The sequence below is a fragment of the Sciurus carolinensis genome, chromosome 1, assembly GCF_902686445.1.
Source record: "Sciurus carolinensis chromosome 1, mSciCar1.2, whole genome shotgun sequence".
Taxonomy (NCBI): domain Eukaryota; kingdom Metazoa; phylum Chordata; class Mammalia; order Rodentia; family Sciuridae; genus Sciurus; species Sciurus carolinensis.
The window spans coordinates 21,550,365-21,622,453 of record NC_062213.1 but is presented as its reverse complement, the minus strand read 5'-3'; the positions used below and the strand labels follow the sequence as shown (position 1 = coordinate 21,622,453).

The 72,089-nt window shown below is 36.8% G+C and overlaps 1 protein-coding gene across 4 annotated transcripts; it reads left to right on the top strand.

The window, feature by feature from the left end:
* Positions 1 to 33,010: 33,010 nt before the first annotated feature.
* Positions 33,011 to 69,372, top strand: Colec10 (collectin subfamily member 10). Of its 4 annotated transcripts, XM_047538609.1 has the most exons (7): positions 33,011 to 33,264; positions 39,830 to 39,954; positions 53,629 to 53,716; positions 55,140 to 55,211; positions 63,189 to 63,242; positions 64,571 to 64,666; positions 66,533 to 69,372. In XM_047538609.1, the coding sequence occupies exons 1-7, from the start codon at positions 33,117 to 33,119 to the stop codon at positions 66,922 to 66,924; spliced, it is 975 nt and encodes a 324-aa protein (XP_047394565.1). In that variant the 5' UTR covers positions 33,011 to 33,116; the 3' UTR covers positions 66,925 to 69,372. The 4 variants fall into 4 exon arrangements, with proteins under 4 accessions (XP_047394565.1, XP_047394587.1, XP_047394581.1 ...); XM_047538631.1 differs by lacking the exon at positions 39,830 to 39,954 and having other exon boundaries at positions 53,645 to 53,716; XM_047538625.1 differs by lacking the exon at positions 39,830 to 39,954.
* The last annotated feature ends 2,717 nt before the right edge of the window (positions 69,373 to 72,089 follow it).

The window sequence follows — 72,089 nt, the reverse complement described above, 5'->3', positions numbered from 1 at the left end:
GGATCCAAAGACGGAAACTGAAGCCAGAATGATCATCTGGGAGGCCACCACCAGTCAGGTCAAGTAGGTCTTCAGTCTCTGAATCTGGATCCCCATTCAGTATTTGCTTGTCTTTCAAGGCATGGTTACTGGTTATTATGGTATTATGATCACAAAGAGTCAGCACCATAGGTGTTATGATAATAAGGACTATGAAGGCATACAAGGAAAAGAAACTTCAGGGCAAAGGAACCTATAGAAGTCATCTTATCCATTGCTCTTTCTTTTGGATGGAAGAACTTTGCCTCACAAAGATGACTGTCTCACCTAAGTTCCACCCACTGAGTCCAGTCCATGTGCTTTGGATTACATATGCCCCAGAGAGAAGAGAAATAGGATTCATGCTCCCTAATTTCAAGGTCCTTTTAATCTAGGAAAAGAAAACAAATAACTCTATCTAGAGTGACTTGAAGTCACAGGTAAAGAATGAATATAAGCCCTATGTAAATTTATGATTACACAAATGGTATGCCTTTACGCCATGTACAAACAGAGAAACAACATGTATCCCATTTGTTTACAATAAAAAAAAATCTAAACCACTCAAAAAAAAAAAAAAAAGAATGAATATAAGGCTAATTGTGTTTCTACTACTATGCTAACTAAACATTCCCCAAGCTCTTATTGATTGATGAGAACTTCTTATGGTTCCTTTGGGTCTAAACAAATTTATGTAAATTCATGACCAGCAATAGGGGTTGACCAGTAAGACCACTCTTCTTATGTCTGAAGAAATTCCAAAGTTTTCTCCTCAGTTATATATATAGTTTGTAGGAACAGGGATAGGATAAGACTATATCCATATTCATGTTCCTTTGTGGGACCAAATCCCACTCAGATGATTGGTTGCTTTGAGTTACTTATCTACATCTTTATCATAGTGTAGACAATGCAATATGACTGATTTGAAAGAGTAAAGCCACATGGTTGACTACTATGACAATATATTAGTTGTAGAATTAGCTATATTTTATATGAAATACAAGTATTACTCTATCCCTCACCTATAATTCTGAGTTATTATGTGGAAAAGTACTCATGATTACCAATCATGTAATTTATAGAAATATTTCAAAATTTGATGACTCTGGGAGGTATGGAAGCTGTCAGAGTATCACAGTCTCCTTGGCTCTAATCATCTCAAATGGAAACCATATCTAAAGGTTCAATGTATTCCTTGGACACAAAGACATAGGGCAGAGCCAGTGCTGCATCACATTCCAGATCAGATTAAAGGTCTCTGGAGTTGTGGTTGTACACACCCTGTTATAAGAACCCACTTCTCCACCAAGGGCACATGGAGCTTCCTTCAAAGCTCCATCTCTGGAATATGTAGACCAAAAGATACACCACATGGCAACAGATGATTATCAGTCACAAGAGTCAGAAAGGTCCTCATTCATTAATTTGTTGAGTACGCACAATCTGCCAGCTATTGGGATAGGCATGGGGGTACCAATAGAAAGAAAACACCAAACTTCTGGCCAAGGAAATTCCAATTAATGGATGAAAGAGGCAAGCAGAATACTGGCAATACAGTATGATAATTATGGCGTGTACAATTCTAGGTAATGAGATAAAGGAAGTAAGAAGTGGTTGATGTTGTAATGATGACTCTGGGGATAACAGAATCTGAGATAAATCTTATGAGACAAGAAGAAGTTAATTACCAAACGAGATAATGCCATGAAAAGAGAATTTTATTTCTGACCTAAGTCTTTTGATCCTGACAATTGGCATGAGGCATGAACTGAAGGAGCACAGCAGGCAGGTGACAGGCAAGATCATTTCTAAAGTGACTCTTTCTCACCCTTATCTTACTGCATATATTTATTTCCATTACCCAGAATGTCTTAATTATGTTAGAATCTGGTTCAGAAGAACTATCTATAAGTGTCTGTTGTTTTAGTTGAACTGGACCTCCAATGAAAATTAAGCATTCATAGAAAGTAAATTGAACTTTTAAAACCCACATATGTCATCACATCTTAAAGAGTAAGACTGATTTGGAAAACAGTACATTAATAATAATAACTGATATTAATTTAGCACTTAACAAGTAGCAAGCATTCGGTTAAGCTGTTCACCCGCATCAGGTCATTCAAGCCTCACAATAAATCCATGAGGTAAGTTTCACTATTCCTCCCATGCTACAGATAGGGAAATTGAGGCTTGGAAAGTTCAGTTACCCACTTTTAAGAGGATTGCCATGGTTCAATAAGAGGTCATCCCATGTTGTGGAAAGAGCAGAGGATTAGAAAGCCATGAGTCTGGTTAGAAGTCCTAATTTTACTATGTATGGACCAGGCAGTAGTCACATCACCCTTATTCACCTATAAGGTAAAGGTTGAGGGATGGGTTATTATAGCAGTTGTGAATGGAGAAGCTGGAATTGAAGTCATTTGTAGCCCTTTTGCCAGTGCAGAGTGGACTGCACTGTCCACTGGTAACTCTGAGCACAAAGGGATATGGTCACTTATCCTTACAATGTACTGAAAGGACAGACACATCACCACAAGGAAGACAATCACCCAATTGATGTGGCTACTGGTTTGATCCATGCATTCATTGAAGGTACTCTCCCAGTGCTCTTGGCCATGATTTTTCACTCAAATGAAGGAATTGCTTGAATTACTGCCATTTCCTTTATAAGAAAAGGGATGAGAGTGGTTTCTTTGAAGAAAGAAAACTATTAGTCCATAAACAAAGGTCTTCACTGAGACTGCACATTTTGAAACAATTCAGAAAAGGGCGTTTAAGGTTGTATTCTCTTGAATTTTGTCACTTCTTTTTTACCCTATCCTTATGCTCCAAAATATGGTAGAATTAAAGTCCTTCCAGGTACAGATTTGAAAAGGAAAATCCATAGAAGGGCTGCAGATGGGAGTGAGGTTTTGAAATGTTAGCAGTTTCTAACTTTGGTCTTTTGCATTGGTCTTTAAACTTCTGTTTCATTTTGGCTTTAGGAAAGTTACTGGAACTTTTTAATAGTTTATTTTCTTTGGAGATTGAAGAAAAAAAGCAAAAGTGACCACTTTGCTCAATTAAAAGGGTGTGAAATTAGCTCTATTTATGAGGTTTAGAAGAAAATACATACACTTTGAAGGCAAAAACAATAGCTCTGCCATTTTTTAACTATGTGATTCTAGCTAATATTCCTGAACCTCCATTTTGCATCTGTAAAATGAGAATTAAAATCCTTAGTTTATAAGTTGGTCATGAAGTGTAAATGTAATCATATATGTAAAGTACTTATATGTAAGTTCTTAATTCAGTGCCTGACTGAAGTTTAACACAAGGAAACTACATTCTTCAAAGATAGCAAAGACTAGTTTTCTGAATTGATGCAAATAATACTCACAGCAAGGTATTCCCTGTGTTTTGAGAAAGACCATCTATAAAATATTTTTCCCATCTTGCATATTTAGTCTCCTTAAAGCAAATAAAAGTAATGATAGCAACAGATATGGTGTCAATAAGCAAACAGAATGGAAAACAATGCAATATGTTTATGTGTTTGAAAATTTCCATCAGAATTTATAAAACTGATGATCTGAATCCCTCTAGAAGAAAATCTGAACTCCAAATGGCTTTGTATGTTTTTTTGTGAACTTTCATATCTGTTATCTATGATTGGTTGTGATTATTTGTGAAAAGCAGACATAGAGAGAAGATATATGAAACTGTGCCAGATTAATAAGATAGTGCCTGAGGTATGAACAGCATATTAATATACTTCATACAAAAATGGCTAACCCAGCTGAGCCCAGATATCAAACCTATCTGTATATATGAGGATGCAAATTTTCAGTGAAAAACTCTGGATGGATGCCAATATATTCTGGGAAAAGGAAATAGTATTATACAGATCCCTTCTCAGAGACCTTTGATGTCCAAAGGAAACCCTTCATGAAATGGTGATTATTCTCTTCTTTGCCTCATCTTTGAGGATTGCCCCAGCTTGTTCATTTTGTATCCAAAGACCACCACAAAGTTCAGAGAGGATAGGAGGGGCCTTCCTTTTAAATTCTCGGTAAACCATTTGCATTTTCCAAAAGTTAGTTGACAATTACATGGTTTTGGGACTTCCAGTTATAATTGTATTGCAAAAATAATAAGAGAGGAAACAAGCAGAGTTATGTTAACAGGCCCCTGGTGGCTATCACAGACCTGTGGTTCGGCCTTTGAAGTCAGTTTCAGTAGATTTTCATGTGAAATAAGTAGAGTAAAATGTTCCTATTTCAGGTTTCAAAAGTGATATTGTTTAATGTACTGATGTAGTTTCTTGTAAATTTGTTTTAAGGATTTTCTTTTTTCCCTCTGAATGACTACTATTTGGAAATCAGAACTCCTCTATTAGGCAAAACAAGACAGTAGGTTAAGATTACATTTCTATTTCTATTTTATGTAACAAAATTAATTCAAGCACATGGTTTTTAAAAATAAACACTGAAAACTAAAAGAATTCAAAGTAACAATATCCTTTTTCCAGTATCTCTCCCCAAAGGTATCCCTTTTAGCATCTAATTTTCTCTATATCCAAAAAAAAGCAAAAACAAACAAAAATAAAACTGTTGTATAGATTCACCTATATGTATATTGCTTGTTTTACACAAAGACATATATAACATACTGCCTAGTACTTTGATTTTTCACATAATATATCTTGGAGACTTTTCAATATTATTACATATGGATCTCTTATTTTTTTTTGACATTGCATACCATTCTGCATTCTGTCCATTTGGGTGGACAATAATGTATATAAACTGTAGTGTGTGTTCATCTATCTAATGAACTGAATATTCTTTGCATGGAATTAATAAGTCAAAATGTAACTACCTTGTAAATTTTGAGAGATGTATTAAGTTTGAAGAACATGAGTGAGCTTATTTTTAGTAAGTTTTATGTTGTCTCTGTATCCTCCTGTACTTTGGTTGAGGTAATGGTACTCATCAAAGTCAACAGAATGATGAAATTAAGAATAGAAATCTGGAATACAATGAAGGTGTCCCTCTAGTCAGGGTCCCAACAGGGAATGGAAGCTTACTCAAATTAAAATCATTTAAGGAAAAGGACCTGATAAAGATGCAAGGAGACTCTGGGCATGCTGCAACCACAGGAACTAGGAGATAGTGGCTGGGTTTTTACCATCCAAAGGCTAAACTGGAGAGAGGAAGGGTCATGTAGAGAAACTCACTGTGAGAGGAGTAGTGTCCTGAGGTTGAGGGTCCGGACTTGCTGAGGCTCCCCTTTCTCAGTGTCCCAGGGCTTCCCACTGGCTAAAACCAGCAGAAACCAGAGGATACGCTCTTTGCTGGGCTTCATATTGGTCAACTTCACAAAGCAAAAATCAGAGTTTAAGGGATGTAAAGAATAGACCTGAGGGGGCAGAAAGTTCAAATGATCCTAGCACAGAAATGATTTCTAGCATTGATATGAAGAATGACCCATCCCGAATTAGCATAGGAACCAACCTTTATATATGCCTGGGAGCAAATGAAATTTATTTTAGTAAAATGTTGTCTTGTCCTTTATCTAATTATCCTATTTGGTAAGCCATCTGAGGAGGAAGACTGTGTTCTAACTCATTCATCACACTTTCATTGGAACCCTGAAGGATGCCTGACACACAGGAAGTATTTAATCCATAATTATTGAATATATGCATGTATAAATAAATGCAGCTCAGAACAAATGTTTCCTATTTCTGAAATTGGTATTTTATATTGCTATCTAAGCCAATTTATTTATCATTAATGGATTATTTAGTGTTGGTGGTATAACAACGATCAAGGGAAATTTCCCTCTGGAGAATGGCTGTCTTCAGTGCCTCCTGATATCTCAGGCCTATAACTAACGTGGCCTTGACTGATCTTCTAGTGGGTGCTGCTTTAGGGTAAGTACTGGCATATGGATTTTATCCCCATAGAGAACATAAGTAGTAAAACACATTCCAAGTATACAAATTGCTTTCTGGGCTATGTGAAGATTCTATTCCTGCTTTCTTTCCAAGACATGTGAACCCTAACAGGATAATTCTAAGCATCTGTACATTCTGTGATTTCTTTGGTGGAGCCTTCTCTTCTTTTGTCACATAAACCTAGGTCATTATTTCTGCGAGTTTTCTTTATACCTGGCTGATATTCATTCCATGAAATCAATGATCACATTTAATTGCATTTTTTTCATGAAAGAATGGATTAAATAGAAAATTTTGTTATATGGCTAACTGAGGTACATGGACCCTGTTTTTTTCATCAAGTTATTCACTAACAGATCTGACATATAATAGAGGTTCAATAAATAGAAGGTGAATTTATGCAGGATGTCAACGTTCTTCTACCCTTTTGTAGGATGCACCACCCTTGACTTTGGAGATACAGCAAGAAAGTTAATTCTCACCTTGCTGCTGTTGAACAGAAAGCATGGAAATCAGCATGGTAAGATAGAATGAACTTGATTTTTGATATGAAACTGACCTGAGCTCAAATCACAGCTTTGCCATTTTTAACCTGATAACCTTGAGCATTATTCAACTTCTCTGAGGTTTCTGGGCAAATGTAATAGGATTACACACACAGTAAATTCTCTGACACTTGATAAAATATTAGCCTTCCTTTCTGTATTATTTTTCCCTTAAGGATATAAAAAAACTGTGCTCTGGTTAGAGTCAAAGGATGGGCCAGTAGATTTAAATGGAATATTTAAAGAACTTATTGTAATTTTAGAAAAAGGACAGGACATAATGGGAATCATTCTTTCTGTAAGTTTTCTTATCTATGAGGTGTTGAAAACAAACCTTATGGGTACACAGATTATTCTCTCAAAAAAAAAAAAATCCTGAACAAAACACAACAACTTAGGTGCATTCGCTCCCCTCTTTCCTGTATAAGCCAGCATTTGAACTTGTTTCAGGAATACATTTGATCCAACACATGTTGGTGTCTAAGTAGCCATGTGACACCTGTGAAGCTTCATCTCTTTGTGAAATAATGTCTTTTAGAACAATAGTCCACATTTTATTCATGAGCTGACCTGTCCTCAATATTTACTTAACCCTTTAACCTTTACCCCAACTCCAGGGGATTGTAGAATCAGTTTTCCAAACTCATCAGAGTCTGCTTGGTCCCACCAGCCCCTCCAGTGCCTCTTACTTCCTTTCTCTTTCTTGGCTTCACTCATATTTCTCTTCTTGGAGCTCTTTGCCATTTTACATGACCTCCTTACTACTATTTATTATACAGAGAAGGATGATATCAATGTTTAAATAAATGGTAGTAAACATCTTACCAATAGCATTAAATGACATCATCAAATTCTGTCCCACAGGACCAAGATCCACTCCAGAGCGTGTGTGCCCCTACTCACACTTGGCAGCCCCATCTCTTGCCGTACTTTCTCTTGGGCTTTCTCTGCGGCCATGCAAAACTCCTTTGGTAGTGCACTAATTCCTTCCTTTTAATTCTGGAACATGTTCTTCCCTCCACTTTCATCTCCCGTGTACCAGCTCCCTGTCGCATGCACATCTCTAGGGTCAATTCACTTCTGCTCACCCTGCAGTGCTGAACTGGAAAGAGCTGCTCCTCCAGAGCCCTTCCTAGCCCTGTGTCCCTCAGCCCACCGGGTCATTGCAGCATACTGCCCTTCATCTGGGTCGTTCTTCCCTTAATTTGATAGTAATGCTGTGCATTTAACTCTCTGACTCACCCCACCAGCCTGCAAGACCTAAGGGGGTAGGGACTACATCTGTCTGATTTCTTGTCACATATTGGGGTCTGGCATAGTGCAAGATCCATCTAAGATACTCAATAAATAACTGTGAATGAAAGTTTTGAGCTGAAGACAAAGATATTTGGTGCAAAGTTATATTAGTTTCCTCTTGCTGTTAAAACAAACCACTTAATCATTTAAAACAATATACTAGCTTTTAGTTTGGGAGTCTAGAACTCCCGACATGAGCTATAATCAAGGAGGTGGTGATACAGTGTTCACTCTGGGGGCTCTGGAGGGGATTCAGTTTCCTTGCCTTTTCCAACTAATAGAAACCTTGGCCTGTGACCCATTTCTCCACCTTCAAGGTCAGCAATTAAGGCTGATTCCTTCTCATGCTGCCTCTCTGCCTCTCTCTTCTACTTTTAAGGACTCTGGATTACACTGTGTCTATTCAGGTAACCCATGACAATCTCCCTTTTTAAAGGGAAATGAAATGACTTAACTGATTAGATTGCTACTTTAATTCCATACCCTTAAGTTCATTTTACCACATAACCTAACATAATCACAGGTTCTGGAGATGAGGGCATGAGCATTTGGGGGTGCTATAATTCTGCTTATCTGAAGATGTTACTCTTCATTTACTTTGACATCTGTAAAGTAATATGTGGGGTTAGTGGCCCTCTAAAGTATCTTCTGGCTCTAGCAAAAGTGGTGAAGATGGTGTTGAATTATTAAAATAGGTATATTCTCCTCTGTCTTCTCAGGTAAATCAGACTTGACTATAACAATTCCAAGTCATGTCATCACATGCTGGGAAAAAGATAGCAGTTGCCAATCACCACAGAAACATCATTCCTTACATTTGATTCTGAAGTTGTTTATCATTTTGTGTTTGGTTTTGAGGACCTAGCGTGATCAGATATTCTTGAGAGCAAAAATAATCTTCTCAATTCCTTCTTATCATATTGGCACATCAAATGCAAGATAGAAAGTAGAACTTTATTCTAAACCATGGGAAGGTAAATTCAGGATATGATGAAAGGGATCCTAAAGGGAAGAGGGAAAGCTCACCCCTCCTGATTCTGTGGCCCTTTGGAAGAAGAGGGAAACAAAAGGGAGAAATAGAGTAAAACAGGTGCTCTGGACTTCTCTCTTCTTTAAAATCCATAATGAAAATATCATACAGATATGGGATATATTAGTCAGGTGCTTAGCAGGAAGATGTGCATCCAAGGCTTTGAGAAAAGAAAGTTTAATGAAAGGACCATTTACAGAGAAGTGTGTGCAGGATTAAAGGAATCAACAAGAGATGGTGAAGCACCAACAGAAGATAAGGACCTGGAGTTATAGCTATAGAGAGAGGAAAGAGCCTGCCCAAACCCTAGTCTCATGGGTGAGCCTGATGGGAAGACCTTGATTTACCCCTCATCTTGAGTCCCATCTCCACACAAATGGGCAAATCCAAACCTGGAAGTTGTAGGGTAGTGAGACTGTGATAGGACCTAATAAGGACAGTACCCAGGGGAAAAGAGCAGGGCAAACAGAGGATAATTAGTGCAGAGGGAGTAGTTTGTGTGCCTGGATGAAGCCTGGGTGAAAGTCTCATTGACAACATACCAAAAGAGCACACAAATCCTTGCCCGAGGGGCTATCTGGGAACTTTGGCCAGAAACAGGGATGGGAGCTGGATCTCAAACCTCACTTCACCTTTCTCCAAAGCCCACGCTGTGTCCCCTTTCTATTGACTCTTGACGTTAGATTCTCAGCAGAGAACAGTTAAAGTAACAATTTTTTTTTCTACTATGATCCCTGAATGATTGAGTACTATTTAGTACTAAAAAGTAAAACATACCTGAAGCTCCTTTTTTAAAATAATGTTATATATTAATTTAACTGCAAAACACTCTTGGGATGTATTTTAAATTTATGAAATAAATCAGAGACAAGGAATACAACCTAACAGAATGGCTAAGTGTTAATGAGTTCGAGATTTTAGTTTTCAAAATTGCACTTAGAGTGAATTCAAACTCTCATCTTGACCCTAACTACAACTCCAGACAACTATTTGATTATTTGCATCACATTGTCTACACTTGTGAAGCTGGGATAAAATACTTACCCCATAATATTGCTGTTAGGATTAAGTTCTTTTATATACCTATCATCTAACATGCATTAAAGATTGAGAACTGAATAGATGTTACCATTATGAGGCTTAATAATAAATACAATCAGAAAAATGAGAAGTTATACTCTATTTATGTATGATCTATCAAAATGCATAAATGCATTTTACTGTCATGTACAACTAATTAGAACAAATAAAAATTAATAAAATAAAGACTCAAGATGCAAAAAAAAGAGAGAAAGATGCAAAAAAAAAAGAGAGAAAGGATTATATTCTACTCTTATTCACCAGAATTTAGTGAGCACCCACTTTATGGAAAGACCTAGAACAAATAGTTTCTGTACTTGAGGAACAACTGAATTTGCGAAGAAAACAGACTCATCAATATAGAGTAGCCCATGATAAGACAAAGGGAATCACAGAGGTTTGAAGCCATTTAATTTATTGGGGTTGTCACCAATTCAGACTGGTTCAATTGTTTGGGATATGAACTAGGTAAGTGTGGTAAAAAGGCATTTGTTAAATAGTGCCTCCATTTGTGATTAATCCACATTTGAACCTTACTGATGATGGGCATGCTTTCAATTTTATTGCTTTAATGTTTTATCTTTGTTCCAGCTATTCTAAAGAAATAGTTCTCTCTTTGGAGAATTCACACTAAGCTAGAAGTTTAAAGACATGGTTTCTAGAACTGGTACTGCCCCTTTCTGGCTTTATAACCCTGGAATATCTTCTCTAAGTATTGATTTTGTTTCTGCAAAATAAATTTTGTGTATGCATCTCCTTTTTACTGCCCTCAGAGAATATCGTGAGGACCAAATAAGCTCAATGGATTTGCCACTGAGAGTTTTAAAAACGTGGGACTTTGTGCAAATAGAAAGAAGAAAGTTACCACCACATTGTATGCCCCAGAAATAGCAAACCATGGTGGTTAAAAGCACAAGCTTTAGGTGTCAGATACATGTGTGTGAATCCTGGCTTCACCACTTAGTAGCTGAGCAAACTGGGCTAATTGGTTATTCTTTTCAAACTTCAATTTCTTCATCTCTGTAGTGGAAATATTTACACCTATGCCTTAAACACAGTTTTGAGGATTAGTTGAGATTCTCTATGTAAAATGCTAAGCATATTGCCAAAGTCCATAGTTCAATGGGCTCTTTTTATTAAGTATTCCTTTCCCTGAAGCTTGGGTTGGAATGCATCACCATAATCAAGTCTTGCACTTCTGCCTCTAAAACATAAAGCAAAGGGTTCTGACAGAAGAGAGAAGTCACATGCTTGTATTCGTCTCCCTGGCTCAGTCAGAGGACTTGAGGAAGTTTTGAAATGTGAGAGTTCAGACAGGCAACGTGGAAAGACAAAACACCCTCCTAAATTGTGCCACAACATATGCGGAAAGCAGATAAAGCTTATCGCTTATCATTTAAAAGGGAGGATTTATTAAACTAGATATGGATCTAGAATTTATGACGAATTCTGTTTCTGTTTTTCATCCAACCACTTTTATGAGTTTAATAATTCACACCTCTAAAGTATGTGACTATGTAAATCTCTTTTATCCCCCAAGTCTTTCCTTTTAGAAGACCACACCAAAAAAAAAAAAAAAAAAAAAAATGACTGGAATTTGTAGATGCTCAGAAACATTAGCAGGAAGCCAGAAGATCTGCCTAAAACTTAAAGGTGAGTCAAACAGAAAAAGTGTTTGTAACCTAGAGCAACCAGACAGCGTCTACTGTGACACTACCACAGAAGAGACCCTGTTATGACACCAAAGCCACCAGTATCCAAAGCTGTAGAGTTTTGTCAATGACACACATGAAAAAAAACAAATTCCTGTCTGTCACTGAACTTCCAAGTTATTATAACATTATTCTCTGGGTGTGACTTTCAATATAGATAAACAATTTTGCTTCCCTTTCAAAGATAACCCTACCAATAGTACATTCGAGACTCACGCTTGTTATTTTCTTATCTGATATTTATTGCAATTCATTACTTTTTATAGTCAACCCGTAGGCTTTGTATATGCATGTGAGTATGTGTGTATGTATGCACACCTGTACACCTACATGCTCACACTTCTGCACACACACACTTGCACACACATGCACACATGTTAAATGGAAACCCTAGGCCACAAGAGCTAAGAGAAAGCTTAATGGTGACTTTGTTCAGCTTTCTTCTTTTATGGATGCAAGTTTTGAATCCAAGAGAGGAGGAAGACTTGCTATAGTCCTCAAAGTTAAATTAAGGTTAACTTCATTTCCTTCTACTTATTTTTATCTTTCTAGTATATTGTGCTACCTTTCAACTCAGGGGAAAAAATAAAAATTGAAAACACATGCAAAAAAAAAACTGTTTAAAACCCCTACAAAACAGACAAACAAGAATACCTGAACATACAGGACATTTATTTAATATTTCAGATGTTGAATACTGCAAAGGTAGGAAGATACATGGCCTAATTTGTTAAGACTAAGTCAAACTTGTACCTGTCCTCTTGTTGTAATAGTAAACAGCACACCCATTCACCCCTGCCCCAAATGTGCTGGTGTGGAAGATAATTTATATGGTCACCCTAATTAAAGCACAAGTAAACACACATTTCACGTTGGAGGTCACCATTCATAGTTTACTTGGATAGAATACAAAAAAATATTCTAGAACTTTGCTTCTCAAAAGAAGGTCTACAAAAATTATCACCAGAGTTTGGACTTAAAAACAGGAGTTGGCTGATACTATGCATTTGCAAATGAGCAAGACCACATGGAATGTCCATAGTAGAGCTAATCCTTGCCAGAAAGAGCCAAGTATGTTCATAAATCTTTGTAAGATGTCTTCAGTGAGAATTGTGGTTCTTTTTTTTAAATTTTTGTTTGTTTTTAATAAATGAAATGAAAGTTCATGAAAGAGTAGTGAAGCAATGTTATAATTGAAGACACTCAGCTGGTAGTTGAATCTCAAGTTCAGTCTTCGCAAAAGGTGCCTGAAGGCTCTTTGTTCTACTTCTCTGGGCCTCATCATTTCTATCATGCATAAAATAAGAAGAACAAAGTAGACCACCTCTGCTTCTTTCCAGCTTGAGTTTTACACTCCCACAGACTTGCTAAGGAATTTCCTCAGTTGTATTCATTCCCAGGAAAATGTATCACATACCACCCACAAATGAGTCCCAAGTTCTTGATGATACAATTATTTCCTCAGAAATTTCAGAAAGGAAGAGAAATAAGTGGCACTCCTCCTGGAGTTTGCACTTGGTGATAGTACAATCCAGCCACCTAAGGTTGGAACAAAGAGCATCATCTCTCCATTCCAGTGTCCTGGCTCCAACAGACATCATTCACATGCCTTCTGATTTAGTTTGTCAGCTCGGGGGAAACGAACACTCCATCTACAGCTACAGTCCAACTACAGCTGCATGGACTGGATGAAATGTGGTATGGCCTCTCCCGTCAACTCTGCTTTATCTCCAACCAGTTCAGAGCACAGCCTAGAAGCTCGTGTTTTCAACAGAGAAAACTGAAACAATGGCCTTAGATATGCGATAATCCTATTTGCTGGCATGAATATGCCCAGATCCTCTTCTCCAGCCTCAAAAGCTGTTTTAATGAGAAGTCCAAAGGTCAATTACTTTTTGACTGCTTATATGGAGAGAAAACTGGTATCTGAGGAAGGTAGATTATATTATTCATTCTGTCCACACAGCAAAATGGTTCTCTCTTTGTGGAGAATATTTTTAATTAGTGTTCGAATTGTGCATTAAACTTGGGCATGCATAAATAGTTAACAGATGTGACATTTTATACCTTAAAATTTGAAACTTTTTTTCTTTCATTTGATGAATTCTAACCCATAGCTCTCTGTTTACATGTTTGCTATTTTGGTTCTGTGTAATTCTAGAAATAACTAGTTTCAGACAGTTATGGTTTAGTGAACATGGGGAATTGCTTTAGCTAAAATTATTGTTGCTTGTTTCTAAAACTCCTACAGAATAAATCTACAGTCTTTGGAAAAGCAGAAGTTATTTCCAATGACACATACTATTTGCTGAAAATTTACGGTAGGTTGACTCATGCATCTTTGCATTGTACTTAGATTAAAATACTATAGCTTTGGTCAAGGGGTAGATGTGTCAGTAGTCTCGCTGCGGCTTCAGAGTTTGTTTTGATAGGACAGAGAAAGTTTGCCTAATTATAGGCGGCTCATTATTGGTTCTGAAGAAGGAAAGAAGTCATCTCAACATTGATTTCTTCTGGAAATGAATCATGCAGTTGTATAAGGTTTAGCCCCACTGTCTGTCTCCATTTGTGATCTTTTTTTCTTCTCTTTTAGTTAATGTGAAGTTTGTCATTTCAAATAATGTCTGATGTCTGGCTCTAGGCTATTTGTAGATTTATCCTACCCAATGTGTGTCACTCATCTTTGTTTAGAATCTGTAACCTTCATCCTAGCAACCTCTTTTTTATTTTCTCTGTGCTTTTGCTCCATTGGTGGCTCTGTGCAGATTATAATGGATTCTTGCAGGAAGACTGTGATTAATGGTAGGTATCATAACTCCGTAGATGTACAGTAAATTGGAAATTCTTGACATGAATTTATCTTCCAGATAAATATTGGCTGCATCTTATTTCAACAGTTATTTTGCCCATATTTTATTGTGGCCAAAACACTAGAGCTGCCTTTTAAAGAAACAATACAAAGTTCAGATGTTTCAACCCATACAGCCAATTTCTAAGTTGAAGCTGTAGATGTCAGAATTCTTCCAAATATGTAAAAAGAGGTCTTGGCTTTCCAAATGATTATAATTTTTATCTTAGCCTATTATTATTTTTATGTGCTGTTTGCTTTGGTTACCTGCTTGCAAGAAAGCAAACAAAAAATGGATCCTGTTTCTTATTGCCTATTTAAGAATCAAGTTGGGTTCTTTTCTCTCAATTAAACCTGACCCTGAGTTATAGACTTCTTCCTATGAACTAGTTAATGGCCCCAACACACATTGGACTACAGAATTTTCTACTTCACCTTTAAATTTTTTTAAATATATTTTTGTATTTAATTGATATATAGTAATTCTAAATATTTGTAGTGTATGGTGATATTTCAGTGAAGTATGCAAGGTATGCTTATCAGATAAAGGTAATTGGCTTGTCTATCACCATGGACATTATCATTTCTTTGTGTTGGTAACATGCCATTGGCTTTAATAGGAAGTAACCAACATGAACATTCATGTCTAGAACTCAACTAAAAATGTGATGAGGGTTTTGGGACAGCATACCTTTGGAAAACCCCTAAATGTTGACTTGGCTTTCCTAAGTAATTAAACCCTCCTATCTTGAACTCTATTCAAGAATGCAGTTATATATTTTGAATATGGACTGGCATATGTTAATGGGTGCTATCTCAAAAGAGGTAATACATCATTTCCACAAAAGAACAGCCACCTTCAAATAAAAGAGTATTTGTATCAGAGTCAAAGGTAAACAGTTTGGTTACAATGGAGCCTTGGTGAAAATGGTTTACCACTTTGGCTCTCTTGCCACATGGGTAGTGGATCAGGCAGCCAGAAAATCATGGACTCCTTTCAGCTGTGGAAGTTCAGGGCACAAGTCCAAGCCAAAAGCGTGGCCATGGCCAGCTCTCTGATCCTCTGTGTGTACTCAGTAACCAGTAGTATGTTACAACATATGCTGTGTCAAATCCAGCCATTAGCCTTCCAGACCAAGTCAGGAGAGTTGCTCTTGTGTTTGGTGTACTAGAAAAGAAGCTTCAGTTGGATTATAGTGATCGTGTACTAGAAAGGCAGAGAGAATAGAGGGATTTACACTTTTCTCTTTCAGGCTATTGATGAGAACCTAACCATTTTTATCTTTTTTAGAAAGGAAAGGTACAGGGGGAACAGAGTGATCAAATTATACATGTGCATGTACAGATATGATATAATGACACGTGACACTATTAATGTATAATTACAATGCACCATTAAATATTTTTAAAATAACTAATCTATGTATGTGATATGTAAATGCAGGTTCCTCAAGTCTCTTCTCCATCAGTTGAAATGATGAAATTGCCTCTCTTAAAAATGTTTATGTGCAAATACATGATATTTTAAGCACAAATCCAGTTCATTTTCTGTACTAAAATCCTAAAGTCTTCTGCATTTTGTTGTAAGGAAGAACTGAAAACTAACAGGATACAACAAATGGCTTTGAGTGTTCAATGTCAAGGGTGTCATGACAATTACAGTAAAGAACTAATTAAAAATAACACAGCCCTCAGCAATAATGCAAATAAATGGAAAGTTCGAATCACCTTCTTTTATTAAAACAGAGAAATATCGAGAAAAAAGCCTGTCTCGTGGAGGTTAGAAAAATATAATTTTCAAGACAAATCCTACTTTGAACAAATTTAATCTATCTCCATATACATACCCTTGCAAATGACTATAAAATAAAAGCCATCATTCTACATGATACTTCTCAATCTTTGGGTAATCAATCATCAACAAAAGAAATTATTTGTAACATACGTATTTACTAAGCCAGAAGAATAGCAAAATAGTATTTCTAAAGTTTAGTTTCTTTTCAAAAGTCATTTTTCATAGAGATTTACAAGCTCAAAGTCTATGTCTTACTCATTGTGTATCTCCAGGGAGTAGGAAAGTTTGTAGCATGTGGTAGGTGATCATGAATTCCTGGTGATCATATGGATTTTTCTTGTCACACTCATTATAGGATACTGCATTATTGGTTCTGAAGAGGAAGCAAAAATGTTGTTTCAGCATTGATTTCACTGGGAAATGAACCAGGCGCTAGCTTCCATTCATACTTCCTGTTTCCATCAATGACCAGAGAACTCAATTATCCACAAATTCAACTTCCTTCTCTTTGGGAGTAAGGTACCCTTGCTGTGGCCAGTGCAAGGAGAGCCAATTCAGCATCTCTAAAACCCAGTTTCTAAAACTGACTGCCTCTGCATACCATGTAGAGGTGATGGACAGATCATAGCTACTTGGAAATGAATACATGATCTATTTATTTTTTATTACAGACCCTTCATGGCCATAAATAAATAAAATCATTTTTTGTGTGTTTGTTTTAATTTCACAGCTCTTACTCCTCCAACTTGGAAACTGATTTCAGCCAATAGCCCTGAGAGATGCATGTGTTTTATTTAAACACATACCTTTGGAAAAAGTAAGAATTAATTTATTTTTTGAAAGCAAAGAGTATTGTCTTGGGCTGGGGTTGTAGCTCAGTGGTATAGCGCTTGCCTAGCACATGTGAGGTGCTGGGTTCAACCCTCAGTACCTCACAAAAATAAATAAAATGTTTATTGGAAAGCAGTATGGAGATTCCTTAGAAAACTTGGAATGGACCCTCTATTTGACCCAACTGTCCCACTCCTCGGCCTATACCCAAAGGACTTAAAATCAGCGTACTATCGGGATGCAGCCACATCAATGTTTATAGCAGCTCAATTCACAATAGCTAAATTGTGGAACAACCTAGATGCCCTTCAATAAATGAATGGATAAAGAAACTGTGATATATATATATCACAGTTGTATATTGTATATATATATACAATTGAATATTACTCAGTCTTAAAGAAGAATAAAATTGTGGCATTTTTTAGGTAAATGGATGGAATTGGAGAATATCATGCTAGGTGAGATAAGCCAATCCCCCAAAACCAAAGGTCAAATGTTTTCTCTGATAAGTGAATACTGCCACATAATGAGAGTAGGGAGGTAAGGGAAGAATGGAGGAACTTTGGATTTGGCAGAGGGGAATAAGGGCAGGGGAGGGGGCAGAGGGTAGGAAAGATGGTAGAGTGAAATGAACATCATCACACTATATATACATGTGTGATGATTGCCCAAATGGTGTGACTCTACATTGTGTACAACCAAATGAAAAGTTGTACTCCATTTGTGTACAATGAATTGAAATGCATTCTGCTGTCATGTGTAGCTAAATAGGACAAATAAAAAAGAAAGAAAGAAAAATATTATGTCTATTTACAACTAAAAAAATTTTTAAAAAAAGAAAAAGAGTATTCCCTTTTGCTCTAGTTCATCCTTAGTCCAAATATTTATTGATACTTTAGTCTTTATTGTTTGGGGAGGTGTTTTAGAATATTTTAGATATATGAAAAATCAGTTGACTTAACAGAATAGGGAGGCATTAAGTTGTTAGTTTCTCAAATGCAGATTTGAGAACGTATATTTAATATATTGAAGTTTTATGGCAAATGATAAAGGTGAAGAGTCTAAATCTAGCAGCCAAACAAGGAGATCGATTCTCAGGATTAGCATAGGTATAGGCTTGGGACTTGAATCCTAGCTCTGTACCTCAGTTGCTTTGTAATATTAGACAAGTTACTTATACATTTTGTGTCTCCATTGTGTTGCATATAAAATGTGAAAGACAGTAATTATATTGGGGTATACTAAGCGTCAAAAGAGACAGCTGAGATATTCTGCAAAATAAGCAACTTTGGGGGTAATTTTTCAGCCCCTAAGCACCTGAGAATAGAAAATACAACAGGATGATGAAAGTGTTACAGTTGTTCTCTTCTAAAATGTTACCAAAAACAATTCAAAATTCTCATTCTGAAGCAAGGTTGATTTGACTTTGTGATTGAAGAACATTTTAGCCTATATGATCTTAGCAACCTCTCCTAGTGTTAGCTAGAACTTGCAAAGCACATGTATTTTTTGTTTATTTGTTTTGAAATAGGAGGTCATAGGCTAGACAAATTATAGAGAATGGTAGCAATAACAAGTCTTTGACTATATGGACCTTGCTCAAAGAACCAAACATCACATTAACACTACTAGTCAAAGTCACTGGGTAAGAGCTACTTTCAAGTCCTATCTGCTAGACCAGTGTTTTAAACAAAAAAATAACTCCTCCCAGCCAGGCACAGGGGCACACACCTGTAATCCCAGCTTAAGGTAGGAAGGCAGCAAATTCAAGGCCAGCCTCTGTAACTTAGTAAGACCCTATCTCAAAAGACAGTCTTGGAACATCTCTGTGTTTGATTTCCAATCAAAAAATAAATAAATAAAACCCACAAATCTTTCTGATATCTGAGTCATTATCTTATTTAACTTTCCTTTTTTTTTTTTTGGAGGGAGAGGGTAGTGAAGGGAGGGGAAGTGGTATGGAGGAAGGAATGATAGTAGAATGAAACAGACATTATTACCTCATATACATGTATGGCTACGAGCCCAATGTAATCCTGCAGTATGTGTAATCAGAAAAATGAGAGCTTGCAGTCCATTTATGTATGATCTATCAAAATGTATAAATGCATTCTACTGTCATGTTCAACTAATTAGAACAAATAAAATAAAGTAATTTTTAAAGCTATCTTAGCTATCATTATGTACCTTAATTTCTAAGATCTGAATATGTGGTTATGAAACTTATTAAGCATACACATTTGTTGTCCTTTAAAGTTCCTTAGTTTCCATTTCTTCATGGAATGAATGAGATTCTCAGATGAAAATAATAACTGTGGAACAAATTATAGACTGTACAGAGTAAAGTCAAAGAGTACTCTCTCCTGACTTTAGATGGTTTTTACACCATTCCATCTTAAGGGAGAGTAAAAGAAGCATTACTATATTCTAATTGGAAGATATATTGCTGTGTCAATATTTATTGTAAGGAAAAAAAGAGGACATTTTATGTTAGAACGTATTAGGAGAAATTCCTAGAAGACAAGAAAGCAAGAAAGCTGAAGTCACTGCTAAATAAAAACAAAATGGGAGCTTCTTTGGCAGCCTGGGAAAGACCAAGGTTGAGAGCACCTGGGGATTAAGAAAATAAGGGGGAGGGGGTATGAAAGATGGTGGAATGAGACAAATATTATTACCCTCTGTACATGTACGATTACATGAATGGTGTGATTCTACATCGTGCACAACCATAGAAACGAACTGATGTACCCCATTTGTGTACAATGAATCAAAATGCAGTCTGTAAAAAATTTTTAAAAATAAACAATTTTTTTTTTAAAAAAGTAAAGGGAAGGAGGCAAAATTCTAGAGCAATATCTTGAGAAGGAAAGGACTGTAGAAAGATGGGGACGAGGAAATTCCAATTGTGATGCTGCCTAGAGCGCTTTGAAGAAGAGGAGTGCCTCATTCCCCATCTCAAGTGCTTTGAGGTGTTCTGAAATGATCACCCTCTGCTACCCTGAGCACTCCAGTGAAAGGGAAAAGCACTCTACCGAGTTACCTTGTGCTGATGATGCTTCTGTGATTGAAAGCAGGGTGGACAAACAAAATGAGCTGCAGAAACACAGAAGGGGCTGAAAGAGATAAGTAGCAATAGGCAATTATGCTGAACAGGGCCTGAGAAAATGAGAATCCTCCAGAATGCTCAGCAGTAGGGCAATAGGCTAGCACAGTTTATAAGGCAGAGGCTCAAGACAACTTTATTTAACTTGAGAGAGTATTATGACACACAATGCAGGAAAGCTTGAGCAGCCTTAGGTGGCTGACATCTGGGCTCCATATTTTCTAACATATGTGATGTGAAAAGCCACGTTGGAGGCCTTGTGCTATGGTCCTTAAAAGGTGCTTTGTAGTCTGCAGATAGGGTTTGAATCCCGACTTCACTACCTGCCCTGAAATCTTAAGAAAGTTGCTAAATCCTTTTAAAGTACAGATAGTACCTGCCTCTCAGGATTGTGGGTAATACAAAAGTGAAATAAAGGCCTTTGTAGGATGGCTTGTACGCAAACTGAACTTAAAGTGATTTGACATGATTTTCTGCCACCCCTCATGGCCAAAGCAATGGAGCCAGTGGACCTTGGGCTGAAACCCCCTGAAACTGTCAGCCAAGATAAATCTTGCCTCATTGAAATTCTTGTTCTCAGATACTTTGTTCCAGCAATGAAAAGCTAACTAACACACTTCCGGAATTAACATGTTTTTAAAAGATGTTTTTGCAACAAAATGCTTCTTTTTAAACAAATGGTGTCTTGATGTTAATCGATTATGACATTCCCTGGTAAAGTTTTGGATCCTTTGTAATAAAAAGTTATTATATGAATAAAAGACTCAGTATCTATGCATGTTATGAAATACAAACTTTGAAATCATTTATGGGAACCTAGAAAATGAAGGATATTTTCTTGATGAGTAAGCTTTAATCTTCTCAGAAGTATTTTATGAAAGTATGCCTTGAAAATTATATGTGATATAAATGACCAAAAATTTTTGATGTGAATTTTCTAAAATGTAAACAGACCATTAAAAATGAAACATCATTTATTAGGCACATACTTCCCAGCAGTGCTGAAATAAATATTTATGTCCAGTAGGGTTGAAAATATTTTCCCAGAAATGAGTTGTATTCTGTTTTATCAGTTCAACAAATGCCTGGTAGTGTCTCTTTGCTCCTTCGTGTTGTGTCAAATGCAGAAGGTCAACTGCACTCTGTTGAGTCTGTGAAATTTGCAGCTCTTGGAGGTAAGGGGTTAGCACGTGGGCATTAGTAATCACCCTGAAGAACACTCATCCTTGACCTCTGTATAAGAAGGAAAGAGGTAAGGAAGCTCCTCAGTAACCCAACCTTTATCCGCCTCTCTCTCCAGAGTCCTGCTCCTGTGAACCTTAATTTTACGTACCTCAACCAGGAGTAAAGGCCTTGGTCACCATATTTGCAAAATGGAGAGCTAAGATGTAGATAAAGTAAATAATCATCTTAGAAGTAAAATGAGTGATAGAATTGAAAGTTTGTTTCAGGCCTCTAAAATGTCAGGTCACAACTACTGTTTAACATAGTTTCTATTAATATATTCAATTCAATCATCTCTTTTTTTCTGGAGTATATAAAGCAATTCAAGAGTGATCATGCATTTGAGCTGAGTACAGAGAATTAAACTGCCTTGTCAAAAAGAACAAAAGAGTGCTATAAAGGATCAATTTCCTTTTGTACTGCCAAGACCACCAAAGAATCTCCCAGTTATAAAATCTGAACTTGTTTCCTCTACACAGAGTTGACAAATTACTGAATCCTATTGATTCTTTTTAAAAGCATCTTGATCAATTTTTCTTCTCACTTTCTATTTTTTCAGATCTCATGTACTCTGATGGCTTTAGTTAAATTTGATATGGATCACTTTCTAACATGTCCTTCTGGCTGGTATTTTCTTTGAGCCCACTAGATACCTCCACTTGAATATTCCAGCAGAAAGTTGTGCTCAACATATCCAGAATTTAATGTATTACCTTTCCATCCCTACTCTTAGTAAATGGCACCTCACCTAGGTGTTCAAAGCAGAAATTTGGGGATCACCCGGGCTGTTCCCTCTCCCTTACCCTCCATTCTAAAGGAGCTTTAAGTCTTTTCACTTTTCCTTTTGTTAATATCCCTTGAAAATGTTTCTCTTTTTCCCCATCATCACTGATAATGTTCAAGATAACTCAGAAAGTCAGGCACTGCAGGTTGCCTACTTAATATCCATTGTTGCCTCCAACGCTATTAGCTAATTCAGATAGGTAAAACTCTTAATCTCTGAGTCTTACTTGCTACTAGCACAAGATATAATCCTGGTACACGAGATGAAAGTGAATTTGACCACCAAAGATTTCTGGAAAGTTCTTTAGGAAGTTGATTTACTTAACTGTCATGTTCCCTCGACCCTTGTTCCCCATCCTTTCCCTTTGCCCTGCCTGAAGCATTGGTGCAATGTCAAAATTATAATAGCCTTTCTGTGACTATGAAGAGCAATGCCGAGAATGGGGAAGCCAGAGAGAAGTCTTAGTACCATGGTGCTACTTTATCAGGATTCTCTGTCTCCATATTTCTTACCTGATAAAACAAACAAGCAAAAACAAAAAACAAGCAGACAAAACTCTTCTTATTTCATTCATCCATCAAGTCACTGCTGCTGGGTTTCCATTGCATGAAGACCATGAAGTTCTACTTCTGCCACGTCTTTCATCACTATCTTCTGATAGTGACATTCTTTCTTCAGATTCTGCACGGAGCTTCATTATCCTTAGGATATTGTCCAGACTCCTGGGTGACATGCATGGTGCCCTTCTGGATCCCCTGTCCTTACTGCAGCTTGAACCTCCTCTCCCTCATCAAGTTCCAAACTTCAGCCTCAGTGAATTCCCCTCCGTTATCCATGCATTTACCCGTGTGAAGTGTCTTCCTTTTACTCCTCCCCATTCTACTTGGCTAATTTCAACAATTTTCACAAAATTCTGCTTAAGAAATCTTTCCTGACCCATCAAACCTAGATAGTTTCGGTTCCTTCCTGTGGGTTGCTTTGGTAACTACACAAACCTGGTATTTTTTAAAAATATTCTCCACACTAATGACAACTATTTCTGTACTTCTCAATCCCCTGAATGAGATGAAGATTAATCTGTTATGGAATGGGCTCTCTTATTCACTGTTGTTACTCCTTAGCTTATCACTATATCTGATAAATAATATTATATAATTGCTGAATGAATAGATGAATGAATGCCTTATCATTACACATACCTATCATTCAAGCCCAAACTCTCATCATTATGTGTCCATATAATTATCCATTCTAATTCATCCAATATTATTCAGGACACTGCTATATAATTAATCAACAAACAACAATAATGAAAATCAATGACTTGCCTCCAACTCCATTAGGACCAGAAAAGGGTATTGATCCCTAGTAAGTAAAACTGGTCAGAGATGCATGTACTCTTTAATGAAATTAATTTTGTAATTAACTTTATAATTAGGTACATTTAAATCATAAAATTTAGTTATGTGTCTGTATTAATATTTTTCTTTTGTCTTATTTTAAATCCATTACTTTGATTACAAATGCTTTAAAGATACTTAATAGCTACCCTGAATCAGGGTCTACACACTTCCTGACTCTATAAGGAATTCTTTCCAAAATAGAGGCAAAACTGAATTTGTCTAATTGATTGTTTCTATACCTACTAAACTACTGAAAAATTATAAAATAATTATGATCATTCCGAGTTTTGGAATGTAATTTTAATGATGGGTTCTTTTGTTATCATTTTATGGCAGTGTAACTTATATATCTTACAAGTAACCAAATGTAACTGAAAAGTGGGATTTTTTAGTACATTTATACAATTGTGTCATTATCATTGAAATCCAGTTTTATGACACAGCTGTGACCTTTAAAATTTCCATTGTGTCAATTCTCAATCACTTCCTGCTTCTACCCTCAGACCCAGAAAACTACACATCTGCTCTTCAGATTTAATACTTTCCTCCTCCAGAAACTTCATTTAAAGGAATCATATGGTGTCCAGTCATTTGTATCTTTTTAAAAATTTTCTGAGTATAATTTGGAGAGATGTCATCCATGTTGTTGCATTTATTAGTAATTGATTTCTCTAATGGTTAAATAATATTCCATTGTATGAAAATAACAGTACACACTCACTGCTTCATGAATGTTTGTGTTTTTCTAATTTTTGATTATTATTAATAATGCTATTATAAACATTTATGTACAAGTATTGTGGACATACATTTTGCTTTCTGCTAAACAGATATCTAACAGTTGAATTGCTATTCATATATTTGATCCATTTGTATTTGTTAATTTGTCTTATTGTTTGGTTCAAGTCATTTATTATATATATGATTTGCAAATATTCTTTTTCATTTAGTTGGGTAGACGTCCTTTATTGAATATGACTTGAAGATACTTTCTTCTGTCCTGTGACTTAGTTTTATTTTTAATATTTTTAACATAAATATTTTTAATTTTGATGCAATATGATTTATAATTTTTTTATAAATTGTATTCTTAGTGTAATATCTGAGAATCTTTTACCTAAGCAAATGTCACAAATCTTATGTTTTATTCCATAAGTTTTATAGTTTTATGTCTTATATTTAAGTCTTTGATCTATTTTGAGTACATTTTGTGCATAGGTGAGATTATGGTTCTGAATTCATTTCCTTGCATGTAGCTAATTTTTTCAAAACAATTTGTTGAAAAGACTATAATTTCCCCAAATGAATTACTTTAGTATCTTTGCTAACAATTAGCCATTACTGTGAAATTTATTTCTTTATTTATGGACTGGCTATGTTAATCACTTGTGTGTTTTCATGCCCCACTCCTTACTGAGTCTCTCCAGTGGCAACGAAGTGGCTGGATCTTCTGGCCTTCCTGTGCCAATCAAACTGTTCACACCAAATGAGATGAGGGCAGTCATGAGCTGACTCCATGCAAGAAGCCTTTACACTTACACTGTTCTTAAACAAAACTGTGGTATCTTTTCATGAATAAATTCATATAAGCTTGACTGCTTTGGTCAATGTACATAACCCTGAAATAATCTTGTTTGATAATGTTTTGTAGTTTATGAATATTTGTGGAAAGGATTCTCTGGCTTCTTCATATAGCCACCACTGGAACCTCCTCCCCATAAAAGATTTTTAAGGGGAAGAATATGCTGTTGAACCTCATCTCAGCAGACTTTCCCATAGGAGTTACTTGAAATTAAATTATAAAGTAATTTTTGGAACAGCTGAGTCCATATGGCAGATTGAATCTTCATGTTTATTCTCTGCTCCCAATAGAATGTCATCAAAATAGCAGTAATATAATTTTAAAACATGCAACAACAGAAAGAAAAGAAGGGAAGACAAACAGAAAAGCAACACTATGATTATTTGCAAGCTAGCAAAAGTATAGATAAGTGGTTACTGTAACCATCTTAATAGATCAGAAAAATGTAAAAAAAAAAACTATCTCTGACTAGGAATGACAGAGATGTAAGTTTATAATGCACCAGTCAAGTCTTGGGAACTTAAAGTGCTAGATGCCATGTAACCTGAAAAGTGAGAAAATGAGACTAAACAGGAAGATTAAGAGTTTTTAAAATGAGCAATTTCTGCTCAGATTCCAATGACCACTTTATATAGAAGACTATACCTGATATTCCAGAGTACACAGCTGAGGTTTTGTCCTGTGGGAAGGTTGAATGAGAAAGATTCTAGACTTCAGGATAGCAGCTATAGTTGAGGTGATGGTGAGCCACAGAAGACTTGGAAAACAAAAACCAGGAGACATTTAAATTCCTTCCTTAGTCCAAATACTAGTAGTGAGATGAATGTATCCCCATAGGAGATTTAACAGATCAAGAAAAATTGCACAGATAATGAGAATGAGGGGCTCCCCACAGAATAGGTAGGTCATTAACTTTTTACTCTAGAGTACAGTAGTAACAAAGTACCATCCTTAGTCAATTAATTACACTGATATATACAGATCTTCCAAATTATGTTTCAGTGGCTCCTAATTACAAATGGATTAGTGTAGAATTTCCAGATATTTTAATAAAGGTATTAATAAGAAATGTGTAAGGCAAACAGAAGTAAACAGAATCAAGACTAAATAGGAACAATATAAGAAACAGAAATTTCTTTAAAAAACCAATTAATAGCTAAATTGTTGAAAAAGAAAGGTGCTATAAAGAAAGAAGATTTAGCAAGAAAGACATATTGTAAGTGTTCAATAAAAATTTTGAATGAATTGCGTATAATTTCAAAGAATGTGTATACATAAAAAATGGTTCAATATAAAAACACATACTCAACAAAAAAGTAAAAGGTGTGAATAGAGAAAGATTTCAGAAATTAAATCTGTCCAAATATCCAATATATTCATAAGGAAAGGTCCTGAGAGGCGGAGAAGCAGAAACAATGAACACAGGTGCAGGTAAGGGATTTATCTAGAAGTAGCACAAAAAAAATTATAATACTGATGTACAGTCATTCCAGACATAAAGGTCTACAGATGATCTGATACAATGAATCAAAAAATCCCCCATTAAGGCTCTATTACAGAAATTTTAGAACATCTGGTAAAAGAAAAACTCTTAAAAGCATCCACAAAAAGGAATAATATATTTCCCAGAAACACAAAGACTTTGCATGACATCAATTTTTTATAGCCACACCAGAAAAGAACGGAAAATTTAGCAATATTTTATATCTTGGGGTGAAAATTACTTTCATCCTGAGATTCTATACCCAGCCAAAATGTCACATAATACAAAGGTAGAATTATTATATTTCAGAAATGCAATGTTTCAAAACTTCATCTACAAATTGCTTTCAGGAAAACAGTAGATGCCATAATACACTACATGAGTAATGAAACCAAGGGAAAAAATGTGGGTATCAGGTGGGGCATGCCTGTAATCCCAGCAACTTGGGAGGCTGAGGCAGGAGAATTCCAAGTTCAAAGCTAGCCTCAGTAACTTAGTGTAGCCCTAAGTAACTTGGGACCCTGTCTCAAAATAAAAATGACTGGGGATTTTGTTCAGAAGTTAGGCACCCCTGGGTTCAATCCCTGGTACAAAAAAAAAAAAAAAAAGGGTTACCTGATTATAACCCAGGTCCCTAGAAAATGGAGAGAGAAGTCACAGATTAACAGCTTATGGCAAACTTTCCTGTCTGTGGAGCAATAAGCTTGAGTGTTCAGGATAGATATTTCTAAGAGCAGTGGAAACTAATTGAACATTTTACACTTCCATAAAACTGAAAAATCTGAAAGAATTTGTAGTTAAGGTGGAATTGGTACATACAAAGCTATTTGAAAGAAAACAACACAGTTATTTAACCTACGGAAAACAAAATTAAAACAAAATGCAATTATAATGCAGTATGTAACTCAACTGTGAGTAATTATTACAGAGCCATCATGACATAAACATTGGATATGATATTAAAATTATGCCATTAAGTTACAAATGCAGAAAGAAGTGAAATGTAAGTGGAAGGGGGCCTAGGGATCAAAATAAATCTCTACTTCCATGTTCAGAAGTCAATGAGTTTCTAATTGAAAAAAATCATATTATCAATTTATTATTTAAAATTCAGAAGTGGTAAAGAAGCAATTAGATTATTTAAAAAATTTTCTTATAGGAGTAAGGATCAGCAGTGGGAAGGAAAGAGCAGGAGGCTTCTGCTTTTATCTCATCAGCCTATAAAAACCACCAGAGTTTTCTAAATTATGCTTTTATAAATGAGAAATTTGAAATGTAAAAAAATAATAATTGTGTATATTTGCATGCTGCTTTCTACACATGTATCATTTTAAAAGCCACTCTACAAATTTTCAGTTCTTACAAACTGCATCAAATTAAGTTAACCCACAAGAGAGAACTTTAATCCAATAAGGTACTTATGTGAACGGACAGAGCCAAAACCATGTCGAAAGTTGAGTTATATCAATTTGTCAGGAAATCCCTTCTGGAGATGAGACTGTCATCATGTCACCGTCCTGTTTTAACTGGTAAAACACATCTGCCTTAGGATATGCTCATATCCTGTGTTTTGTTTTTTTTCTCCAGATATCATCTGAGCTAGATGCATGATAATTAAAATGTACAAGAGCAGATGTTTCTAGGTCCCTGTCAGGCACGGAGCAAATGTTTTGATGTGTCATTTCTTCCTGTAACTGTTCATGAATATCGTAAGACTAGTGTGTTAGTTTCCTAGGGCTGCCATAGCAAATTACCAAACACGTGGTGACTTAGAACAACAGAAATTTCTTCTCACAGTTCGGAAGTCCAAAAGTATGACATCGAGGTGTCCGCAGGGCCGAAATCACTCTGAAGGCCCATGGGGAGAATCTTTTCATGCCTTTAATCCTGGTGGTTGCAAGGCTATTCCTTGGCTTGTGGTTGCTTAATTATAATATCTGCTTCTGTCTCCATGTGTCTTCTCTTTCTGCCTCAGTCTCATTTCTTCAGGTGTTTCTTGTAAGGACACTTGCCATTGAATTTAGGGTCCACCCTGATAATCCATAATGATCTCAGATCCTTCCCTTAATTACATCTGCACAAACATGAATAAGGTCACATTCATAGGTTCCGGGTGTAGGATGTGAGCATATTTTGTGAGGGGACAACCTAATAAAAATGGACAGAAGAATAACAGGGGGAAAATATCACTCATTATTCACTTCTGTGACATGTCAACTGGGAGGTACAAAGCTAAGCCTGAAATTTAAGTGCCTTGGAAAATGGAAGATGAAATTAGCCAGAAAATGTGAAATGATGGAGACAATTTCATAAACTGGTCAATGATTCCTCTCTTTCTCAATTTGCATTTGCTCCCCCCCAACTCCAATTTAATGTCAGCTATAAATTTGTTTGGTTTGCTGTCTATTTCAAAATTAGGTTTTAAAGAAACAACAGTGCTGACTTGATGCTCTCAATAGTTTCATTTTTTGAATAGCTGAAAGTGAATTCTTCTAAGTGATGATAGAAGTCTCTCTGGGAAGCATTAAGTATTTTTAGTTGAAGAAAATATATTTAACATAATTTGTCAACTTTCATTTATTCAATCATATCTTCTATTTTGATGTTTATGTCATCTCATATTTATTGGGATATTAAGAAACCTGAAAAACTTCTAAAACAATATATCCAGCTCACAGTTTTCAAGTATATACATTATTCCCTTAAATGGTTTACAATAGAAATACAATAAATATTTTACTTTTTTATTCACCAACTTGAGATGGTGTTAAATCATCAGCACAGTTCCTGTCGCATGCAAGCATTCAATAGAAGTTGGTGTTATTATCAATATTATAGACGTGACCATTCTGTAATGATTTTCCCTGTTGTCACTCCTTTCCTCTTTTAACTGTGGTTCACTTTATGCTTTGAATATACCCCTTGTTGCTTGAAAACTGAAATGCTTTTTCCTTTTTCCCAGTCTTTCCTCCCTGACCCTGTCCTCCCTGATCCTGTCCTCCCTGGTCCTCTTCTCTCCCATCTTCTCCTCCCTAATCTCTCCTTCCTAATCTCAGCTCCCTAATCTCAGGAAACAATTCCTCTGAATCACCTCTTTAAAACCCCCCTGCTCCCTGTGATTGGGAGAATCACAGACTCTAGGGCAGAAGTTCCTGTGTTTCTCCTTCGCTAGCAAAGCAATAAAATTTTTTCCTTTTTCTCAAAGCCTTGTCTCCGTTATTGGATTGGCATTGGGGGTGAGGACCAAGCTTTCATAACACTCTTATCTTCCCAAAATTATTCCACTGGATTATTTACCTAGTTTATAAGAATCTACTTACAAATTATTGACTCCTAAAGTCCATAGTTTGTGCTCAGCCCTTGTCTTATGTTTCCATGCTTCCGTTGGTAACAGCAACATGTCTAAACTTCCTTGTCCATTGGCTTCCGTTACATTTTGCCACCTCCCTGGTTCATTGTCTAGTCCTTCCTTCTACCTTAGGTCCCTAAATGCAGACTTTATCAATGTTCAACAGAATCAAGACCTGCCTCCCAAACTCCCTGCTTTCATAACCTCCACTAGTTATTTCCCTGACCCTTAAACTCAACCATCCTCATTACTTTCACCTCAAAACTGATTCTTTACCAGCTCGACTTCATGGAAGTAACACTTGTCCAGTCATCTAGGTTGAAACTTCAAAGTGATTTTGAAGATCACTTTTCTTTGTAAATCTTGGCTAAAAACAGAGCAGCCCTCTCTGCTCCATTAAAGTCCTCTTCTTTGAATATCCATCTATTTATAAGCTCCCTTGTTTTTTTGCAAGAAATGAAAGGAACTAAAGTTTCCAAGCCAGGGTTGAAAAATAAAACCGGACACAAGTGAGTAGAGTATAACTATTATATATGAGATATTTTAAACTTTTACCTTTACCTGTTGCTCTTAAGATTCAATGAATTACAAAACCTCATGCATTTGTCTTCCTCAGGGAATGGACACACAGATTGAACTGCAAAGATGTGCACCACAGTGTCATTTATATTAATAATATCAAAATATTGAAGTTCCTAGACATAGGGCATTGACTGATTAAATATTGCTTTATACATAAAATATGCAATGAATACTCAGCAACAATTAAATTTTGATGTAATATTCTATTGAAAGATACAGAAATATATTTATATACATTGCTGAGTTAAAGAAGATTAGAGGTGGAGGCTGGAGTTATAGCTCAGTGGTAGAGCACTTGGCTGGCATGTGTGAGGCCCTGGGTTCCATCCTTAGCACCACATATAAATGAATAAACAAAATGAAAGATCCATTGGCAACTAAAAATATTTAGAAATCAAATAAAAATAAATTTTAAAAGGAATAGAGTTTTCAAAGGGAAGAAATGGGCCATGCCAAAGAAAAATTCTAAGGACTACTATTTTCTTCAGATTTTTACCAGTGGATTTCTAGGTGTAAAAGTAATGATGATGCTTACATTACATTCCAGGGGAAGCTTGAAGATAAAAATAAATAAATAAATAAAAAGAGGTGGAATGGATTTAGAGTAATCTAAACAATTTAAAGAGCACCAATTTCAAAGAATCATAGAATTCAAAAAGAACATTAGATAGCAAGTCCACATCTCTTTATGTGCCTTGTAGTCATTGAAGTTGAGTGCCTTGCTCAATGTCATATCTAGTCATAACGTATGAAATGTGAGGATTCTAACATCAAGGTAATAGTTCCCATTATTTTCCTATCACTGTTAACCTGACAAATGCATTCACTTTGGACATTTTAAATATGTGTAAAATTAGTGCATTCTCAAAGACTGAAAATATTCACTTTTATGGAAAACAGTTTCCTGTTCCACCTAAGAGCAAACATCTTTGGAAATAATTTGCATTTGATTGGGGGGGGTGGCTTGTTCAAAGGATGACTTTATGCAAGTTGCTTAACTTTCCTTAGCATCAGATACTTTGTCTGCAAAACGGGAGGATTATTATTTGTACCATAGGGATGCTCTAAGGCCTAAATGTAGTAAATGTGAGTTGAGACCAGCCCTTTACCTGTGCATAATGACTCTTAGATTGCTGCCAACTCCTTTCACTCTCTCTCCCTGTATTGCTGATGAAGAGATCAGTTCAAACATACTATGAGCCTCCGTCACATGTTGAGTTGTGACCTCCACTCAAAATTCATATGTTGAAGTCCCGACCCCCAGTATATCAGAACAAATGTATATCGAGTAAGTCATTGGATTTGTGATCCTTTTTACGACAGCTCTGGGAAAGTTGCACACCCATATTTCTTGGATTGACCATTATTTGTAACAACATCTATCTTTTCCTAATTCAATGAAAGTAGGTTGAGAATACCTTTCACCCAACTCTGAGTTAACATGTATCTTTGGGAATAAAGAAGGCAAGGAACCTCTCCGATATAAATGATTCTGGTTCTAATCATCCAAAATCTTACCAAGCCAAGACTATTCATATAGGATGTGGGTTGGTGGAATAGATAGGTAAGCAGACAGGCAGGCAGGCAGGCAGGTAGTTAGGTCTGTCAGCTGGTTGATCGATTTCAAAGTTGATATCTATGTCTATGTCAGATCTTTATAATCTGTGTCTAAATCTAGTCTGCCTTTTAAGAATCATAATATTGCAAGCTATTTCCTCCACTTTATAAAAAAATTTGCTGCAAACATCACTTTAAGAAAACAGTCACATCATACTCTCTCATACACTTTTATTTACCATAATTGGCCAACCTTTAACATATTGTAAGACTCTTTGTCACATCTCTCCAAATAAAACTTTGTCTACATTGCAGAATATTTCCTTGAGGTAGCTGCCAAAGGGCAATTACTAAGGGCCACAGTTACAAACAGTTTTTGCCAAACTGTTCTGCAGAAAAGCTGGTTATTCTTTCCTTTAGAATTCAATCCCAAGATCACTTTTTGTTAGCAAGGGAAAGACATGGGGAACGTTGGAAGTCTCTGCGGTCAGTTGCCACATCAGCTGATGGATGTCACCTCAGGAAAAGCTCAAAGTCACGCAGTGTGTTCCCATCATATCTCTTGAAACCTCTGGTTCACAACCCTCTGGTACCCAGTATTTAAATTTAGTGCAACCTAAAAATTGTCAGACCAAATACTGAGCAGAGGCATCTCTATCCTTTCTACTCTTGGGGTGTTTGTACAGACTTGCACACTTGAGTGTTTAGTTCAGAGATAGTTTTCAATAAACTGTTGTCACTTGAGAATAAACAGTCTGGACAATGTATGGTCCATTTGGGATACTGAAAAAATAAACAATTCAGGGTGAGCTTCCTTCTTGTCTTGGTAGCACTTTCTGGAATGTGTGCTCCCATGCTTTCCTTTCTTCCCTGCAGTAGAAGTTTGATTTAAAATAAAGCTGTTCCCTTGGCATTTCAGGAAAATCTTTTTCTGAGGAATTTCAGCAATGAATGGGTTTGGAGTCCTGCTTCGAAGTAACCAGTTCATCCTCCTGCTCTTCTTTCTCTTGCAAATTCAGAGTCTGGGTCTGGATATTGATAGTCGCCCTACCACGGAAGTCTGCGCTACACACACAATTTCACCAGGACCCAAAGGTGAGAAAAGAAGCCCCAGATCTCTTGTAGTAAATATGATCTCTTCCCTCATCCCCACTCTATCTTCTTAATAACATTCCTTAATCACTTCCATAGATTCCTCCCACTTACCTTCTGTTTTGGAAAACCAAGAGCACGTATTTATTTGAAGTCTTCCCTTGATGTTAGGTAAGAGAAGACTGGGAAGGAATAAAAGCCCTGGGATAGGAATCTGACTGGATGCTCCAGGGGCAGAGGGAATTTCCTACTCCATCATACCCAGAGGAAGATGTGCAACCGAGTCATTGGTCTTTGGGAACCCTTTCTTGGAGAGCAACCTAAAAATTGTCAGACCAAGTACTGAGCAGAGGCTTCTCTATCCTCTATCTCTATTCTTGCTCTCCTTTCTCATGCTGATTCTGGTAAAGCTATTTAGGCAAAAGTTCAGCAAAAGAAAATTTAAATATTAAATACATTTTTCATTAATTAATTGGCTCCTAGGTTCCAATAAAGAGGATGTATTTTGGGGGGGGGGGGGGGGCGGTAAAGGCTTGGAAGAAGTGTATAAATAAACATTTTTTTTTAATTTGAAAGTAGAATCTTTGAGGTCAAGTGCCTTTCGATGAAGAATGATTGAATATTGTAATTTTTTTTCAAGTAGAGCTGAGGTCCAAATAGGCTCCAAGCAACTGGTTGATAAAAAAATCTGTTTTTCCTGGCTTCAGCTCTTACCCTTTTGTTCTAAAAGTGGTCACTGCACTGCAGACTGGTGCTTTCTTATTAGTAATTCATGCTATGCTTCTCCAGGCTATAGGGCAGTAGAATTGCAGCTGCTTAAAATTTTAAGTAGAAAAAAGGGTCTTTCTAAAAAATATTTTTAAAATGGTCTGATGCTTGTCAGTTATTTAAATGTGTATTGCTTAAAGTGCATTTTTTAATCAGTGAATTAATTTCCTCCTAAGATTGCAATCCAAGTTTTAACCTTTGATACCATAAAATAAATGCAGGAAGGAACAATGAGACCTTGGGCTTCCAAATAATTTCTTGAGTGAATAAATGAATAATGTGAGGGCAAATGTTCAGAAAAGAAAGTTTTGATTAGAAATAAAGTATTTATTTAAAACCATTACTGGACTTTCCAAAGAGTGTAGGAAACTTTGTGTTGTTATTCCTGTGGTGTTATGCACAGTGCTGAAATTAAAATTTTCCTTGAGTGTGTAAATGGGAGAGTTTGTTTAAGAAGAGCACTAGTAAATCATTTTCCATGCACAGAAACTGTAACTTTCCAACTGAAAGAGAATAAGGTATTATTAAAATAATGTCCAAAATATAATGCATGTCAATCTAACAACTCCATTCACTGCATTTTAGCCAACATGTATTGAATACTTAGTATCAGGCACTATTTTAGGCACATGATATACATAGGATAATATGGATAAATGCCATGAGCAATGGAGAGGTAAATAATTTATGGAGGGCACAGAGGTCAGAGCAGATTTTCCAAGAAGGTGGTGACTGAGTTGGGTCTCAGGTAAGAATTGTTTAGGCAGATGCAAATATCCAAAGAAAAAACTTAAAAAAAAAGAAAAAAAGCTTAAAGCTTAGTAGAAACTAGAAAATGTGCAGAATGCACTTGGCAGAAGAATCCCTGTAATGCTTTTTGTTTTGTTTTGTTTTGTTTTTAACCGGGGATTGAATCTGGGGGCACATAACCACTGCACCTCATATCCCCAGTCTTTATTATGTCTTATTTTGAGACCAGGTCTCACTAAATTGCACAGGCCTCACCACTTTGCTGAGGCTGACTTTGAACATGAAACCCTTCTGCCTCAGCCTCCTGAGTCACTGGAATTATAGGCATAAGCCACCATGCCCCACTTAATCCTTGCTTTTGAAATATTAAAAAGTATAGATAAAATCCTTAAATCTTTCAGAGGCTCTGGAGGCTGAGGTAGGAAGATCGTGAGTTCAAAGCCAGTCTCAGCAAAAGCGAGACACTAAGCAACTCAGTAAGACCCTGTCTCTAAATAAAATACAAAATAAGGCTGGGGATGGGCTCAGTGGTTGAGTGCCCCTAACTTCAATCCCGTTACTTAAAAAAAATAAATAAATAAAAAATAAAAAATCTTAAATCTTTCCAATAATAAAGGCAAGGCATATACTTTAGAAATCCTTTGAAACTCTCTTATTTTGCCTTATTGTTTTAATGAAGATGTGATCAATACTTGCTGAATGCTAGCAGGCTGTCTACCACGTATCTTTTTATCCTTATTTCTTCATCTACCACAAAACTCATTCCCATTACACATGCTGTTACAATTTCAAGGGATGGAAATTTCCTTAAGTCTCTTTTGGAGTCTGTGTAGAATTATGCGAGGATTACAATCAGAATATGGCAGGATGAAAACGTGATGCACCTAGGGAAGAGGGACACTGGAAGAGGGGCGTTCAAATCTGGTAAGGACCCAGATTTCTTCTCTTCCTGGAGCCTGGGCACTTGGCATCAAATGCATTCTAAGTTCCCTTCTTAATAAAGCGATTCCGTGATTCTGGAAGGTACTGTACAGCCCTGGAGGCCCAGACATCTTGTTAGATGCTGAGAGTTTAAAGCTAAGATATGGAACCTTCCTAGGAGTTGGCAATTTGGGATTAGATGGCAGACTCTTGGGGTCAACACCTAGATAACTTCTTTCTTTCTCTGTGAATGCCTACAAATGGACATACAGCAATCTAAGCATATTTATTGTTGCTTTTCCTCTACTATAGATGCTATGTTAGATGTCCTGTGCACACCAAAAAACAAGACATGGCAACATCTCACAAATGTAAAATACCATCTACTCCACTTCATTCCTTCATGAATACTGTTAACAGCCCCTCTCCAATCCCAAACAAGGCAGACTTGTATATTTAACTCCACAGAATGAAAAAACAAAATCCTTGATGGCTAGATAAACACTTCAAAGGGCTGGGTTATCACTTTTGTTTAATATATTTTTTCTAAGTTAAGTGGTCTGTATTTTTCTCCATGACTAATCATCTTATTACCTTATTTATTCGCACTGTAGCACTGAGCTCAGAAGCTCTAGGTACTATGGGAAACAGACAATAAGAGGAACTTACTGTAAGTTCCCCTAAATTCCTATAGGAGATACATAGGTTATTTTGAGTTGCAGATGAAAAACCTGTAATACTATCCAGTTATAGAATATGCTGTCCAATATAAAGACATCATTTTAGAGCATTAGTGCCTAAGCATGACTTAGTGGAAAGAAAGGCACTGTATTTAGAATGTTTGATCTTCAGCTTGTTATTGTATCTATTTTTGCTTCAGTTCTTTTATCTGAAAAATGAACCTTCATTATAGACTTGTCCTAAAAGTAATGTAAAGTTATATAGACATCATAAATAGATATGTAACAATTTTTCCTAAGTCTATCAAGTAACAATTTTGGGAATAAACATCATTACAATTATCAAAACTTATTTGTTGAAGTTGCTGTTAATTTTCTTTCTATACCTTAATTTATTGTATGCTGCTTTTTTTTTATTATTGTAAACAAATGGGATACATGTTGTTTCTCTGTTTGTACATGGCGTATGCTGCTTTAGTAGAAGAGTGCTGTTTAGTTTTTTTTCTTGCTTATTTCGTTTAGAAACTTATGTGAAATTCTGACCCCTAGTGGTTTTACTTGAAAACAACAATGACAAGAAATTTAAGAAAGTAATTTTTCAATCAGCAAGAAATATTGGATGATGCTTTAAAATGTCCAAGGAAATTCAAAAATTTTTACAATTTTCCCATGTGATAGTAACTTCTTAAACATAAGGAAACAATCTCAATGGGAGTCCACAGTCTTTCAGTAGGTGTAATCATGAAATTTGAATTTGACCTCTGGCCTCTGAGTCTAGGACCAGTGTCATTCCATAGTTTATACTAGTTATATATTGGGTTTAAAACAGACCAGCTGGGCACAGTGGTGTACACCTGTAATCCCAGTTACTGGGGAGATTGAGGATCTGAGGATGGAGGAATGTAAGTTTGAGGCCAGCCTCTGCACATTAGCGATAATCCCTTTTAAAATCTAAAGGGCTAGGATATAGTCCAGTACAGAGTGCCCTGAGTTCAATCCCAAGTCAGTCTCTATCTTTTCATCTTTCTCTCTCTCTCTCTCTCTCTCTCTCTCTCTCTCTCTCTCTCTCTCTCTCTCTCTGACACACACACACACACACACACACACACTCCACACACACACACACATCACACACACAACAACCCACTGGCTACATTTTTGGTAATAGGGAGTGAATAAGACAATGGAGTTCAAGCAACCTCATAGCCTAAGAGTTGCATTGGACACTAAAACATGCTGAAAGTCGATGGCATATTTCCTCTCTGCAAATCAACCAGGTCTTCATTAATTTGTTTGGAAATCAATGCTCTTTTACCCCATTGCGTATCTTGGTTTTCTGCTAGCTTCTTAGTTTTCTTTCAGTGGATTTGTGTCTTTAGAGTCTACGAGGGCTTTTCATATCTGGCTTCTTCCAACTTCTCCCATATTACTTCAAACTGTTGTTTTGCCTGTAGCTTCCCCTGGACAGTCTGGTCTTGTCTTTCAGTACTGACTCAGAGACTTGGCCTCTGCCTGGTCACCTTCACTGCCTGTCTTCCCAAGGATGGTTCTTCTCACTGAGGTCTTAGCTCAAACGCCATATGCATAGCAAACCCATGCCTGGCTTCACCTGCACTCCTCCTAAGACATCGCACTATTTCCACAGACTTACTACTAAGTGAAAACCTCCTGTGCATTTTGTATGTGTCTAGTCAGGCTTGGAATGCAAGCTTCATGAAGGCCAGACCCACCCATTCACTAATTTATTTTCCTACTGCCTAGAAGAGCTCCTGCACATAGTAGGTACTCGTTTACATTTTAGATTAAATAAATAAATGAACTCAAATTTTCAATATCCCCTAACATTTTAGCAACAATGTAACTGTTAAAACAACTTCAGAATATCCTCTGTTTCTAAAAAAAAAATGCTGTGAATGATCCTAAAAAGGGGTTGTTCCTGGGGGACATTGCCGTTGTGCCACTTCTCCAATGGCCACAGGACCTCCCTGTCTGTGGCCACTGCTTCTCTGCTAAGTACAATAGTGCCTGGTGCTTCTGTCTCAGCCCAGCCCAGGCACTGACCTGCTGCCACCATTCAACAAGGAGAGTTTTGGGTCACTTGCTAGAACATGACAACTCCTGTGAGTAGCCCCCACTCCTCCACGCATGTGGCTATGATGGATCACAGGGCCGAGAAAGGCTCTCTCCTGCTTCAACAAGAGGTTAAGGACAGTGTCAACCAGGGTGTTAGAATTACTGTCAAGAGCACATGAAGAGCTGCCACTTGTGACAGTGCAAGCACTTTACAATCATAGGTAAATTAAAGCATCTCAACAAACTATGAGAAAAATACATTGCGATTCCCATTAGACAGATGAAGAAAACGAGGTTCAGAATTATTATGTCAGTAGCCCAAACCACAGAGCTGGAAGGGGCAGATTGGAATCAATTCAGTTACAGCTGGATTCTGTGTGCCAATCAGACTGCTAAACCTTCTAATCAGCAGAAGGGCCTCTTAGGCAGTGCTGACTGTACGTACCACAGTATTTTATGGGGCCAGACAAAACAGTTATTTAGATTGTTACTTAGAAATTCCATTGATCCTCATGGAACTCATGTCTGGAAAGACTAGAGCATAGGTCTGAGTGCCAGGCTATAGAAAGTGTGCACAATTGCATCTCTTCTTTGGCAAATGAGGTCGTGCCATGAGGGAAGTCCTATGAGCTCACACCTATTTTCTGGAATAATTCCTTTTGTCATGAATCCATTAACTACAAGAAAATAGACTTCGATTTAACCACCCACTATTTTAGTAGATTTGACTCTGTATCCCAGCAATTGACACAACTTGGGTTACTTCCTCAAAAACTTCTTAGCCTCCATCACAGAGGCTTTCTTGTGATTTCCCCAAACAAGGAGAGACATACCCAAGGATTTCTGGATCTCAAACATTCAAAGCAGAAGTCTTACTACTTGTCAGGTAACTCTCAGAGATAATTTGGTTTAGCCCCAGTTGTTTTTGCTTTTGCAAATACAGAAGCCCAGAGAAATTAAATAACTTGTTCCAAATTACACAGCTATTAACTGGTGGCAAAGCTAAAACTAGAACTTAGATTCCAGATTCCTGGAATTTTCCCATTCCTCTCTATTACGTAATCATACTCACCTTTAATCATTCTCATTAAGCATGAAATAATTCTTCAGAGTTATAAATTAACATTAGAAGAAAAGTTCAGTGTTCAAACATGGCACAGAATTGCTTTAACTCGGTCACCTTGATATAAGTTAAGCTGCCTATTCCTTTTTGGTGACTTTATGAGATAGGTTAAGCAAGTAGCCATTTTCCCCAAAACCTTTTTATTAATTGTATCAAAATTTAGATTCATTTATTATGCATTATAATATGTATTTTATACATAAGGGCAGACCAATATTTCAGATGTTTTTCTATTTTAACTTCTATATTCTAGTGTGTGGATGTTTGGAACCATTTTTTCCTCTTCTCCCTTTGAGTCGATGCCAAGAAAATTTCAAGGTCAGGAGGGGAAGAACAAAACACCAATCCATCAAAATATGGATAAATATGAGTCGGGAGGTAATGATTAAAAAATTGTTTGCTTCATTTTAATAAAGACATATCCTTTACCAATGCCATTTATCTCCCTAACTCCTTTATGTATAATTTGGCTATTTATCAATCGCTAGTAAAGACCATGGCAATAACCACTTGCATGTTGGTTAAAATCATGGGTTTTGAATTTTTCTCTGCTGCTTACCTAACTATGTGACCTAAGCCTCAGTGTCCACGTCTTTAAAAGGGAGATAGGAATATTGCCCATCTCAAATGTTCATTTTAAACCTGCTAAAACATGGCTAGCATATTACTTAGCAACCATTATTTCTTTCGTTAGCTTCCATTGCTGTTATTAATCACCATAAGCTTCCTCTCTTTCTCCAGTTCCTAAAGAAAGGCTCATAGACTGTAAAGTTGGCTCCCAATAGAAATTCACTGGGGAAAGGCCACCACCTTCTGCTCCTTACTGTAATTTCCTATTTTCAATCCCATTTCAAAGTCAGCCTCCATGGGAGTCTACCCTTCCTCTTCACTAACATTGCCTCCTTTCTGTAGTTCCCCATCTGGTCCTGGTGCTCCTTATTAGTAACATGAGAATAATAAGATTATAAACACCCCTGGGGATATAACAGGGACTCAGGGTTTTAAGACATGCCAAACTGAAGCCTGAGTGTTTTCATCAGTAGCATGGACAACCCCTTCACAGGGCTGAGGTAAGCAAGAGTGAATCAAGACAGACGGAGCTCTTGGCATAGAACGGACACAGTGCCAAGCGCTCCTTCGATGTGACAAAATTGTAGAATATCATGCTAAGTGAGATAAGCCAATCTCAAAAAACCAAAGGGCGAATGATATCGCTAATAAGTGGATGATGACACATAATGGGGGGGTGGGAGGGGTTAGTGTTAGGGTTAGAGTTAGGGTTAGGGAGGGGGGCAAGAATGAAGGGAGGAAGGAATGTATAGAGGGAAAAGAGGGGTGGGAGGGGTGGGGGAGAAGGGAAAAAATAACAGAATGAATCAAACAACATTACCCTATGTAAATTTTTATGATTACACAAATGGTATGTCTTTACGCCATGTACAAACAGAGAAACAACATGTAACCCATTTGTTTACAATAAAAAAAAATACAAAAAAAAGATTTAAAATGGAGTTTGGTTATGTATAGCTATATGATATATTCTTCCTCAACCACTAAAATATCCAAAAAGAATATTGAATAATGTGAAGAAATTGCAAAGTGTTAAGTAAAGATGTCAAAATATAAAACTGAATATATTTAGAACCTAGGTTTTTGAAATAAATGGTATACATTTATAGGTGCTGAAAAAATACAGCATAAGTCTTACATCATAATGTAAACATTTAAATACAGATGAAGAAATATGAATGACTTTTAATTTTCTCTCTGTGCATTTTTTTGTATTTTCAAGGTTTTCTGTAGTATAAATTAATTTTGTAGTCAGAAAATAAATAAATATTACAGATACTAAATAGAAAAAAAAAAAAAAAAGAAAACTGGAGGTTAGCAGGACCCAAAGGAGAAAGAGACTACATGCTTCCACTGGTTTTATACTTTTTCTTTCCTTAAGAAATGTTTTCCTTCAGTTACTATGTGTGCCGCCGGCAGGATGTTCTGTTGGCTCAGGTCATTGATGACATGTGTAAGCCAGCCACAACTGTTCTCTCTCTTACTCTTATGTTTATGTTTATGAAATTCTACTTGTGAAAACTTGATAACTCCTTTGGAATGATTTTATTAGGCCTCCCACATCTTCTCATGATATTCTATCCCTTCTCCAGTTTGTCTGTTTTCTGCATCACATATTTTATTTACATACCCTATAATTTTAGAAAATTCTTTATGTTTTATAGCTTTCCCTGCTCTTTTAGGAAAGAATTGTAAATATGTACAGTAAAAACCCGACATGCAGAGACTCAAGTGAGTTAGCCTTTAAATAATTTAATACTTTTCATATTCTTCATTGTGATTGTGCTTGATTTGACACTGGGGGCATCATTTTAGGTCTCTTGGGACCACTAGATTATACTTGTATCTGTTCAATGTATGCACATAGTCTTGAGAATTTACAAGGGTTTATTATTTTGTCTCAACTCTGCTGACTTAGGTAGGGGTTGCTGTCCCTATTGAAGAAAAAGAAGCTAGAGCCTGCTTCTTGTAGATGTGATTTTACTACATAGCTGTGAGAGAGGATTCTGAAGAGAACATTTGTGCCCACTCTACCGCCCCAACCCTGAAGGCAAGAACAGAGTCCACTTGACTAATGACAGGAACTGAGCTCTGTTAAATAAGATAGTCTTGTCTCAGGAAACCAGTCATACCTTAATAAAGTAGGTTAGATATAATAATGAGACCAAATTCTTGAAGGAAGTGGCTCTTATTATTCCCCATATTCAAGAACTTCTAGATTCTGAGGGTCATTTATTTACGGCTATGAACCAGTGTACGTGTAAGACACTATACTATTGGGTATAATCAAAAATATTTTCAATAGTGTTGTTCTGTCTGGCCTGAGATGAACCAGTATCTAGAAAATGATTTTGCTGTTCAGAGCCAAAATCTGCAACAAAGTCACCTTTCCCTCATCAGACTACATGCTGGGTGACCAAATGACAGGACAACCAAAAAGAGGAGGCCCATATGTCTAATGGGAAGTTGGGAGATGGAAGAGGCAGCCCGTAGGGTAAGTAGGTAATGCGCTCCAAAGAAAAGGGAAGGTCCCCATGGAAACTAGATTTTGACAGACCACAAGGAAGGCGTCTGGAACTATTTACCAGTGTCACCCTAGTGCCATGCTTATCACTGAGGAACAGTCCACCAATGATTGTGGGGTAATGCCAGTGTGCGACCCTATTCACAGAGCAAATACCCTGCCAGGAAGCTCGTACAGAGAATACAACTCAAGGGACATGACCGACTGTCCCAGTTGGAGTATACTTAGGGAGTATGATGTTCGTTTGTTTTTCAAATTAAAATGAGCTCAAAATTTGAGTAACCTGTGTAGGGAAGGTTTTCTTGTCTCCCCATGATCAGGGGAGCCAACAGCATGTGGGTATCATTTAAATGACATTTTGTGCTGCTCTCTTTTCCTGATTCTCTAACATTTTAATTCTGAGAAGATGAATGCATGAAAAGCAACGCGCCCAGCATTGACTGCTGTCAAAGGAACTCTGCCTTTGCCTATAAGTCTTTATTAACAGGAACTGAATCTCCCCAAATGCTTCATATCACAGCACATTCTCCTGTATCCTTTCTTGTTTTACTTTTAAGAATATAGAAATATGGGTGGGGATTAAGAGGCTATCTTTGTAGCATAGACCAGTAAAAGCCAACTCTCCTGATTCCCAAGTCATTGACCTTTCCAAAGTCTCACTTTGTTAGAAACCAACAATCACACTGCAATTTCCCTTTAGCAGCTAACTCACTTCAAAGACCTTCTTTGGTGCCTCCTTCTCCACAAAACTCTTACCCATAGTAATGTTCAAGATTGTGCTGAAATCCTTAAGACCCAATGTACAACTCGATAGCTAGTGGAAACACAATCAATATTTGTTCAATAAGTGAAGAAGTAAGTAAATTGTGAAGCTTTGAACAACACTCTAGAGCAAAGTGTTCCTCTATTTTCACGAAAGAACTCACAGTCTAATTAAGTTGACTTTAATATGAACAGTTAAATAAGAATGCATTATTTAAATAATACTCCTAGGCAGCAATTATAAAGTAGTAACAAGGAACCAGATGGTGCATTACCAAGGATATAATGCTATCAATAAATTCATAGAAATTGGAAATTAACTTGAGACAGGACTCCTGGGTAAAATTTATAAAGAGAGAGAACAGCCATAGTTCTCTTTACATTATTTATGATGTATTTTTAAATTGCTAGAGTATTTGATACTAATGGGACCGTGTAACATGTATAAAGATGTACCAAATAGAGACGTGTAAAGGAGAGCTCTTGGTCTTTCTTCACAGTTACCCTTCCATTTCTGGACTCACTTCTACCACATAACTGCCATCAATACCTTGGTATTAATACTATTCTCTATATTTATCTTTCCCTTATTCTATATGGTATCAGATGGCATATTACTCAACAAGACACATTCCAAATGAAATGTAATGTGGAGCACACTCCATATCCAGAAAACCTTCTCCAGCTCATTAGTTTTATCTCACTGAAGATTGTGTCATATTTTAAATACAATTTAATCTTAGGAATGTAATATAAATCATTATATTTTTAATCAATTTCATGATAATAAATTTTAGATTGTTTATGGGTTCTGTTTCTGCCACTATAAACATTATTGCATATATTTATTGTTACTGTTACTCCTATAAATTAAGTTCCCTAAGGTAAATTAGGGTATGTGTGTTTCTTATTTTAATCATTATTGACAGATTATTTTTCATTACGGTAGCAATTTAAATTGTCAAGAGCAATGAATGAGAACATTTGACTCTATATCTATAGTACCTTTGAATATGATTAGTGAAATATGATACAGATATTTACATATATATGTTAATATATATGTATAACTAATAAAGAGTCTGGACACTTTTCATCTCATTTATTGTTTAAATATTTGGTCCATCTTTTTAATTTATTTATTGTCTTTTTGCAAACCAATATGCAAATGTTTTTTGTATATTAAGACTATTATTCACTTTTATGTCTTAGTGTTCCTTTTTTTTTTTCTTACCTATCATTTATTTGCTAATATACTTGGTATATCTGTGTGGTGTCTTTTACCATATAAAAACTTTAAATATCTCATATGGTAACATATGTCTGTCATTTACAACTTTTGGATTCTTCTCTAAGTGAATAAATTTCATATAGGAAGAAACAGCATGTGCTACTCTGTGGACACAGGACCTGAAGGATATTTTGATAAACGATGAACAGACAGGTTGAACAGGAAGGAAAGGTCATGCAGGTCAATGCCAGAAAATAACCTTAGGAGTTTCCCTTGATGCCAAACTGTGATAGTTTGCATATTAGAGTAATTAGTTTGGATTAGGCCTATGAACACAGAAACACTGTTGAAACATTTTTAAGGGCATGATAGCATGATTAAAACATGATTTTTATAAAGATTGATTTGCAAGATGGCTTGGAAAAGTGAAGTCCAGATGCAAAGAAACCAGAACTGCAACACTATTTATTGAACAGAAATTGTTCTAGGCACTTTGAATATGTCAGTGAATTAAACACTTTGAAGACCATTTAGGAATCACCTATAGGGGCAAAGATCAGGGTACAAGGTCAGGACAAGGCAAAGTAATGCTAGTGAGAATGGGAGGAAAAAGGAAGAATAGACCTGAGAAAAAAATGGGAATCAAGATGGACTTGAAGAACGGGGGGTGATCAAAGCTGAGTTGGTTATTGAGCCTGGGAAATTCAGAACTAATGGGAAACAAAGGTAAATAGAAGAGAAAGCATAAATATGGAGTGTAGGGCAGCAGTGAAAATGGTAGAAAGAGTAGTTTGTGTGTTCACCTGGGCTGCTTTGTCAGATTATGGAGCTTCACCACAGACCGTTACCCACCCCCAGCAGACTGAAGTCAATTCATTAATTAGTCACTACTGAGAATGACATTTCAATCAATTACAAATTCATTGGACTGTATTGTCATTAACTTCACATTTATCCATCCTGTCTTTGGAGACACTACTCCTTTTATGTTGAGAACACTGATTGAGAAAGCACCTACTGCATCCCAGACTGTGCCAACAGCTAGGGATGCAAAAAAGGTAATGTGTCAACCCATACCTGTCTTGCCCTCTAGGACACCATGTGGTATGGTGCTCTGAAGGACAAGACAAGTGCCCCCCAGGGAGTGAGATCAATTCTGGCTGTTGAAGAGGGAGGTGAAAGCAGGAACATTGTACTTAGAAGACTCTTGACAGAGGAGGTGACCCATGACCCTAAGGTACAAGGAGATCAACAGAAAACAGTTCACGTGAACTTTCATTTGTGAGGACTTTTCTCCACAAACCTACCTCAATGTAGTAACAAATTTATGATTGCTTATTTTCTTTGCACATACCTTGAGATGTAAGATTATTCTGGTGGAGCCCAGTCTGGGAGATTTCAATTACATATTTCTAACCAAAAAAGAAAAAAAAAATAGGTAGAGTTAGGCATTCCCTCCTTTGCACACCCATAACAGTGATTCATTAAATTGTCTGTCTTCTCCTGAGGTTTTTACCTTCCCTGGGAAGGGACCTCATTCTCCTGATCATTGTCTAGTGCTTGTATTAGTAAGGAAACTTGAGTTTGCAAACATAAGAACCCATCACAAACCTAACCTAACCTGGTTTATCAAACAAGCAAACAGGAGACAAGCGCAATTTAGAGACTCAGTACAGAAAGGGATTCAAGATGCATTAGATGCAAATGCCTGAGCAATATATTCTGAACTTAGTCTACTCATTTGATTCCAATTTCCTCCATAATGACATTTCTGTAAAGCAGATTCTGTCTTCATGGTGTCAAGACAGATTCAGACCCTTCAATGATAGTATATCTTCTCTGTGATCCCTATAGACAGATCAAGTTTTTCCACCCCTCTTTTTAAGTTCTAATTGAAATCCTCAAATTGAGATTTACAGGTTCATCTATAGGGTCACATGTCAATTTTCTGAACAAGTCACCATGACTAAAGCCCAACCATGTGGTTTGAGAATGAGTGAGGGTTGATTTCCTACAGAAAATTGTGGAGCTGTTACCAGAACACCACAGGGTAGACACCAGGAAGGATACCCACCATACACACAGTCTCTTTGAATAGTGGGGCACACCCCATGCAAAGGGCTCTTTCAGGAATTTTACCTCCATAATCTCATTTAATCTTCAAGTAACCCTGTAAGAAAATGTCATTATCCCCATTTTCCAGAATAGGAAACTGAAGCAGGGAAGTTAATTATTTAGTAAAATATTTAATTTAAGTTTAAATAATTTATTAAATAAGTTGCTTATTAAAATGATTAAAATTTAATTATTTATTAAACTCAATTATTTATTGAAGTATAGGTATAAATTATTTAGTATACAATTAAAGAGCTATTATATGACAAATCCAGAATTTGGAACCTAAGTCTGTACACATACATATATATTATATATATATAAAATACACACATACATATTCATCTCTCTATACATATATAATATATAACTAAATACATATAACTAAAATTTATATATCATATATGTATACATATGCAATAATACATATGTGTATAAATATCTGTATATGAGTATTTATATATGTATATATACATAAATATGTGTATACATGTATATACATATATCTGTATATGTGTATTTATATGTGTATATATTTATATAGAGACAGACACAAACTCTCAGAAAGAAATGCAGAAATTCACAGTAGTAAGCCTAAGTTCTTTGAAAATAAACCTTGACAAATAATTTCATGTGTTCTTCTGGAAGAACTGATACTAATATATACTAAGGTATACTAATGCTAATACTAATGTAATATGTATATATATGTATATATATCTATATAATATGTATATGTATACATGAATCTGTATACACATACAGATATATGTATAAATTCCTGTTTCATCTATTGCACCAAGCTTCCAGAGGGAATTTGAATAGACGTATGTTTCCTGAGAGTGAAGATCTTTGGCAAATTACATCTTTGTAAAACGTTGCTATCTTTCTTATAAGAGGCTCCCTGCGATATCTTTTCTACTTATAGACACACTTTCCTATAAACTAAGATGCTGTTGGTCCTTTTGTAACTATATTCCTACTTTAAGACCAGAATAAATAATTTTTTAGAACACTTTAAATGTGTTAGGGAATCTGTTCATTGTTCTACATGAATGATCTCATTTCATGCACATTCATCATAACTGTGTGACATGTTAGGTGAAAACCTCAGAAATATCTCCTGGAGGATCCATGCCCCACTGCCAAGTGAATTTTTCTTTTCCTATTGCTGAGAAGCATAATGTTTATTGTTCTTCAGCAAGAACCATCCTGGTGACCAAGTCTTTAACACGGGCTTTGGGGACACATTTGTAGCACAGGATGATCAATATAATGAGGACTCGCACTGAGGATAGGTAAACTTGCAGCCATGGCTTCATCATTGTTCACCCCACCTTCCCAGGAACCACCTTCTGTGAATGACCAATGGGAATTTGTCTTCTTCCAAACACTTGTTCTAGGCAGTTTCTTGATCTATTAGTTAGTTCTTCCAGAAGAGCAAATGAAATATTTGTCATGATTTATTTTCAAAGAACTTAGAGTTAGTCTTTGAATTTTTGCATCTCTTTCCAATAGCTTGTTTCTCCTTTTTTACTAGATTAAATATATGATAGCAGCATTGGATCAAGAGAAACAAGAGTACAGAATTCTATGAAGGTGATTTTAACAAACACTTGTAGCATATTTAAAAGCAAGATTGATATAATGGTGATAGGTTTATGTAAGAGACTGTTCCCATCATCTAGGGACACTTGCTAAAGTATTTAAGGAAGTACTGAAGAAAGTATTTAAGTCATGTATGCCATTGACTTTTTAAAAAATCAGCAAGAAGAATGAAGCAATGACAATGTGATTGCTAAACTCAGTGATGGGTGTATACGTCTTTTCATCTTTGAATTGTGAAAGTTTTCATAGGTGTTATGATTTAAATTTGGAATGTCCCCCCACAAAACTCATGAGTTAGGCAATGCAGTCATGCTCAGAGGTGAGAAGACTGCAATGTGAGGACTCTAACCTTATCCATGGATTAATTCACTTGCTGGACTAATGATTTCAATAAATCTACTGGCAGGTGATGAAAATTATTGGCAGGTGAAATATGATTGGAAGAGTTAGGTCACTAGGAATGTGGCTTTGGGGAGTATATCTGTCTCTGGTCCTTTCCTATCAATCTCTCACTTTGCTTCCTAACTTCCATGAACTGGGTAGCTTTCCTCTGCCACGCCCTTCCTCCATTATGATTCTGCTGATCATGGTCTGAAACTGTGAATTCAAAATCAATTTTTCCTCCTCTAAGTTGTTCTGGTCAGGTATTTTGGCCACAGTGAAAAAAAAATTGCTGATAAACACAATAGTAAAGAGTAAAAACAAATAAATAAAACATAGGCAAATAAAAACCATAAGTAATGGTTATAGGATAGGGATTGAGGTAGTGAACAGAAAGGAACAATCACTTTATACTTCCCTTCCATTATTAAAGAAAAATAGAGGGATGTACTCAGTGAGCTGTGTGAGCACTTTTCATCCACTATCTCCTTCAATTCACAATAATCCTACAAGGTAGGAATGATTTTTCTCCATTTTATGGAGGAGGAAACTGAGACTTAGAAAACTGAAATGACTTGCTCCAGGCTCTTAACAACAGTGCAGTCCCTGTGCCTTGGGGAAAGCTGTGTAGATGTGACTGGGTTGAAAGAGCTCAAGATGACTGGGGAGTAATTGGAGGTACCCAGGGTATGATAAGCTGGGTGAATGGGGAGAAGGCAAGCAATAGTGAGTTCCAAGAAGGTCCGAATATTTCAGCAAAGTGATTGGAGAAGGAAAAGTGCTGGTCCATTGTATGACCCTACTAGTGTATCTGGTGTATACCAGAGGTCTGGGGAATAATCAACAAGACTGTTGAAATTTCCAAACATGAGGATGCAATTGGCACCTGTGGAAAGAAGATGTATGTAGGGGAGAAAGGATACGTTTTAGGCAGGAGTACTTGCCCCATTAATAAAGAACACCATGGTACTAATCCTACTTGATTCTAATGCTGATCAGGAGAAAGATTGCTAACAACTTTGTCTCTAAAATGATTTTGGCAATGAGAAAGGCACAGCTTCCTTTGAATTTTCTTTAGCATTTCCAAAATGAATGCACTAATTTTTTTTAATAATCACTTCCTTTGAGTACAGGGTACTGACCTAGGTTCAGCTATTTAATTTCAAAGTAGAATTCAATCTTAAAAGATTGCTTGCAAGAAAGAGAGAGAGAGAGAGAGAGAGAGAGAGAGAGAGAGACAGAGAGAGAAGAAAATAGTACCTAATAAAATATGGTCAACTGTGTGCTCTGCTGGAATTCTGCAGGAGAGATTTTCATACCAAGCGAATGGCCTAGAGGGGTCCAAACAAATCATTTTTATAAAACTGAAATTTGTTTATTTCAGTTTATAGCTTTTCATCTAATTTTCTAATGTAAGTGGCTATTTTTAAATGAAGACTAAATAGCACTACTAATCCAGTGAAATATTGCCAGAAGGATAAAAGCGGACAACTGTGAACCAAGTGGGGGTCCTTCCCAGAGCTTGCTTTCATGTCTCCCTTCTGTCCTTATGAAAGCAAGTCCCAAAGATCAAATGAACCAGAGCCCAAGCTGAAGGCAAGGACACAAGTTGTTTACTTCATCTCTGCCAGCCTCCTGCTTACCACCAGGCTGGGTACAGTCACATAGGTCACAAAAACAGCAATGTGATTTTCACCCTCCCAGAGCCACCAGGGAGCAGCAGATGACTGTCACTCACCAGTTAGACACTTGCTTGGAAATGAATGGAAAAATTAACAGGAAGGTGGAGTGGGAAGGGAAGTGATAATAATGCTAATATTCACATCCATGTGACTTTACATGAATTTACATCGATTTCTGGTGAACAGGACAGATCTCCTTAGTCCCATTGTATAGAAGAACAATATAAAAACCAGAAATTGTAAGATAGGAATTTGTTCCAGATCACATAGCTTGTTAGAAGAATGGACTTTGATGACAAATGGTCCGGTGTGAATCCTGACTTTACCATTTTTAAGCTGTGTGACCCTACATAAATGACATCACCTCCCCCTGGCACCTTTTCCTCAACTGTGAAAAGGAGCTCAAAATAATATTCATCTCAAAGGTTGCAGAAATCAAATGATGGAATGCATGTCAAGAACCAAGAATACTCTTGACACATAGTATTATGGCTACATTTGTAAAAATATTTTATGGTTCCCACAAAGTACATATAATTCTACAGATATTAAGTACCAGAATCAGGCATCCTGCTAAAATCTGGATGTGCTAGAATAAATCACGTTATGATCTCAGCCAATCCTGAGGTTACAGAAGGATATAAGGGATAGACAGAGATGAACTGACAAATTGAGTATAATGTTTTAAACAAAGGCCATTAGAGGAATAATTGAATAATTTAGCTTTAAATTTCTACAGAGGGACAGAGTGGTCTTCCTTTGGTCTAATACCTTTCTAATTTGACCCTTTCTTAAAAAAAAAAAAAAAAGAAAAGAAAAGAAAAAAGGAAAAAAAGCTGCATTGGAAAAAATTTCTTTCATTGTGCAAATGAGTAAAACAAAGCCCAGAAAAACTAAAGAACTCCCTAAGGTACCTTAGCTAGAGAGTGGCAAAACCAGTTCTCAATTATACTAACCACCACAATGATACATTTTCTGTGATTTAAGTCATTGAGATAGTGAGTTAAGGTTTTTTCTCTCATTTTTCCCCATTTTCTTTCTTGTTTTAAAAAATAACATAAACTGTCTTTTTTTTTCCTGAATCTCACCTTTTCTCCCTGAAAAATTCAACAAAGTGCCAAATTCTCTAAAATTCAACATCTGCCAAGAGTCCCAGAAGCCCAAATACCGCATACTGATAAAGATCTGGAGGGGCGGAAGAGTTTATGGTGCTGAATCCTTCTTCAGCCACTAACTAGCTCTGTGACAATAAGCACACACTATCACCCACAGAGTCGCATTTTTTTTTCTATTGATAAAACGCAGCAATAGTAGTTTCCACCTTCTAGAATTGCTGTGATGATTCCATGTCAAGTCCTTAGCTCAGCACTTCGCACAGGTTAAAATCTCTCAATAGACATTCACTGTTCTTAAGCTAGAAAAATGCCACCTGGTCCAAACCATACCCCTCTGGTCTAACCACACAAATCATCTGTGCATCTTTTCCCCTCCCCAGAAGTTTATAGATCCCCTTGGGAAGTACCCCAGTGCTTGACTAATCTCACAACCTAGAAATCCATCTCATTCATATATTTCTTATGCTTTAATTTAATTTTTTTTCTTTCTACATGTTTTATTGATGAATTATGGTTGCATAGAATGATGGGATGTATTGCTACATGTTCACACATGCACACAATATAAAATTTGGTCAGTATCACTCCCCAGCATTCTCCTTCCCTCCCCTTTCTCTTCTCAGAGAAACCCTGTATGTTTGTAAGTTTGTTTTTCTGGTTAAATCAATGAACATCTCAACTTTTCCCCAAACTTCCCAACTCCAGGAACTTCACTTATATCATCAGAACTTTATGTTTTTCCGTCTTTCTTCTGGTGATGGACGGAGATCTTCGTGTCCTGAGATTACTGTGGTGATAATGTAGGTATCTGATGTCAGCACAAGTGTGTGTTGCCGTGTTTATTTTCAAAGCAACAATCACCCACTTGCCTTGTTGATCTTAAAACAACTGGGCGAGGCAGAGAGGGAAAATACTATTCACACGACAAGGAGAGAGAAACTTCAGCAGCAAAGGAAGAAATGGCAATGGCCATCATTGCTAAGCACTGATTGTGTCCCAGGCCTTCTCTGTATTTTATTTTACTTGAACTTCTTTTTTTTATTTAATTTATTTTTATTGTAAACAAATGGGATACATGTTGTTTCTCTGTTGGTAGAAGAGCCCACTATAGTAGGTGTTCTTAATTTAGTTTTCAGGAGAGGAAAGTGATATTCAAAGAATCTGTGTTCAAATTTCTCCAGATAGTGTGAGTGGGGTAGCTGAGATGCAAGTCCAGACCAGTCTTATTCCAAAGTCAGTAAACTCAATCACTGACTTATCACAGATTTGTTCAACTCACTTTTTTTATGGTTGAGATATGTGGTGCCCCCAAAAGCTTAAGTGTGAGTCAATGCAAGAAGGTTTAGAGGTACAATGATTGGGTTATTAAGAGCCTTAACCCAATCAGTGAATTAATGCCCCAAGGGATTAACTGGGTGGTAACTGAAAGCAGGTAGGGTGTGGCTGGAGGAGGTGGGTCATTGGGAGCCTGCCTTTGGGCTTTGTATTTTGTGGTGGTGAGGAGAGCTCTCTCTTTCTGCTTCCTGGTGTGTGTTGCCAGCTGCTCTTCTCTGTCACACCCTTCTGCCACAACGTTCTGCCTCATCTCAGGCCCCGAGGAATGGAGTCAGCCATCAGTTCTTTTGGTTGCAGCAGGGAAAAAGCTATCGCATCATTAGTTACTAACTCACATGATGTAAAATCTGGACTCCTGCTTCATAGTCCAGGGCACCTTGCATAAAACCACTCCCTGGTTGTTCAGGGTGCTAGAGCTGCACTCGCCTATGACTCAGAGAGCTGCCACTCATGTGAGACTGTTTTGAAGCCGTTCCACATTCCACATCTCCTGTTCTTCACTTCCTGGTTCATGTTTACAATTTGGGGGTTCTTTAACATAAAGTAGGATGCGGAGAAAAGTAAAAGACAAGGCGTACCAGAAGTTTCTTCTTTTGACATGGATTTAATATGTCATCACATTTGAGCTGGAAGACAAGCTCTAGACTGCAGGGTGGAGTCTAACCGCGCTCACCCTCCCCTGGGAAGAATGCACTTCAGTTTCTATTTGAGCTGTTTCACTCTCTCTAGTTTTCTGTTCTTAAAGGAGATGATGGTGAAAAAGGAGATCCAGGAGAAGAGGGAAAGGATGGCAAAGTGGGGCGCAGGGGACCAAAAGGTAGGTAAACCCACAGGAAATTGACACTACACTATGAAAGTACTTGTGTTTTACTCTCCTGGTCCTAGCCCTGGCCTTCCTCCTGGAAATTAGCAGCTTCATTATCCTCTTGTCCCCACAACACATGGAATGTATGTCAGACATGAATTAAATCACCATCCAAGGGCTGCTATGAGCCTGCCTGTTAACAAGACATGGACCTATTTCTGCAGCTGCATCCTTAGGGTTGGCCAGAGTGGACACTCTGGGAGCCCCAGTGGAGTAGCACTCTCCAAGAATATCCAAGAAAAGATGAGATTAGGAAGCACAGCTGTGTCCGTGACTGTGACTCCCTTCAGAAACTAAGGCTTAGTGACTTTCTGTGGCTGACCCAGACCAAAAACAAAAAACAAAACACAAAACAACAAAACCAGAAAGAGCTGCCTGATCCATGGATATGTTCGCCTTTCCCCAAGATCACTTTCTTTAACCCCTCTTTTTTTTTTTTTTGTAAAAATGAATAACACAATGGACAAATCCAGGGAGATGAGAGGTGCAGGAGCAAAGGAGATGAGAAGAACACAAAGCTATATTGGAATGTTTCCTTTTCAGAAGGGACCAGGATGAGCCTCCTTAATACAGGGCCTCTGGATTGTCATGCATCTGAACTTTTGAATCACTCCCTGCCAGCTGCTACAAGATAGTTGCCCTTATTTGAAATTTTTTAGCAATCTAAAGGGAAGAAAGAATCATAGGTCCTTGAGGCCTTATTTTGAGAAATGCCCATCTTATTCTAGAAGTATGTATGTCAACTGAAAAAGTATTTTACAAAAATAAAGCTATATTACTTGTAAATATTTTATATTATCATATCTAAGAAAAACAAAATAAATAATACATTAGAAGAATCTGTGATCCCTGACCATACATTTGGAATAAAAACTCATCAAGACAATCTCCCATGTCTCTTTGATCACCAGATTTTATGACTTCACCTTCATCCCCTGTTTTAAAGTGGCTAACATGGGCAAATCTTGTTTTAAAAGAGAGAGGAAATAGAATCCCAAAGTAAAGCCAGAATGGACGAAAAGGAACAGATTCAGAAAAGAGGACAAGAATCCTTCCACTCAGCCCTTATCTAACATTCAAATATTCAAATTGAACATCCTCTGCTGTGGTCATCTAGAAATACTGTACCATCAAGTATTTTAATATCATCATGTCCAGGATTGTCATATTAGCCTATTATTTCATTTTCATAATTATATATATATATATATATTTATATAACTATTAGAGTAGATAACACAAGATATAAATCAGATATCACAGGCAGAAGAATATACTTTTTGTTATTTCTTTTTGGTAAATATCACATGTTAGTCACACCCTTAAAGGGAAGATAAAACTTTATGTTATAAAAACAACATACTTTGTTTTTCAGGAATTAAAGGAGAACTGGGTGATATAGGAGCCCAGGGCAATATTGGCAAGTCTGGGCCCATTGGCAAGAAAGGTAAACTGCATTTTACTTTCCCAGTGGCAACTAAAAGTAAATTGAACATATCACTAATATATTTTAAGATTTTGTGTGATGAAAATGATACCTTTTCTCTCTTTTTAAAGATAAGTTCTGTCTTTCTGTCTTGGCTCTTACACAAGCAATATATCTCACAGCTCAAAGAAAGAAAGTCCTTGAGCAAAATTAAACAAGATTTCAGGGACACCTTCAAGCCTAAAGTTCTAGTGGTCTCTATATTAAACTTCCTTTCAGATCCACTCATTGGCTACTAATCCTTGAAGCAATTAAAATGATATCACAGTTATTCATAAAACATAAAGCCAGCTGAGAAGAATATAACTTTCTTTCCTAATTTGAATGAAGTAACTAATGATTCTATACCTGTGACCTATTATCAGGAGAGGAACTCGAGGTATATATGGGCAGCCCCATCTGAGTGCAGACATGTTCTGATTGAACATAGTCACTATCTCAATATTAGAAAACAGAGATAGTCTCCTCTTTATTCTCTAAGCAATCCTTCCCTATCCTCTTCTCCCAAAACCCCACCATAGTGATAGGTTCTAATTGCTTCTGGTATTCAGTAATTCAAACCTACAGGCATTGTTCGACTTGGTTTGGGGATACAAAGCTGAACGAAATCAAAATTGTATAGCAAAGAACTCAGAGACTGTTCAAGAAGATAGAAATTTCTCAAGAAAAATTATAATACAGTATGGCGTGGCTACTACAGGGGCCATGTGGGGGAGTAAGGCAAAACTGTCATGAGGAAGCATGATCTACTTCTTGAGGGAATGGGGAGAAGGTGTTTGAGGAAGATGCGGGAAACATTTGTACAAAGTCAACCATTAGGGAAGCTCAGTGGCATGGGTACTACCATTTCTGCCCCTTCTGTTTTTTCGTAAATGCTGAGCACCTGCAAAGTTTAACAAGTGCCCTGCTGTGGCCCACAGGGTGTTCCTGTAGACAGGGTGATAGTTGGGAGTCTGAGCTGAGGCCGTGGCCCTTCTCTTCCATTCTGGAACTCAGTTGGTACTCTCTCTCTCCATTCTTTTCCAACTGATTCCTTTGAGGAATTTCCTTAGGTCACATTTGAAGGCAGGGATGGAGAGCAGTGCACTGAAAAGAAATTGCTGTGGTAATTTTTGATCCAATGGTTTGGACTGCACATTCACCTGTATTGAAGTCCTTGTAGGTGGGGAAGAGCTACACACCCTGCTCAGGGTTCACAGGTCCTGCTGCAGTCTATGTCTGTGGCTAAGGAAGTTTTGACTTCAGAGCTCCTCATTTGCATGGTTCCCAAGACCCCTTAGCAAGCCCCTCATTTGCATGGTTCACATGGCCATATGTCTTGGTAAAATTTATAAAGTCAGGCATTTTACCTCAGTTGGTTCAAACAATGCTGTTCTTCCATCAAGCCTAGCTTTGTCAATGTATTTTTCCTAATTGCCTCTTCCAGTAAAATTTTAATACCATTTGTGTACTATATATTCATTTATGTATACTTGTATATATTTATGCTTTATATATTTTAACCAGTATAATTTTTCACCCCCAAGAACTGACATTTGTATTCTGGAGGTGATGTTACCCATCAAGAAAGTGTGGCTTAAGGCCGCTCTCCCCTGCTCCAACTGGTGGCCTGGGAGTGGATACAAGGCATTTGGGACACTAGCTAAGAGGAGTTTGAATGGGTAAAACCTTAAGTTTGAACTTAATGAGATACATTTACATAGTCTGAAGTTACTTCCAAGTACAATCAAGTTATTGCTAGCAAGTCCAATGTAACAATAACCTCCAAGCATAGTACTACCACTTACAATGCAGGTCTATCCAAAGTCATGGTGCAAAACCACTGGTCACAGGTCAGATCATCATCTCAATATGTCCTGGAGAATCTGCCACAAGAAATGTGTAGTTTGTAACTTAAAACAAAACAAAAAAAAAAAAAACAGGGCCAGAGCAAGTATGTGGAAAGTTTTTCCAAATCCAAAGCTTTCGTATCAATGAAAAAGACGTTTGCAGGGAAATATTTTCAATTTGTACAAAGTTTCTTACTTTACATATGTCAGTAATAATTTGTAAAGGTGAAAGAAAATTTTGACAGTAATGAAAACAAAATTCAGACTTCTGCTGTGGTCCAGGAGGAATGGGCCTGCATTAAGTTGTTCTTTCTGCTAAGTGTGATTATTTAGGTCAAAAAAAGAAATCATATACATATTTAGAGGCATAAGAGGCTATCAAAATGAATAGGACTTTAGGAGCCATGATCTGGAGAAGGGAATCACTGGATAAACTGTTTCTCAGAAATGCAGGCCATGTTCTTAGTTGGTGCACAGATCTGCAATGAGCATATCTATACCTAGGAGGGTGTAGCCTGAAAGGAATATATTGGACTTCAAGACTTCTGGAAGTTGGCCATGATAGAGGAAGACGAGACCCATCTAAAGACTCCACGTACTGCCCTGGAGACATCTGAGGTGGAGGACGAAGGCAATCCACTGACAGGAACAAGCCCAGAAGTGCAGGGCTTCTTAGGCACTGCACACTTCCCAAAATGTAGATATGTCAAGTTTATGGAGTTCCTAACAAGCAGAGCTGGAGTTAAAGATCTTGGGTCAAGTTTTAAACCTCTCCTAAAACAAGAACAAGTGACATGGGGAAAGTGGTAGATGACAGAGACAAGAAAGGGCAGAGCCTCCACATGATTGGCAGAAGCTCAATGTGGATGAACTCCCAGAAATGTTGAGCAGTAACAGTCTGGAAATGACAGGGTTAACTACACCTATCTCCCCCAGACCTGCTCCTCCTTAGAGGCTCTAGTACACATACACACCTCTGTCTCTGTCCTCATTGCCATGGCCATTGGCTCCTGTGTTTCCCCCTGATCCTCTGGGGGTAAAACATGAATGACAGATTCACTGGGTCAGTTTGCTTAAATAAGTATAAGCTTTACTTAGGGATCCTAATTTTATCCTAATACCTGTTATGTAGCAGAAAGTTTCCAAAAGTTTGATGCATTAAGAATTTTTAAAAAGAATAATAAAACACATTAATTCCCACAATGTGACTTTCTATTCTACTCCTTAGTCCTATAAATGCCATTTTCCCTTAACATCAATTTCCACTATTGGCTACTAAGATTTCCTTCTTCTCCAAAGATATGTCATCAAAATTTATGATCATGTCCTCAAATTTAAAAAAAAAAATGGAGATGCAGTGTTCTGGGCCACCTGGATTAATTTAATGTTTAATCTCTACTTTGATATTTATCACTCTCATTTTGATGATGGCCCTTCTAAGTCTTTCACTGACTTGGATTAATCTTAACTTTTTAGGCTGACCTTAATGTTGTCACTCGCATGGGTAAGGTGGCTTTCTGGATGTCAATATTTCATTTTAGAAATAACAAATAAGAATGATTTAGTATAGGTAAATTCAATCTCACAGCAAAATAAATGTTTTTACTTGAGATCAATAATCTTTTTACATTGAAAGCATTATGGGGTTTTTTGTTTGTTTGTTTGTTTGTCTGAATGTGACCTCTAAGTTGTCAAACTTAAGACCGTACTTATAGACACATTCCGCTCATGGATCAAAATAAGTTTTGTAGATGACCTTAACCATAGTGAGTTTTGGAGAAAAGGATGCACTAATCCCAGGTGTTCTGTGTACCAGCTAAGATCCTGTCCTGCATTCCTCTGCTATAACTCAGGTGTAGGACAGAAGCCAGATCAGTTGAGCATCCTCCATGAGTCAGTCCAATGCTCATGCCTATTGTGGGACTTATCCAGAAGTAGAATCATAACAGAACTGGAATCAATCTTCAATACATGTTGAATTAAAAGGGATTCATGTGCAAATAAAATACAAATTTTGTAAAAATGAAAATATTAAACTCATATTCATGATATTCATATATTTATTGGTGATGATAAGGACTGCTATTACCTTTCATTTTTTTTCTTTTTTTATTTTTAATGGACACCTAATTTATTACCTAATTTATTCTCCCGATGATCTTATCATTGCAGATACTGTCATTTCCACTTTAAAAAAATAAAGAAATAGAGATGAAGAAATTAAGTAACCTGCCCACTTTTAGCAATTAAACAGCAGAGCCAGGATTTAAACTCTGAATTGTGGGACTTCCATGGTCTCACTTCACCACACTGCTTTGATGTTCCCATTTGTCATGAGAGGAAAGGAATTAATATCAAAATACTAGGAAGCAATCAGAGTGTTGACATATTCTCAGAAGAAAAGCCACATGCCAATTTAAGAAGCTGCTTCCTGCATTTTTAAGATTCAGCTGACTGCTGCAATGTAGGCTTCTCTACTGTGAGCCACAGGCTGGCATCTTTTCCTCTCCTGATGAGATTCTAGAAAGATTTTCACTTATTTCACTGTTCATACATGATATTGTCGATCTTTTCTCCTTGTTTTCTTATATATGCTTTCATTTTCTTAAAATCTCATCATTTTTCCAAAGCAAATACAATATTCCTCCCTTATCCCCAAAGGATATATTTCAAGACCTCCAATGAATGATTGAAATTGCAGATAGTACCACACCCTATATATATTATGCTTCCTCTTATAAATACACACCTAGCATAAAGTTTAATTTATAAAATTAGGCAAAATAAGCATAAATGATAATAACTTAAAATAACAATATACTGTAAAAATTATGCAAATGTGGTCCTTTTTGCTTCCTCTCGCACTCTCTCAAAATATCTTATTTTATGGTATTCACACTTCTTGCGATGATATGAGATGATGTGATGCCTATAAAATAAGATGAAGTGATGTGAAAACATTGGCATTATGACATAGCATTAAGTTACTACATAAGTGTTACTTGAAAACTAGCACTACACTATCATGGCAGTTCATCTGAAAACTGAGATGACTCCTGAGTGGCTAATGGGTAGGTAGCACATACAATGTGGATACTATGGACAAAGGGATGAGTCACATTCCAGGGAGGATGGAGCAGGATGGTTTGAGATTTCATCACATTCTTCAGAATGGCATGCAATGTGAAAATTAAAAATTGTTTATTTCTGGAATTTTCCATTTGATATTTTTGGACTGCAACTGACCACAGAAAACTGAAACCATGTAAGCTAAAACTGCAGAAAAAAAGGGAAGTACTCTTCTCTATTTATATTTCTTGTATACCTATTGTGGGACTTACCCAGAAGTAGAATCATAACAGAACTGGAATCAATCTTCAATACATGTTGAATTAAAAGGGATTCATGTGCAAATAAAATACAAATTTTATAAAAATGAAAATATTAAACTCATATTCATGATATTAATATATTTATTGGTGATGATAAGGACTGCTATTACTTTCCATTTTTTTCTTATTTTATTTTTAATTGATACCTAATGATTTTACAATCTTATGGGGTAAAATATATTGTTATACATGTATACATTGTGTAATGATCAAATGAAGTTAATTAGCATACCATTACCTTAAACATTTATTGTTGTCTATGTGATGAAACATTCAAAATCTTATCTTCTAGCTATTTTGAAATATACAATCCATCATTATTGACTATAGCTACCCTACTGTGTGATAGAACCCCCAAATTTATTCCTCCTCTCTAGCTGCAACTTTGGACCCATTGACAACCTCTCCCAACTTTTTCCTACTACACTGTAGTAACAATCCCTCTGTTTCCTACTTCTGTGAGGTTGAGTTTTTTAGATTCCACTTGTGAGTGAAATCATGCAGTATTTGTCTTTCTGGATCTGGTTTATTTCACTTCGATAACATTTTTCAAACACTCTACTTTTGCTCATTAAGTCATTGGTTAAATCATTTGGGACCTATAGAGTCAGACATGGTTGGGTTTGAACACCAATCCTTCTATTTAATTGTTGGATGTCCTTGAGGAAGTTCTTTGCTTCTCTGACCCTCAGTTGCTTCACTTATAGAATACAGATAATCATAGTACCTCGTTCACAGGATTTAATCTGATAACATGTGTAAAGTGTACGGAATGGTACTTGGCAACTGATTGGCCTTAAGTAAATACATGTTCCCTTTCCTCCCTTAATATATTCTGAAAAATATGTTCTTTTCCAATTTGCATATAAGGAAATAAGGAATTCACAGGAAACAACCAAGCTGTGAGCAGACCAATCTTCCTCAGTAAGGTGCTCAACATATTTCCATGCTCTTTCCCCAACTGCTATATGCTGTCCAAGCCCTCACTTCTATCTTCTGATGCTGAAAATTTCAAAGCCAAGTTCAAAGGCTACACACTCCCTCTTGCTTCCAGCTGACACACTTGTGCTTCTGGCTCCCTCTCAGGGTGCGTTATCTTTGTCCAATGTCTCTCTCACAACATTTTCACCTTCTAGTATCATTGCCTTTACCGCGGTCTCAATCTCAAGTTCTGAGACGTTCCTGTCCACACTTAAATTACATTCTGGAAAAGCACACATCAGACAGTGATGTGAGGAGAGCTAATGGGCATCCTTAGTGCCAGTGATAAAAGGCACCCTACAGGCTCTGGAGTGGCTTCGATTTTTCCCTGTAACTGGTGAAGGATGAAGTTAGAACATCCTTGCTGACTCTTCCCTCCTCTTTGCAATTCCTGGCTGCACCAGGCTCTGTTGGGGTTAAGTCCCATGTTCCTCCTAGACTGAGTGACCTTCAGCCTGTATTTATCCCTCATCTGCTCTTTTTATTCTTCTCCAAGATCACAATTGAAACATTAAAATCTATTTTACTTCTCTCAGGGTCTTCTCTTTTGATCCTCAAGAATCTCTATCAAACATTTTCTCTTGTAAATCAAAAGATTTTTTTTTCAACTATGTGGGTTTTGAGAGCTAATTTTGAAGTTAAAAAATCAACATTTTTTTTCTCTTTGTTTCAAAATTCTTAATTCTTTTTTTTTTTTTTTTTTTTTTTTGTGGTGCTGGGGATTGAACCCAGGGCCTTTTGCTTGCAAGGCCAGCACTCTATCAACTGAGTTATATCCCCAGCCCAAAATTCTTAATTCTTTAAGAATCATTTTTGGGATGTCTCTGATTGAATAAGAATGTAGTCACATACAAAGAAGAGCACAGAGGAAAATTATCAGTATAATATATTTGACATGACTTTATGGTATAGACATTGGCATGTATCACATCTCTCCTGAAAATTGTAAAACCTTTGAGTCAGAGGTTTAATCTTGTCTCCCTGTTTATCCTCTTCTAGCCTTTGTCTTGCATAGAGTAAATAATAAATATTTGTTGAATTAAATTGAAAAAGCACAACACATGTTTTTGAAAATCCAAGGGCAAAGCTGCAGAATAACTTGGGGCTTAATAAACACACTGACACTGCAATGTGGTAACCAACTGATCCAGATTTGCAAAGCAATGGTATTTTTAAAATTAAAAACATACTGAGAATTCTATTAGCTTTGTTCAGAAGGCCACATTGTAAAAGAACATGCGGGTAGGACAGATACCACAAATTCAAACCTTTCTTATACATCCTGCTGGGATTCTACGTTCCATCTAAAGAAATTTTGACTCGTTTGATTATCTGTGCCTATACAGCCAAATTAGAAGCAAATTACTTATCTAAAGCCAAAGCATATTAGTTAGAGATATTGCCAATGAAATTTGAAACACTGTTTCTTTTGAGTTTAAATGTGTACAATATTTTCTGCTTAAAACCTTTTTGCAAGATGCCATAACACATGCCTGTAAACCCAGAGATGAGGGAGGTGAGGCAGGAAGATCTTGAGTTCAAGGCCAACCTCAGCAATTTAACAAGGCCCTCAGCAACTTAATGAAGCCCTGTCTCAAAATAAAAAATAAAAAGAACTGGGGATGTAGTTCAGTGGTTAAGTGTCCCTGGGTTCAATCCACAGTGCAAAATAAATAAATAATTTACCTTTTAATTTCATTATGCTGTTCTGTCGCTGCTGCTGCTGTTTTATACAGGTGACAAAGGGGAAAAAGGTTTGCTTGGGATACCTGGAGAGAAAGGCAAGGCAGGTATGGTATACTCATTTTTCTCCTGGATTTCTAGTATCATCCCTAAAATGTTCATCTCAAAAATGAATGTTTTTTTAAAATTACTTTTAGTGTGCTTAACCTTACTTCTCTAAGCTAGAGGAAAGGGGAGAAGGGAACTTTCCTTTCTACCCACTGGTAACTTTCCACGCCCTGGGGAAGGAGATGAGGGTGCATTCCATGCCCACCATGCTTATTGTGAAAAGCAAACCCAGCAAGTCAGGAAGCAGCCCCCAGTCTCTGGGACCCAGGGAAGATCAACAGAACCTGTGTCAGCATGCCATGTCTCACATGCCACCAGCATCTCACCCAAATGCTGGCCTGATCCCGAAAGGCCCCATGGTTCCAGAATGCCCTCCATGGCCAGGGAGTTACGCTACTATTCAATTTTATTTCCAGAGAAAGAAGGTAGATTGTTCTGGGGGAATTTCAGTGGCTTCTATTCACAGAGGTGTGGTGAAGACTAATTCAAAGAACTGTTTTCATTCCTTCTATTTAATGGAGAATATGGATAAATTAAGCCACAGAATTTTTTTGTTGTTGTTCCTTTGACAAATAAAATTGTTTTTAGTTTTTACACGACCAAGAACAAAGAAAACAAATGTTTACATGAAACAGACGTTAAATAGAAAAAGGGAATCGTTTGAGTTTTATATTATTTTCTGTATAATTGCTTCTCTTTCACAATTTCACAATTTCCAGCAGGTAGTTGAAAAGGTAGGTGAGAAAAGGAGAATGAATGGCAAATTAAAATCATAGTTAACTAACAAACTGGACAGCTGGTTTTTAAAATTATGAATTGGAACTACTTCTGGGATTTAAACTTAGACACTGAAACATGCGAGCTGTACTTTAAATGAATGATCAGAATTAACATTTGATCAAATCATGAAAAGTTTCTCCTCTCATTGGAGACCTTGTGAGCTAGTGCATAATGCAGCAAGAAGATATCCTGGGTGTTTTAAGGAAGCTGTAAGAATTTTATTCTGAGATTGAGCAAACAAGTTCTATGTTCTACAAAAATGCCAAATGGTTCTCCACACATGTTTGGTGGTTTGTCATATTTATTCTTCTTTTCAAAAATTTAGTTTAGATTTTTTCAAATCATTTCAAACATTCAAAATGATATATCCTGGATTCCTAATGATATAAATTGGCAACCTTGTTTTAAACAAAATGTTAACTGTATATCCATTCAGAGAGCTATTACCAGACTAGAAAAGGACAGTAAATATTGGTAAGGGGACAAATGCCCTTTGTAACTGGTCTGCATTTACTTCCACATGAATTCACAGTTTTTGTCATTTAAGGTACTGTCTGTGATTGTGGAAGATACCGGAAAGTTGTTGGACAACTTGATATTAGTGTTGCTCGGCTTAAGACATCTATGAAGTTTGTCAAGAATGGTGAGCAAGTTCTTTTTACTTTGGGCTATATATCTGTCAATTTAGTCTCTTTCAACCCTACATTCCGTAGCAGGAAAGTTTGGAAAAAGACCTACTTGGAGATTGTCACCAGTCTAAAGACCTATCAAAATGTTGAATATCCACTGAGACTCCAAGACATTGTAAGTCCACTACATAGATTCGTGCATATGTATGGTGCCTCTTGGTTAAAAAAAAAAAAAGAAGAAGAAGAAGAAAAGAAAGAAAGAACAAAAAAGAAAGAAAGAAAGAAAGAAAGAAAGAAAGAAAGAAAGAAAGAAAGAAAGAAAGAAAGAGTGAGTCTCAGGAAAAGAGGTGATAACGAGTGATTTCCTTAAGCAGTTGAGATAGTGCACAGCTAATAGCAGTATTTCATTGAATGTTTATAATGATTGTTATGATGTACTTATTGTGATTAAAGTAAAGCTCAGAGAAAGTATCTTGTCCACAGATAACAGACCTCACAAGCAGTGGAACAGGGATTTGAATACAGGTTTTCCTGGCTCCTTTTACCCCACAGTAAAACTCAGTACAAACCTTATGTTTCTCTAAATTTTGAAATTTCCTATATTGGTCATTTTTGTTGTCCTTTGTCCATTTCCCCATAACTGTTATTAGTAAGGTCCTTAGGAAGAACCTTCAGAGAAAGTGTTATTGAGGGACCTGTAGTTATTATTACAACTGGTTTTGTTTTTTGTGCTTTTATTTATTGTAATTCACATATGTATGCTGTGTATTACAGGAAGCACACAGCTGCCATCTTGTGTTCATAGTTATCTGGTAATACTAGAGGCATAGGAAGTACTTAATTTTAAATAACCACCTTAATTACAGCTCTGGTTGTAACCCCATTGAAGATTTTGTGTCTGATATGACTTAGACTGTCATGAATAAACCAGACCTCATACAACACAGAGCAATAGTCACAGACTTCTTTTAAAATTAAAGTTATAGACCCCAAATATACATGTAGATGTCCCTGAAGCCCAAAGCATGCGTTCCATTGTATGAGCTCAGAATGACTCTGGGTCCCTCATTCTATTGGAAACTCAATCAGTAGCTTGGTCTCCCTCTTATACCTGGGTAACATATGGACAATCTCTATCAGTGTACAAGTTCACAGCCTAAGAATTTTGCCCAAAGTTGACAAGGTTCTGTATTATTCTTCTATCTGTTCATCCCCTGGAATGTTCCACACAATGAGGTTTAAGAGTATCAAAGACATGAGCCTTATCCTCAAGACATTCACAGTTGAGTAGAAGTGACACTTGGGCAAACAATTAGAGCAAAATGTGCAGAGAGCTGTAAAGAAGGAAGTGGGAGAGCAAAGAAAACACAGAGAAAAACAGAAGAATCCCATGTCTATGCAGGGGCATCAGAAAGACTGCTTATAGGAGAAATCATTTCCCTTAAGATCTAAATGTGAATACGGTTTGTCAGGTAGAAAAGCAGTAAGAAGACTTTCCAGGCACAAAAGTCACAGAAGGGGAAGACAGAGGGGGACAAGATCATGGACCAAGTATAGCTAAAACATAAGCGGGGCTGGGAAAATAGTACGGGATGATCTGGGTTTTTACATAGCAAGTCCTTGTCAACAGAGCTCCCCGACCGACAGCTCTATGGGAAGTTGAGCAGGCAGAGAAGGAAGGACAAATGGTAGACTTTCATTTTCCACTTAATGTTTGTTAAAAAAAAAAAAAAAAAAACAGTGATGCTCTCATGACAGGACCTTGCAAAATAATTCTTGAATGCTGAACAAATGAAATTAAATCTGTCTATATTTTGGTCAAACTTGCCTCTTGTCTTTTGGAGATGCATAATGATACTTTTTGTTTCCTCCCTAATTAGTCATTGCAGGGATCAGGGAAACTGAAGAGAAATTTTACTACATTGTACAGGAGGAAAAGAACTACAGGGAATCCCTCACCCACTGCAGGATCCGGGGTGGCATGCTAGCCATGCCCAAGGATGAAGCCATCAACACCCTTATTGCTGATTATGTTGCCAAGAGTGGCTTCTTCCGGGTGTTCATTGGGGTGAATGACCTTGAGAGAGAGGGGCAGTACGTGTTCACGGACAACACTCCGCTGCAGAACTACAGCAACTGGAAGGAGGGGGAGCCCAGTGATCCCTATGGTCATGAGGACTGCGTGGAAATGCTGAGTTCAGGTGGATGGAATGACACCGAGTGCCATCTTACCATGTACTTTGTTTGTGAGTTTGCCAAGAAGAAAAAGTAATTTCCCTCATGCTACCCAGCTGTAGTTCCCTGTGGTTACCACTTGTCTTCCTAATTACACTAAATTCACTCTGACTCAAGACCAATAGGAAATTGGAATTCTAGGTCTTGGCATCTCCAACACCACGCTCTTCTGTGACATATTTGTCATGTTTGTATGTAATATATCATTGACCCAATAGCTCACCAGACGACATGGGTCCTGAGAGAGAGTTTGAATTACTAGTTGAGCAGGAGGTGTTTGTCTATGCTCACATGAAGTGTTCACTTGGAATTTGCTCTGACACCTCTCCTTTAAGCCCCTTCCACTGTGGGTAGTTGACCAGTTGGTTGGAGATGATTAGGTTGATTGGTCATGAATAAGCTAACCTGCCCTTGCTCAAAGCCAGATACCCAGGAAGGACTTCTGTGAGTATTGCCAAGGTATTACCTGTTTTTCAATCCAAATAGTTGACCAGTCACTCACTGTGGCCTTGATCAAACTTGGAAGTTCCCTTTGTTTACCCAGGCATAGAAATACTTAACCCCAAACCTCTCTATGAGGAACTCCTAGCTCTGTTCCAGATCACGTGGGCTCAGAGACACTCCTTTTGTGCTTCTGATCTGTATCCTTCACTGAAGAATACCAGACTAGAGACTTGGACCTGTTCTGTAGACCTACATATTCATTTCAGGCCCCTAGATATTAACCTTTGGACTTAAGTAAAAGGGAACTCTGAAAATTGAAAAGAAAAAAGAAAGTATTTTCAAACAATGTATTTTATAGTCAACCTGATAAATTGCTGCCTCCCATTAACACAGCTCCGTTTTTCTTCATTACAAGTTTATTCATATAGACTTTCCTCCCCTTAAGCATGGAGAATGAGGGAGGGGTTGTGAAGTCTTCAAAAAGTTCTAGAGGCTATAACTTGCTACCATCACCGGGTCTGCAGGTGCCCTCCCCCTTGCCTCCAATGTGTCACTCAGTAACATTTCATGGGAAGCCCTTCACTCTCTACATACTTATGGGGTGAAAAAATCCATTCCAGAGGTCCTTTCCTACTGCTTGGACATCACAGGTCTGTGTCTGGCATGGAATTTGGAACATGTGTAGAATTCACATTTATTAAGCTAGTAAAATTCTGCCTCAAACGGCAGACTGAATCTCAAAGCAGTTTTCACTTGGCATTTAAAAGTAAACAGTTCAACAAAACTCTAGATTATCCTCTTATAAACTGATGCTCCAGTTATGGTTTGTGACATAAGATTAGACTAAAATGCTGGCAAAAGGGTTAATGAAATAAGAAAAACTGATCAACAACATATGTTCTCCTTAAACCATCTGTCCATGATTTTTCCCATGACTGGTTATGAGTTAAGATTTAATGAGGTTAGTTCTGTGGGGTCAGCAAGGGCCACAAACTCAGATCCTACAGGGGGTAGACCAACAACATACGTAAATGAGGTGGAACAGGGGAAGACCTCAATACATGAACACAATTGCTCTTCTGAAGGAGCCACCTGCTCCTCAGCCTCTGCTAATGTTGCCATAGAGTAACTCCTGTTGCTGTATAAGACCTGGCATTTGAAGAGAAGTCAGAAAGCTGGAACTTTATATCTTCATATTTTTAAATGCTGACAGCTAATCAATTTTTAACCTAGATTTTAAAGTCATACAAAAAAGTCTACTAGCCAAAATTGTGATCTTTCCATTTCTCACTTCTGAGGCAAAGTTCTGAAGACTCTAATCATATTGAAAGTCATTAGGATATGATGACATGAAAGTCAAGGTCTCTCATTAATGTCTTATTCAAGTCACCTTAATAACAGAAATTTGTCAGGTTATGGAGTTCATTACTTAGTCCCTTTTGAGAATGTGACATAGGCTATTTTGAGGACTGGACAGACTTAATAAAAATTATAAAACAGGACAACATGCCCAAACCTATGTCCTTGGATAGAATGCCAGCCAAGATCATTAGGAACAGGAACACCTAGAAATACATGGAGGGAAAGGGATAAGAGAGGAGGGAGGAACAGACAACCACCTAGCCTAGGAAAAGCTCCCACTGGGATCCATATTCTGATTTGTTCTGGGTCCCCCAAAGTATGAATGTTTATTATGCATAGTGCAAATGCTATCATTCTGTTATGAATATTATAATACCAACAGAAGTTCATTCAATGACTCATCTTTGCTATGGATGTTTTCAAGAGATAACAAACCTTCGAAGAGTAAGATTCACACTGAATCCTTGCCTGCAAGAAATTTAGAAAGCATCACACATTTAATTGGAATTACTATGAAAACCTACATTTGTGAAGAACTTTTGCTTTATGAAATGCCTCTGCACACCATTGTTCCTTTGATCCTGATAAAGCTTGTGAACTATGAAGCATAGACGTTTACTGTCATTTTCCCAATGAGAATACTGAGGTCCAAGGAAACAAGAAAATTTAATAAAATAGACTTTGGAAAAAAAAAAAAGCAGGCCTCCAACCTGCTGATTGAAACTGCCAATCCAGTGTACTTTCTTGTCCAGCCTATGTCTGTTGATTTAACATTGAATGGGAAGTTCATTCTCAGTGCCCTGTGATAGCAGGGTCTCAAATAGTCCATCTCTATTATTTTTCCAAGGAAAAGACAAAGGTTAATTAACAGAGATGCAGGGGATTCAGAAACTTGCCTTAAAGATTCAGTGTTCACTGGTTTCTTTTTAAATTCATGAGTGCCAATATATGATGGTAGTGTTGTGAAGGTGACTTAGTACAGGTTCAGTACATTTTTGCAGATATCTACAGATAGAAGGAAATCATATTAGATATATGAAAAAAATCAAGATTTTTCTAAAATAAAATTGATTGGGTAATTATTTCTCCATGCAATAATTCACTAGAGAAGTCCCATAAATACTCAGTATTTAAAATCAATTTTGTTCTCAACAAATGAGTTTATATTAAACTTTTCAGGATTACATCTGGGTATCTCCCAAGGACTACATAAAGTTTCAAGGAGAGAAATGGTTTTTAAGGTGTGCACAAACTCACAATCCTGCCTTTTCAAAGCAACACATTCTTTAACCAGGCTGGAAGAAATAGCCTAGATCTAGTCATTGTTCAAACACAGTGGAAAGGCGAATACCCCAGGTGGAAAGAGATATAACAAACATTGATTGCACTTTGTCCAATTCACCCATAAAAACTGCTGGCAATAAAAATAAATGTGTTTTATTCTGCTAAAATCTGTATTATCCAAAGATGAGTTGCTCTGATTTGTTGTTAACCAACTCATTTTCAGCTGTCTGGATTGCATATTTTGAAGCAAGAAGATATTTGTAGGATAGAGAGGGTAAACTAAACAGAATCTTCACAGCATCATTGACAGATTGAAATTGAATTTTCGCCAGTGCTATCCCTGATAAGAAAATGATGGTGTGATTGATTCCATGAAGGAAACAAAGAGTCTGAGAGCATCATTTAGAATTCAAAAACTAGATCTGGTGTTAGGACTACCTGAGTAAAAATACTGACTGTGCCTTTACTAACCACATTAAGGGACTATTGTAAGTGCTCTAAAACTTTTTTCCTAATTTTCATTGTCCCTCTCTGGAAAGTACCATGACAATTTAGGAGGTAATGTAACAAAATATTCAATAAAGAACCAGTTAAACATATTGTATGTGTGAAGTAAAACTTAGACTTTACTACCAGCTGCATGTGCTACAAGTTTTTTTGAAAAAACAAACTGCATCTTAGGATACATTTTAAAACATACCTAAATGTATATATATCACATACATGCTATAAATAAATTATATAAACTATACATGCAGCATATTATATACATATATATGTGTGTACACTAGATATGTATGTGAATATATATAGCAAAGTAACCCTTTTATACCTATTGATAGATGAATTTATTCATTTATGGATGAATTTAAACTTGCCAGAAGTTGCTATACTTGTTATACATAGATCTGAGGTTCATAACTGGATATGACTGATTTTAAAACCATCTATACTTTTTCTAGAATGCAGCTCATTTGAACCTATCACGTAAATCAACTTTTTTAAAGTTCAAAGTGAAATCATTGACTTGTATTGCCTTGAAGTTGTAAGACCTTCATAATATAATCAAAAATTTTAAAATTTGAGGGGAAAACCTATCATGTCCTTTCAAATGGGTATTGAAGGAAGTTTGCCCTTTTCCACATAGTATATGAATCTTTTTAGGAATAAAGGACTTAATTTTACTGTTTCCCAATGGTCATGCAATCTATACTTGAACATTTTTGAAAATTTTGATAAGCCTATTAGGAACATGTTCCTTATAGAAACCTAAAATATATTTTTTTTCCTGATTTCTCCCATTGTCCTTATTTTACCTTTTATTATTTCTACCTGATAGGCCTAGCACAGAGATAAACTGAGGCATCAATATAGGCTCTTATGGAAAGGATGAATAGAAGCAAGAATTGCCCCCACTCTTACCCTGACCAATAAGGTGACTATCCAGTACTACATGTTCCTGGAAACCTACATTGCAAGCTCTATATCTATTGAATTCACGTTTTGTTGGTGAGACACAAGAGACATAGATAGAGGCTGTGAATTATATTCAGATTCAAGTGGAGCATCTCAATCATCAGTAATCTGTATATTAGGAAGCAGTATAGGATGCACAGGGCTCAACCACCTGGGAAGGAGGTAGATGGTGGATAAGATACAATGAGAGGGTGTAGGCCCAGTCGAGGAACAAAGTCAAAATCAGAGCCCACATACATGAAGCCTACATGGGAAACAATTAGGAAGGTGAATAGTAGAATTCCTTAACTCACTATTCATCAAAAGTTGCTATGAACTATCTAATACGTTTTATGTGGCACCAAGATAAGGACTGGAGACACAATGGAGAAGACAGATCAGATTTCTAGTCTCATAGGCAGGATGTACTTCAGGATCATCCTATGTCAGGCTCATTCTATGTCTCAAGTCTGTAACTTTGAGCCTCTGGATTCAGTACATTTTCAGAATTATATAAATGTATTCTATTTTTATATCTCTATTATGTTACAACATAACAACTCTTCAACAATGTACTAAAATAAATTGGGCAAAGGAATTTCTTGTGGGAGTATTTGCGTCACCCTTTCTTAAAGAGTAACATTGACACATTTGTTC

Coding starts and splice junctions, on each gene's coding strand:
- Colec10 (XM_047538609.1), top strand. CDS start 33,117: ATGAATGGGTTTGGAGTCCTGCTTCGAAGTAACCAGTTCATCCTCCTG. Junction 55,212..63,188: donor TGGGCCCATTGGCAAGAAAG/GTAAACTGCATT, acceptor TGTTTTATACAG/GTGACAAAGGGGAAAAAGGT. Junction 64,667..66,532: donor TATGAAGTTTGTCAAGAATG/GTGAGCAAGTTC, acceptor CTCCCTAATTAG/TCATTGCAGGGATCAGGGAA.